The sequence below is a fragment of the Lolium perenne genome, chromosome 6 (genome assembly GCF_019359855.2).
Source record: "Lolium perenne isolate Kyuss_39 chromosome 6, Kyuss_2.0, whole genome shotgun sequence".
Taxonomy (NCBI): domain Eukaryota; kingdom Viridiplantae; phylum Streptophyta; class Magnoliopsida; order Poales; family Poaceae; genus Lolium; species Lolium perenne.
The window spans coordinates 28,458,835-28,529,167 of NC_067249.2; the positions used below are offsets into that span (position 1 = coordinate 28,458,835).

Sequence of the window (70,333 nt, forward strand, 5' to 3'; positions counted from 1 at the left end):
TCGTCAGCAATAACGTCACCTTGGCAGAAGAAAAAATTCGACTCAACAGCTTCATAAAAGGCGACATGGGAAAATAATGCTGAGATTTTGATCAAATACAAGTTTTTGATCAAATGCTCGGGGGCTACTTTGGAAAAAAGAAAAAGATCCAGAAAGACAAAATAGAAATGGCGTGAGCCTATGATCAAATACAAATATTTGCTCATAGCCTCGGGGGCTACTCCCATCGGGAGCGCTGTTCGCGCACCCGAGAAATTATAAAACTTCAGGAGATAAAAAGAAAATATAGCGGCATAAGGCGTGGAGCCTACAACCACGTACAAGTTCTTGGCTGTAGCCTCGGGGGCTACTCCCATCGGGAACGCTATTCGCGTGCCCGATGAAATCATAAAAAAAAAAAGAGAGAGAAAAGAATGAAAGAGAAAAAAGAAAGATAGCAGAGCAAAAAGAGTATATTTCGAGTTATAAATAACTCTGCTTATACTCCCATCGGGAGATTGATATAAGTCATCTTTGACTCGATAAAATGTGCCATTCCAATAGCCGAATAAGCACTCGACAATATATTCTCAGAACGCCAAAGTTGCGATCAATTTCTGAATGCCGCAAATTTGCGAAGGTAAGACCCCAGATCCGTTCTGCTGGGCGTGGCATCGCCGAAGACTGCGCTCTGCTACTTTTATCCGTATCAACAGATACGAAGAAAAATCCTAACGGACGCGTTAGGTACCCGATAAATTTTACTGGGACTCGACAGAATGGTAAGACCTTAAGCGGCACCTGTCGAAGTTTGCACCAGTATCCCGAGATCATGTCCAGGGACGTGGTCTTGAAGTAGGTTTTTGCGGATTGCCACTAGAGCAGTTAACTAGTACCTGATCCGTCAGATGAACTAGCCCCAACTACCATTATCCCTGTACAATATAGAAGTTTATGAGAAGAAATATAGAAAAGTTGAAGTTGTCAAATAAAAATAAACAGTGGAGATTTTCCTTAACTCTGCGATTCAAGCAAAATCTCGGGGGCTACTGACATAGGCATCCCAAATGGGCCTGCCAAAGATAGTACCCGGGGTTTACTGAAGGCCCATTACCCGAAGAGTAAGAAGATTCGGGAGCCCAAGATATTATTAAGGAAGACTAGAGTTGTAATAGGAAGTGTTATTTGTAATCTTACGGGATGAGTTAGAAACCTTCCCGGACTCTGTAACTTGTACGGCACGAATCCCTCGGCTCCGCCTCCTATATAAGGGGGAGTTGAGGGACGCAGAAATCATCGAATCATTGTTTACAAACCCTAGTTTCATAATCGTCGAGTACTTTTCGGCTGAAACCTTCGAGATCTACTTGCCCTCTACTTCCAACTAAACCCTAGTCTACAATCCGTAGGCATTGACAAGTTAATACCTTGTCACCTGGCTGAGCTCGCGGAGCTCCGCGGCTTCTCCTCGCCGAGCAGCCCCGCGCCTTCTCCTGTGCCATGCCCTAGCTCATCCTTTCCCACAGCAAGAAAAGTTCCTTCTCTAGGTCCTGGAGGAAGAAGAAGTGGTGGCAAGAAGAGGAGTAAGAGGAGGAGAAGGAAGAAGAGAAGATCCCCACCTTCCCTGTCTGTTTCCTCTTGATCCAGATCCAAAGGTGAGTTTCCCCACCCTTCATGATCCTCTTACGTTGTGTAAATGGTGTCTCCTAGGTTCTTAGGGTATGGTATTAGCAAGATCAAGTAGAAATTAGAGAAAACATGATTCTATATTCCCGTTTATGGACATACAGATTCAGATATCATCAGTTTTGAGTATCCAGTTGGCCAAATCAGAGGAAACTTAGTTGGAGTCTTTTGTAGGTCTCTTTCATGCGATCGTTTTGAGTGGTCATTCACTCAATTTGCTTTAGCGCTTTAGCTGCAGCGATAAAAACAAGTTGCTGGTCTTTTTTTTTTGCAAAATAGTATTTTGATAGCTTTTGTTCATAGCTTTCCATGGTATTACACGGTGGATTAAATTGTGTTTCACCATGTATCTACCTTGTACCTTGTAGTTTATATTATAGATTAAATATATTTACTTAATTCCCATGAGTAGGTGCCTCGACCCCATCTCCGCGGTCAACCAGAACCGGAGGAGGTCTCTGCAGCAGGAATGTGTCGATTTCCAAGGTCAACCACACACTTCTCCTAGACACAACATCGTTGTGAAAAACCACCCAGGCACCATGGCGTTGGGGACAGACCACACACGGAGCAGCAGGCCCTGGACTGCTTGAGGGAGAGCTTGGCCGATGCCCGCCAAGGTGAGCATCTCTCCATCCGCTCCAGACCTCTTTTCTAGGATTTGCCATTCATGCTGGTTCATTACCCATGTTCCTGGTGGAGAGTTCCGTGTGGTTTCAGTCTTTCACAATTTAGACTTTACCGAAAGGAAGGGCGTATTGAGAGCTGCACAAAAAAACGTCTTTTACTGTCTGGTTGGATCAATCTTGATTTGCCATTCCTGATTCACTTGTCATGCGTATGGTGTCAACTGAGCTTGGCGGTGCAGGCCTTGTCTCCAAAGGTGATTGCCTGATTGGGTAGCTCCAACACATGCTCTCTTGTTTGGCTGGCTCTAATCATGTGGATTGTTTATATACTTTTGTCGTCAGGTAGAAGATTCTTATTCATTATGCACATTGGAAATACATGCTAATTGGCAACTGCACAAACTGATTGATCTAATAGTTGTTTTTGTAGATTGATGTGTGGGGGTGGTTCCTTTATCTGATGAGTACTAGAATGGTGTGGTATGCTTCAATGTTAATCTTTTTCTCTCCTGAGAATTGTACAAATCACAGAGATATTCATCCATCTTGTATTATTGACAAGTACCGCGACAAGCATACTCCGGACCCTGATGTTCCCACGAATACAATTTGGTATGGATGCATATGCTTCCATCATTGAAATTTGAATGTACATCTGAAGTATGATTATTAAACATCTGCCAAGTGCTTAATACTTTATTTTTTGCAGGGGCTTTCTTAGAATCTATTGAAAATTTGGGATTTGTTTACATCGCTTCGAGATATTAGCCAGCCGGGGACAAAGCAAAGCAGCGACCAGCAAGTAGGCGAAGTCTATTTATATTTCTTGTTGTAGGCGAAGTCTAAAATTGCACAGTGGAATGACTCGTTGCAGCCGCAAGCAGCGCAACCCACTGTTCACACCGTCCGATTGATTTGTCCATCTTTCTGGACATTCAATTTTTTTCCTTTTGCATTTATCTCTCAGGTTTGGCCTAAACGCAGAGATGGTGGGTGGCACATGATGCTAATTGAGTTTTATCTCTTCCTTAGGTTGAGTACAGGGAGTCACACGGAAGGACAACAGCCAGAGCGTCACTTGATATCCATCCTTGCAAAAAAAGGTACCTATCAAAGTTGCTTCTTGGTTCTTGCCATGAATTTTGTACTCAAACCTCTCCATTAAAACAATACGAGTGTTCTATTATGTGTGGTATCCTTTCTTTTCGCTACCAATGATTTGTGTGAAGTGCCATTGATTGGCATTGTTTGTTTTTCATGTAAATTAAACCAAGGGAAATAAACATAGAAAAATAAATCAAATATATTTATTTTGTTTCAAAAAGTCTATACCGTTAATTATGTTGGTTGCCTACTAATTGTTTTCGATTTTTATGTGCAGTTTGATCCAACCAAGCTGCGAGGATTTTAGATTATCATGCAAATCAACTACTATCAGTTTGATATGTATGAAATCAGGGATGACGAAAGTCCAGATCAGTACAATATGCTCACCTGATCTGTGAGATAATTATAGTAACCTTATTCCTTTGTATTATCTTCATAAAAAAAAAGCAAATTGATTTCTGGTCCACCTCAGTTGGAACTTCGGATGCAATTCAGAACATCCTACATTAAGAAAAAGTCAGATTAAAAGTATAAAATTATAGCTCTTGACAAATGATTAACCTACACTCACCAGCGTGTTAGTGTGTTTTATTTTCAGAAACGAGCCAGTCCCATAATTTTTCCAAGGTGTATTTATCTGTTTCATACTAGGCAAGATGCATAATACAAATTTAACAATTTCAAGGGTGGCATAGTCGCACAAATATTGTTGCAGGTCTAGCAGTAATCTAAAAACGTACCATTTTTGTTTACATATGGTTTTCTAATCAGCAGTGATTAGTAAGAATTGAAAGCTAGGACAAGTACTGTCAAGTAGTGTAGAGTTTTTTTTTTGAATTTTGTAGTGTAGAGTTTTGTTTCTTAACGAAGGAGCTATATCCAAGTTCAAGTAGTGTTATGTGTTAATAATTAAATCCAAGGTCACCATGTGATGGCTAGCCATTTGAAGTTAATGCCTCCGATGGTCGTCTGTTAATGCATATATTTCTGATATTGCAGCGGAAAGAAATAGTGGCTGCTCGCCCATCAAATGTATGCTACTTGCAAGATAAGAATATACAAGATCCTACTCCTAAGATACGTGGTTTCATAAATTTACTCACCTATTTGTATTTGCCCAGAGTATCTTGAATAGCTTGATTTGGTGATGTCTTGGAAATGAGTCATTGGGTTTTAAATTTAGCTAAAGATTATTATATTTGGCAATAACAAGCTATGCTTAAGGCTTCTTTTACAGTACCTTTTACCACACCTGATGAGGGGAGAGATATGATTTAGCCAACGGTCAGGATTAAACGGCCCAACAGCCCAGCAAGACGTAGATAATAGAGAAAAAAACTAAAAGTAGCAGTTTTGACATCGGCCCAACAATTAACCTAGCACGCGACCCCTATGTCACAACTCACAAACGTCGACATCCCGTCATCCTCTGCGTGGAGCGCGACCGCCGCCGCCGCCATCGACATCCTCAACATCCCGTCGTCCTGCCTGAAGCGCGACCACTACCGCCGCCATCGACACCCGGTCCTCCTGCATCGAGGGCGATCGCTGCCGCCGCCATCGACTCCCCGTAGTCCTGCATCAAGGGCGACCACCGCCGCAGCGGATCGGCCCGGTCCTGCTGCCAACGGAAAAATAGGCACGGTGTTACTTGTCTGGCTTGCCACTTGGTGCATCTGGAAGGCTTGAATGCCATGGCCAGCATCCGCAGATACACTGAACACCATATTGTGGATGCAGGGCGACAAGGCTGCAACTTGTTTTGTCCATATCGGTATTCAAGCCATGAGTATGTTGTTCATGTGCTGTGGGTATTGGCCTATTCCTAGGTTTGTAACTAGTCCCTTCATTGCATCTTTTAGACAGAATAGTACAAAAATGACCTGCAAAGATATGAAATCGTTGAGTCAAATCACCATAGGACCAAATTGCCGGAATTCAGTAACTAGTCCTGGCTAGGCAGTAGGCATAGAATGGGTGGAGTTGGCTACAGTGCTATTGTTACAGGAAATAAGAAGACTCTGAAGAGTTACAAAGTTAGGTTCCCAGTACCCATGATTTATGAGGCAAATAGTAAAAATTGAAGTATGTTCACGCTAACCTAGTATAAGATAGTATTAGACATCCGTTGCATTTGGTCATGGGCCAGCTGAATGGTGCAGATATATTTTGGAGGTCAGCCCTATCGTGCGTGGCCGGCGAGCGACACCACCAGTAGGTCGACGATGCCACAACATCAACAGAGGCCAGAACCAATCTCGCCGGCAGGTACATTGAGTTGCATAAGAAATTCCTTCATCTTTCCGGTGGTATTAATAGGATCTTTGAACTCTAGGAGCTTCTACAGGCATCTCAAAGCCCCAGTAAGTTTCAGTTCACCGTGAACTTTAGTTCCAGTGAGATGTTAAGTCATTGATCTAATTTAGTACCAACCTATTGTATAGGCACAGCATATGTCTGAGTGAGAAAGTTATGTCAATTATATATATACAATGATAGTAACATATCAACAAGGATAGCTGTTATTTTGGTCAACCATTGTGAAATCTGCCACAAGCCTTGAACTGAAATTATGGAAACTAACTGCTCATATGATAAATTTCATTTGAGTATGTTCGATTTAGACACTCTAGTAGAGACCATTGTGCAGTTGAGAGCAGCGAAAGACAGTCAGGACAACCGAAAGAACAGTCTGCCCGTAAGAGTTAACCTTATATTTGGAAACTTTGTCTAACTATGTTAAGTCCTTATTGTAGATTTGGATATAAGATATCAGTGATTGGAGGAAAAATTAAAATTCACTGTGTGTATGCCTGGAATTCCTCTAGACACTCTGAAAAATTAAAATTTACGGTATGTATGCCTGGCATGCAATTTCTTTTGCTAGTGCAGCACTATTGGTTTCCGTAAGAATTATGTGCATCAGTGTTGTTGGGTTTCGTTTAGTCCATGATTTGGTCAATGATAATGAGAGAGTTAAGATGCTGATGTATGGATGCTAATATATTAACTCCTATTTATTCAGGTACATTGACTGTACGGATGCTGCTCCTCAGGGGATTCTTGATCTCTGCTTATGCATTTGATAGCTGCTCCTTCTTGATCATGGATGTGTTAAGTTGATTCAAACGGCACACATGTTCATGGCCACAGTTAATTTGCAAGATCAAAACAAATGTTTTCTTGCTGCTTTGAGTAGAAGCCCGTAGTTAATTTGCAACAAAAAACTCAGTATTGCTGGTGTTTTTCTTTCTCCGTTCCATGTACCCCTTGAATGAAATGAAATGATGGCTTAGTAAAAGGTCTTGAGAAAGAGTGCATCAATTAAAATTTATAGGGAATATAATACTTTTTCTTATTGTACACAAAGTGTTGTCAGATCTGGTAGTTTTTACATATGCAATGTGAATGCTCTTGTCTATCTGCAAAATCTGGAGGCGGAAATGGACTGACCGGCTTTGACGCTACTGGGAAAGATCGCACTTGTGGGGTTCGGGGTCTAGGTGAGGGTGGTGGACTGGTGGTACCAGAATTTGGGTGCTTGAAAATGCTACGGAAGAGCGATACATATGTAGTCGATAGTCAGGTATGTTTTGCACGGACATGGTATCCGTCTCTCTGGATGAGCCGACAGAGCCCATTGTTGGCTAAGGAAAATATGGCATGGAGGAGCTGAAATTGTACCACCTTTGTTAGGTCGCTTGACCCATTTTAGAAACCAAAATTGTTTTGATCCTTGTGATCTGTACCATGGACACAAAAACGGCTGTCTTGGTCCTGTTGATCCATTTGAGCTGGACCACAGACACAACAACAATATGTAGATGGTGAGTTTCAGTGTGCAACTGAACTATTTCAAAAATAGGATAAATGATATCCAAATTGTATTACTCATCTGGTCGGATTTAATCGATGCAACGTTTGTGCCTAACCTAGGCTAATTAGTATACACGCTCGCGTCAGACTGGAGGGAGTATTAAATAACAAGATCTCTGTATCAAACGGAATGAAAAATTGAAGTAAACAATACTAGTACCAAACTTGATAAAAACAGCTAGTCTAAAACATGACAAATTCAAGTAAACACCGGAGAAAAGCTGATCATAGCAACTTCTAATCACGCCTCGCCATGAAATCCAGGTCCTGTGCCGTCAATCTTGCTGCGCCAGGTCTTAAACTTGTGCTTGCAGCTCAGGTCTTCGTCATCGTCAGGGTAGAGATGCTCACAGCAGGCGTACTTTGAATTAATCAAAGCCATGAAATCCAGGTCCTGTGCCGTCAATCTTGCTGCGCCAGGTCTTAAACTTGTACAATGCAGTACGATGATGCTTACAGAGACTAATAATAAAAGAAAACAGAAACAGAGCTGATGGAAGCAAGCATGAATTACTATGATTTTCTTGCTACTGGTGATCAAAGCCACCAAAGAGGCCTGGCAAAAATTTATCATGGAAACATTCTTTTTAAATTAAACTTGCTCAGTGGATTTTAAACTGATTTTTCAAGAAAGAACAAGACATAAGGCTTACTATATTATTTGTATTATTAAAAAAAGTGCAAGCCATAAGCTTCAGTACAACTTTATAAGCATTGCAATCTTTATTTTGCTCATCAACTTGAATATTACTTATGCACACAATATCACTTTTGTTGTATTTGAGAATTATGATGAACATACAAGTAGCCTAACTACACTTTTGTTAACACATGGAAGGGTTCAGATCTACCATACTACAGAAGAAAAGAAATGGATGCAACAAACTTGTAAATTGTTAAAACATATTCTAGAGTGCAAGAATGATGTATGGCACCTCTTTTCCATGTTTTGTCAGCCAAACGGCAAAATGTGTTGTATTAGCATAACTACTCACACTTTATCTCCTCATTTCTTTGGCATTGTAAACTTTTATGCATCAAGCAAATTGTTGTTTCCACCAAAAATGATACAATGGTGTAGTAAAACTACCAATACCAATACTCTATACTGCAATTTCAGTATTCATTTCAGAATGTGGTACACAAACCTTACAGGGAGCATGTCGCTGTCTTGTTCAGAGCGCTGGCACTCGCACAGTGACCCAATGTTGGCCACCAGGCAGTCGCCCAGAGCCCAGGCACACCTTCCCGGCACCCGCACGAGCGCCGGCCACCTGGTTGTTGTGGCCACCTCGCCGCTGAACCCCTATGCGACGAGAACTACACGCCGAACCCCGTCTTGTCGCTAGGGACGAATTCCTGTCCAGCTCGCAGTCCACCACGGTCTGGATGCCGAGGACGACCACCGCGAAGGACCAACGCGGGAGAAGACGACGCGCAGGCGACGCCTCACATCGTCGGCCTCCTCCAATCTCATGCAGCACCGCCGAGCCGGCACGGGCGCCGCGACGCGATGACCGCCACGCAACGCACCCGAACCACTGTGAATATCTCGGGCTTCTTCGCGTGCGAAGAGGGCGGCGAGCACCATCTTCAATCAGCGGTGAGGCCCAGGGCGCCGCGGCCGGGAAGAGGGCGCCGGTGTTGCGCTTCCCCAGAATCGACCGCCTTGGCGACCGAGAATGTCGTCGCCGGCCAAGGGAGCGCGGCCAGGACATGTACGGGAAGGGGCGGCGGAGGGGAGGAGGTGGATATCTCGCAAGGACGCCGGCGTCGGACTTGTGGATTGCCGGCCGCACCCAACCCAGCGAGTTCCCTGATGAACGAGGATATCCACACATGTGTCGGGCTGTCAATTGGGTCGTGGGCGTCTACTGGGCTGGGCCCAGATAGGGCCTCTTTCTAGTTTGCTGCGAAATTTGGCATCGGTATGATACATACCTCTCTCGTTTTTGAGAGCAGTATGATTTCTTTTGAGCCTTTGGATGGACTAAAATAGAGGGCTATTATTGACTTGGGGGTACCACAAAAGAACTCATGTTTAAAGAGATCGTTGAGATCTCCTTAGGGTCTTCCCTTTCTGCCCCAAAACAATATTGGTTGAGCTGAGATGTACGTATGCACTGAAGCATTTAGGCATTCAAAAGGAGCTACACATGCTTTTAATCTTTTCAGCTTGCTTCAGGTTTGTAGGAGAAGGTTTCAGTAGCAAGTCGTTGGACGTCCACAGCGCCGGCTGGATGGACCTGCTGATGTTTGATAATTTGGTTCTTAGCAAATTTGCTCTGTTCAGTTATATCTAAAGCCTAAAGGTAGGCCAGACCAACCATTTAGTTTTAGTAGAGGGTGTTTCTTTTCCTGCCTTAAACTGGCGGCACACTGGGGGCACATTAATTCAAATCTGAATCGGAAGAATGTTGAACAGCAGATATACGAAACCTATAAAACCGATCATGTTACTCAAATCTGCAATTGTTTTCTTGTAGAATTACAGATCTGGGTGTTTCTTACCTAAGAGGTAAACAATGACTAACATGCCTCTTTCTTTGGTGCTTTTATTTTGAGGGGGTTGATTGATCCAAGGACCAGTCATGCATTTTGGTGTTTTATGGTCTAACGTATATGTGATCCAAAGCTTCTCATGGTTTATATTTATCATCTGCTTTACTTTTATGTAGGCTTGTCCAAGTTAACTCAGCTATACCTGGAGAGTTTTGTTTAGAGGATATTTCAGATCTTGCAACTTCCCTAATCCCTAATAAGGGTTTGCCTAGATTCAGTGGGCTTGCTTGCTTCATTAGCTGAGACTTGTGTTACTTTAGTTTGTTAATTTCTTGTATTTGTTAGAATTTTTATTGGCCGTGTTTCACTAGATTTCTGCAATCTAACACACGAATATTGTGGAGCATGATTACACCAAATTATACTGAACAATGTCCAGTTATGTACAATTTCTTCCAAAGTTATGTTTAGCAAATTGTAAGAGGAAGGAGTAGATTACAGGAGATCTTCTCACATTGGTGATTACAGCACATAGTTTTTTCGACAAAGATTATAGTGCAGAGTTAAATGACCTGTGATACGTCCAATTTGCATCACTATTTTATATCATAATTTGCTGTTATTCATTGATATATTTCATATTTGGAGATGATACTTATGTTATTTCATCTATTTTGCATGTTTCATGATTATTGGAGGATCGCGCACCGGAGTCAGGATTCTGCTGGAAAAAGCGCCGTCAGAATGCAATATTTCGGAAGATCAACAATTGACGGAAATTATATGAAAATTCCTATTTTTCCAGAAGACGAAGGGAGCCAGAAGGGGGAGCCGAGGAGGGCCGCCGTGGGCCCACCTCACAGGCCGGCGCGGGCCAAGGCCTGGCCGCGCCGCCTTGTGGGGAGGGGGCCCACAGCCCCCTCTGGCCTCCTCTCCTTCGCGTATTTCTTCGTCCTGAAAACCTAAGCTCTAGGGGGATAGTCGCGAAGAGTCACAGCCGCCTCTGCGGGGCGGAGAACACCAGAGAGAAAAGAGCTCTCCGGCAGGCTGAGATCCGCCGGGGAAATTCCCTCCCGGAGGGGGAAATCGACGCCATCGTCACCGTCATCGAGCTGGACATCATCTCCATCACCATCGTCATCATCTCCATCATCATCACCGCCGTCTCCACCGCTGCACACCGTCACCGCTGTAACAATTTGGGTTGGATCTTGATTGTTTGATAGGGGAAACTCTCCCGGTATTGATTTCTACTTGTTATTGATGCTATTGAGTGAAACCATTGAACCAAGGTTTATATTCAGATTGTTATTCATCATCATATCACCTCTGATCATGTTCCATATGATGTCTCGTGAGTAGTTCGTTTAGTTCTTGAGGACATGGGTGAAGTCTAAATGTTAGTAGTGAATTATGGTTGAGTAATATTCAATGTTATGATATTTAAGTTGTGGTGTTATTCTTCTAGTGGTGTCATGTGAACGTCGACTACATGATACTTCACCTTTATGGGCCTAGGGGAATACATCTTGTATTCGGTTGCCAATCGCGGGGTTGCCGGAGTGATAGAAACCTAAACCCCCGTTGGTATATCGATGCAGGAGGGATAGCAGGATCTCAGAGTTTAAGGTTGTGGTTAGATTTATCTTAATTACTCTCTTGTAGTTGCGGATGCTTGCAAGGGGTATAATCACAAGTATGTATTAGTCCTAGGAAGGACGGTGCATTAGCATAGTTTCACCCACACAACACTTATCAAAACAATGAAGATTAATTAGCTATATGAAGCGAAAGCACTAGACTAAAATCCCGTGTGTCCTCAAGAACGTTTGGTCATTATAAGTAAACAAACCGGCTTGTCCTTTGTGCTAAAAAGGATTGGGCCACTCTCTGCAATTGTTACTCTCGCACTTTACTTACTCGTACTTTATTCAACTGCTACATCAAAAACCCCTGAATACTTGTTTGTGAGCATTTACAGTGAACCCTTCATCGAAACTGCTTGTCAACACCTTCTGCTCCTCGTTGGGATCGACATTCTTACTTATCGAAAATACTACGATACACCCCCTATACTTGTGGGTCATCAAGACTATTTTCTGGCGCCGTTGCCGGGGAGTGAAGCGCTATTGGTAAGTGGAATTGGTAAGGGAAACTTTTACTGTTTGTGCTGATTTTATTCCTGCCTGCTGCTATAATTCATTATGGAGAGATCTTCTCTTGAATTTTTATTTGAAAAATCTACTACTGCAAAGGTAGTGGATGAGGCGCCAGGTGAGGAAGAAATACCATACAAAATACCTATGAAAATTATTGAACGTGTTGTGGATAACCGTTATACAGGGGATGGAACTGTCCATCCTGGAGATCATTTACTGTTCTTACATGAATTATGCGGTTTATTCAAGTGTGCAGGTATTGCTATGGATGAAGTGAGGAAGAAACTATTCTCTATATCGCTGTCTGGTAAAGCGGCGCATCGGTATAAATTACTGGATAATGGGGATTCTCTTGAATGGAATGATATTGTGCCCCGCTTTTATTCTAAGTTCTATCCTCCAAGTGAAATTCACAAAGATCGGAACCGCATATATAATTTTTGGCCTCATGATGGAGAGAGTATTGCCCAAGCGTGGGGGAGATTGAAGTCTTTAATGCTCAAATGCCCCATTCATGAGCTTCCTGGTAATATTATTATTGATAATTTCTATGCAAGACTTTCTTTTCAAGGCAAGACCTTGCTGGATACTTCTTGTTCTGGATCATTTACACGCAACAAAGAAGAGGTTTATAGAGACCTTCTTAATCGGATCCAGGAGAATACTGAAGGATGGGAGAACGACAAAGGTAGAGAATCAGGTATAAATTATGATTGTAAATGCATTGAAGCTTTTATGGATACTGATAAATTTCGTAATATGAGTGCTACTTATGGTCTTGATTCTCAAGTTGCTGCAAATCTTTATAAAGCTTTTGCCTCTCATTATGAATTGCCTAAGAAGAATTTTGATAAGTATCATGAACCGTATAAAGATAAAATTGATTCATCTATAAATAAATGTGTCATAGTTGAAACTGTTGATCATGTTATTCCTGAAGCTTATATTGAAAAAACTCCTTTCCCTGTTAAAATGAAGGAGTACTCTGTTATAAATAGTGCGGTTAATAAAAATGAAAAGAAACCTATAGAACCTGAAGAACAAATAAAGGTTGAACCTGCTGTTGCAATAGTTAAAGATCTTGTGACTGAAAATGTGGAGGATGGTCATATTATTTTCTGTGAAGATGCTTCTAATATTGTTTCACATCCTAATAAGTCCAAGAAAACAAGTGTTTCTATGCTATCTGTTAGAATTGGTGATCATTGTTATTATGGTTTATGTGATATTGGTGCAAGTATTAGTGCTATTCCTTATGAGCTTTACACGGAGATTATGCACGAAATTGGTTCTTGTGAACTTGAAGATATTGATGTGGTTATTCGGCTGGCTAATAGAGAAACTATCTCTCCAATTGGTATTGTTCGAGATGTGGAAGTTCTATGCGGTAAGATTTAATATCCTGCTGACTTTTTGGTACTTGGTTCTGCTGCTAGTAAATATTGTCCTATCATTTTTGGTAGACCTTTTCTAAATACTTGTGGAGCTGTTATAGATTGCAAGAAAGAGAAATTTTTGACTAAATTTGCTGGCGAATCTTATGAGTTTAATTTCTCTAAATTTGCCAAAACTCCTTATAAAGCCGATTCGCCTAATAATGATTTTAGAGTTGAACAGTGTGCATCTATTGCTCTTGCTCCTAATAATCCTTTGCATCAACATTTGGAGAATAGTGAGAGTGAAGTTTTTAGGGAAGAAAGAAATGAGCTTGATGAAATTTTCCTTCGTCAACCTATTCTTAAGCATGATTTACCGGTAGAAGATCTGGGTACAACACCACCACCAAAGGAAGATCCTGTCTTTGATTTAAAACCATTGCCTGATAATCTTAAATATGCTCATGTTGATGATAAGAAAATATATCCTGTTATTATTAGTTCTAAGCTTTCAGAGTTTGAAGAAGAAAGGTTATTGGAAATACTGAAGAAGCATCGAGGAGCTATTGGCTACACTCTTGATGACTTGAAGGGGATTTCTCCTTCTATTTGCCAACATGCCATTAATATGGAAGATGATGCAAAGCCTGTTGTTGAACATCAGCGTCGTCTAATTCCTAAGATGAAGGATGTGGTAAGAAATGAGGTATTAAGACTTCTTGAAGCTGGTATTATATATCCTATTGCTGATAGTAGATGGGTTAGTCCTGTGCATTGTGTTCCTAAGAAAGGAGGAATGACTGTTGTGCCTAATGATAATGATGAGCTCATACCTCAAAGAGTAGTTGTAGGGTATAGAATGTGCATTGATTATCGAAAAGTTAATAAGGTTACTAAGAAAGATCATTACCCTTTGCCTTTTATTGATCAAATGTTAGAAAGGTTATCTAAAAATACTCATTTTTGCTTTCTTGATGGTTATTCTGGGTTTTCACAAATTGTTGTTAAAACTAAGGATCAAGAGAAAACCACTTTCACTTGTCCCTATGGAACTTATGCTTATAAACGCATGCCTTTTGGTTTATGCAATGCTCCTGCTACTTTTCAAAGATGCATGTCTGCTATTTTTCATGGCTTTTGCGAGAATATTGTAGAGGTATTCATGGATGATTTTTCTGTCTATGAGAATTCTTTTGATAATTGCTTGCGGAACCTTGATAAAGTTTTGCAGAGATGTGAAGAAACTAACCTTGTTCTTAATTGGGAGAAATGCCACTTTATGGTTAATGAAGGAATTGTATTGGGACATAAAATTTCTGAAAGAGGTATTGAAGTTGATAGAGCTAAAGTTGAAGCAATTGAGAAGATGCCCTATCCCAGGGATGTTAAAGGTATTCATAGTGTTCTTGGTCATGCTGGGTTTTATAGGAGGTTTATTAAAGACTTTTCCAAGATTTCAAAACCTCTTACTAATCTTCTTCAAAAATATGTACCTTTTGTTTTTTATGATGATTGTAAGGAAGCTTTTGAAACTCTAAAGAAAGCCCTAACAACTGCTCCTATAGTTGAACCTCCTGATTGGAACTTACCATTTAAAATTATGTGTGATGCTAGTGATTTTGCTGTAGGCGCTGTTCTTGGACAACGAGTAGATAAAAAAATTGAATGTTATTCATTATGCTAGTAAAACCCTTGATGCTGCTCAAAGAAATTATGCTACTACTGAAAAAGAATTGTTAGCTGTAGTCTTTGCTTGTGATAAGTTTAGATCTTATATTTTTGATTCAAAAGTTACAATTCATACTGATCATGCTGCAATTAGATACCTTATGCAAAAGAAAGATGCTAAGCCAAGGCTTATTAGATGGGTGCTTCTGTTGCAAGAATTTGATTTACATATTGTAGATAGGAAAGGTGCTGATAATCCTGTTGCTGATAACTTGTCTAGATTGGAAAATATTGCTTATGATCCTGTTCCTGTTAATGATAGTTTTCCAAATGAACAATTGGCTGTAATAAAGGTGAGCTCGCGAGATAGCCCTTGGTATGCTGATTATGCTAACTTTATTGTTTCCAAGTACTTGCCTGCAACCTTTTCAGCCCAGCAAAGGAGGAAATTCTTTTATGACTTCAGGCATTATTTCTGGGATGACCCACACTTATATAAAGAAGTAGTGGATGATATTCTGCGAAGATGTGTTCCCGAATATGAACAACAAGAGATATTGAGTACAAGTTTTATCCGAATGAATATAGCTTTGAAAGTTATCAATGATTATGAGGAGATTATTATGATTGAGTATGCAAGTTGTGCCATATAAACTTTAACATGAGAGCGCTGCTCGATAGATAAGTATAACCTGTTAATTGTTCTCTGACCAAGAACGAAGTTTGCCATCACCAATTATGATTTCTTATGCACCTTTATTTGTGATTACCTTCTACTTGTTTCAAGTTGAATTATATGAGGAAGTTGTTTACTAGAATGTCTTGTGTGAATGAATATGATGCTTCTTGTCCGTATTTTATTTATCGACTCTTCACTCCATAAACATGTGGTCCTGTTTAAGAGTTCGATTTCGCTTGGGGACAAGCGAAGTCTAAGCTTGGGGGAGTTGATACGTCCAATTTTCATCACTATTTTATATCATAATTTGGTGTTATTCATTGATATATTTCATATTTTGAGATGATACTTATGTTATTTCATCTATTTTGCATGTTTCATGATTATTGGAGGATCGCGCATCGGAGTCGGGATTCTGTTTGGAAAAAGCGCCGTCGAGAATGCAATATTTCGGAAGATCAACAATTGACGGAAATTATATGAAAATTCCTATTTTTCCGTAAGACGAAGGGAGCCGAAGGGGGAGCCGAGGAGGGCCTCCGTGGGCCCACCTCACAAAGCCGGCGCGGCCAAGGCCTGGCCGCGCCGCCTTGTGGAGAGGGGGCCCACAACCCCCTCTGGCCTCCTCTCCTTCGCGTATTTCTTCGTCCCGAAAACCTAAGCTCCAGGGGGATAGTCGCGAAGAGTCACAGCCGCCTCTGCGGGGCGGAGAACACCAGAGAGAAAAGAGCTCTCCGGCAGGCTGAGATCCACCGGGGAAATTCCCTCCCGGAGGGGGAAATCGACGCCATCATCACCGTCATCGAGCTGGACATCATCTCCATCACCATCGTCATCATATCCATCATCATCACCGCCGTCTCCACCGCTGCACATCGTCACCGATGTAACAATTTGGGTTGGATCTTGATTGTTTGATAGGGGAAACTCTCCCGGTATTGATTTCTACTTGTTATTGATGCTATTGAGTGAAACCATTGAACCAAGGTTTATGTTCAGATTGTTATTCATCATCATATCACCTCTGATCATGTTCCATATGATGTCTCGTGAGTAGTTCGTTTAGTTCTTGAGGACATGGGTGAAGTCTAAATGTTAGTAGTGAATTATGGTTGAGTAATATTTAATGTTATGATATTTAAGTTGTGGTGTTATTCTTCTAGTGGTGTCATGTGAACGTCGACTACATGATACTTCACCTTTATGGGCCTAGGGGAATACATCTTGTATTCGGTTGCCAATCGCGGGGTTGCCGGAGTGACAGAAACCTAAACCCCGTTGGTATATCGATGCAGGAGGGATAGCAGGATCTCAGAGTTTAAGGCTGTGGTTAGATTTATCTTAATTACTCTCTTGTAGCTGCGGATGCTTGCAAGGGGTATAATCACAAGTATGTATTAGTCCTAGGAAGGGCGGTGCATTAGCATAGGTTCACCCACACAACACTTATCAAAACAATGAAGATTAATTAGCTATATGAAGCGAAAGCACTAGACTAAAATCCCGTGTGTCCTCAAGAACATTTGGTCATTATAAGTAAACAAACCGGCTTGTCCTTTGTGCTAAAAAGTATTGGGCCACTCGCTGCAATTGTTACTCTCGCACTTTACTTACTCGTACTTTATTCAACTGCTACATCAAAACCCCCTGAATACTTGTTTGTGAGCATTTACAGTGAACCCTTCATCGAAACTGCTTGTCAACACCTTCTGCTCCTCGTTGGGATCGACATTCTTACTTATCGAAAATACTATGATACACCCCCTATACTTGTGGGTCATCAACCTGTCATGTGTTTACCATCTGAAAATAACATGTCAGGTGTTTCTCATCGGAAAATGGATTCAGAGATCATGTCATTTTTTATATCCACGTAATCTGCTTTGTTTTCCATTTTTTTTTGTTTCCTTCGAGGTGCCCAAATCTTAGGTGATCATTGGATTTAAATTTAAAAAGCAAGAAATGGTTTATTAGATATATTTCTATGGTCTTACTAATAGTCATAAGGAAAGTTGTGATGCCATCTTGGACTTTTCAAATCTTGGTCTATTATTTCATCTACTTGAGGGATTCTGAACTCATTACCAGTTTACCACTAATTCTTGTTCTTGCTAATGCCTACATAGTTCCACCATTGGAGTTTGATGTTTCACAGAAAATCCAACATGTATTTTGCTTATTTGTTAAAGTAGTCAAATGTTTACGAGCTTATATGTTTGTTTAGCAGGAGATGGTTTGTCAACAAAGTGGGAGTGCAGGCTGTTGCTCAGCTCCGTGTCAGGTTGGGCGCGAGAAGATCTCCCTTGGGTGGATAAGTCTGTGTTGATCCCTGTTTTCTTCGGCTCAGTACAACAGTGTATGTATGCGCCACTGTCTGTTCATCTTGTTCTCCGCTAGATCGATCCATTTTGCATATATGATATATGCTGGCACCCTTATTGTATTGGAATACAAATGTGAAGAGGCAGCTCTTAGAGGTCAGCAACAAGGACATGCCACAACATGTACTTTTATATTAATTGTTTCTTCTCTATGAGAGGTTTAGAGTACCTTAATTAGTTGTTGATGACAACTTTGTTTTGCTGAAACCCATATGTTTCCAAGCAGCACTAAAAAATTGTAGAATTATGCTCGTTATGCACGATCTGTCGGTATATCTGCAAACTACATACAGCTGTTGTTGCGGTCAGAAACCCACCGGCGAGCAGCGACGGGCAACACAGTAGAGCCGGGAGGCTCCCAGGACTGCGGCTGGCCCTGGTCCCTCCGAGCGACGGCCCGCAAAGACTCGGCACGCACGTCCGATGCTGGTGCAAGGGCGTGCCACCTGACCTATACCCGGTCAGGAATGTGATGGATGTGCCTCGCTTAGTTTCCTGCATGGCATACACGTAAACATTAAATACAAGCCTCGATCGGCTCTCAGGTTGTCCTGTGAATCGGCTCAAAGAGCCGATCCACCCATTATCCGTACGAGGTGTACGAATATATGGTGGTCCTGCTTGATCAAAATAAAGCTAAAACGACCTACTACGATCTAGGGTTTTCACCACATAATCGGAACATCCTACTCGTGATTGAGTCTGGCGGCCACGCACGGTGATCGTAAACCGACCCTAGACAAGGCCTAAAAACCAACACGAGGTTGATCCCCGGAACATCCTGTCTAGGGCTAGCAAACTACACCCTACGCCCCACTGGATCCTTCCACCCGTTTGTAAGGCCTAACTATGCAGATATTAAACTAATTCTTGAAGAACAAGGAGCAATCATAACGGATCGAATCTACTAAATAATGATCAAGCGGGGTGCCGCCCTTACACCTAAGATAGGCGTAAGGGCGGCTAGATGTCTCCGGGTTGCACGACTACAGCATATGATACGAAGAACAATGCTAACCCTAACACGTCTAAGATAACTACGTTGCTCGCCATAAAAAAGGCTTCAGTACGAGCAACGCATGAACAGCGAATAAACGTGTACTGCCTAGATCGCAAGATGCGATCTAGGCAGCATGATGCTTACCCGGAAGAAACCCTCGAGACAAGGGAGTTGGCGATGCGCCTAGATTGGTTTATGGTGAACGTGATTGTTGTTTATTTCATAAACCCTAGATACATATTTATAGTCTGTAGACTTTCTAGCGTGGGAATAATCCTACTATATTACAGATACACAGGCAAACTAGCCCAAACTTTGCATATAAGGCCGATTCATGTATTCCTTTCATGTATGTCCTTCAAAGAGCCGATCCACTCATGATCCGTATGAGGTGTACGAATATATGGTGGTCCTGCTTGATCGAAATAAAGCTAAAACGACCTACTACGATCTAGGGTTTTCACCACATAATCGGAACATCCTACTCGTGATTGAGCTTGGCGGCCACGCACGGTGATCGTAAACCGACCCTAGACAAGGCCTAAAAACCAACACGAGGTTGATCCCCGGAACATCCTGTCTAGGGCTAGCAAACTACACCCTACGCGCCACTGGATCCTTCAACCCGTTTGTAAGGCCTAACTATGCAGGTATTAAACTAATCCTTGAAGAACAAGGAGCAATCATAACGGATCGGATCTACTAAATAATGATCAAGCGGGGTGCCGCCCTTACACCTAAGATAGGCGTAAGGGCGGCTAGACGTCTCCGGGTTGCACGACGACAGCATATGATACGAAGAACAATGCTAACCCTAACACGTCTAAGATAACTACGTTGCTCGCCATCAAAAAGGCTTCAGTACGAGCAACGCATGAACAGCGAATAAACGTGTACTGCCTAGATCGCAAGATGCGATCTAGGCAGCATGATGCTTACCCGGAAGAAACCCTCGAGACAAGGAAGTTGGCGATGCGCCTAGATTGGTTTGTGGTGAACGTGATTGTTGTTTATTTCATAAACCCTAGATACATATTTATAGTCGGGTCATGTCGTGGCAGAGCAGAACCGTCACAGTATTCTTCATCATGATGCCCTGCCTTCTCAACTTCTCTGCAAGATTTGATAGCTTTAGCATCACTTCCTCGGAAACTGCAATGGCATTAAATCTCCACTAGGCTCCCCCTTATTTAACTGTGCCGACCGATTCGCCTCTTCATCCCCCTCCTCTGTTTTAGCTATCGGCACCGAAAACCCTCTCTTCCTGTAGCAATGTCTTCTTCTTCCTCCTTCTCCTCCGGCCTCTCTTTCCAATCTTCTTCCTCGAGCGAGCCGATGTCAGAGCCAGAGTGGGACTTCGACTTCGTGCCAGATGGCCCACCAGAAGCCCTCGTCGGATCAGATGGCGACCTGCCCCTAACTGATGGGGAGGGCGACCTCCAGTTCCTCATTGAAGGGGAACTGGAGAGCAAGAGCGAGGATGACCTCCACTCCTGGGGGAACCCCACTTCCTCCGATAAGGAGGAGGAAGAGGAAGACGAGGAAGAAGAGGAGGAACAGGAAGAAGAGGAGGAAGACGACTCCTCCTCCTCCGCTGGGTACCCGCCGGCGAAGCGCTTCCGCGCTTGGGCGGACAGTGAAGATGATGATGATGACGAGGAGGAAGAAGCTCCGGCCGAGGGCTGGGGCAGCAGCGACGAGGAGTTCTCCGGAAGCAGCGCCGGCGGCAGCTACGACGCCGACGACGAGGGCAGCGAGGATTAGTAGAGTAGGATCAGTAGTACTTCGAGCAATCGGCTCTTCTTTTGTTCCCCCTTTTCTTGAGCAATCGGCTCTTCATTGTGAAAAACCCTCCTTTTATTAATGAAGAAGTATTTCCAATCAACTTTTTGCCGATAGTCAAAGTCAAACGATCTCCCAAAAGAGCCGATGGCATCGCATTGGTCTCTACCATAAAAATACGAATAAGGCCGACCCAGCTGCCCCTCCAAACGGTAACCTGCGACCTCCGTCTGAGAAAGCAAACTCAGATCCCCAATTGCCGCCTGAGCAGTTCCAATCTTACGGCCACCCGCATCCCAGATCTCGACCGCGCCGCCCCAACTCTACAGCGCCTCCAATGGCGGAATCATCCAATACCAACGCCATGGTCTCCGGTCTGAAGGTAATCTTTAACCTCCTCTCGCCATTCGAATCAACGTTAGGATTAATAGCAAACACCTGAATTAATGTTACATTCTGTTATTAATCTTAGGTTTCGAGACATCCCATCGCCACATCCTTCTCTCGCAAATTCTATGTGCCTCGGTCCCCGTTCTTCCGAGAGTTCCGCTCTCTTAATTTCATGCGAGGCTAACGTAATCCCCTTCGTGAACCGTAACTTAGATCTGTCTTCCCGGGCCGACCGCCTGCGAGCCTCGGCCTAATCCTCCTGAGGTTGGGTGGCATGGTACAATAGAGTATCCAAAACCCACTATGCCACCTGGGAAGCCATAGGGATAGCCGATGCCTTGTCATTATCATTGTCTCCCCTTGAAAAGAATGAAAATATTCTGAAAACCATCGGCTACTTCTGGTCTGATGCTCTGAACTGCTTCATGTTTGGCCATGGCCCTATGACACCAACTCTGTTGGATGTGGCCATGATCACAGGCCTAGACATTGCATCCCCAAGCCCTTCTGCATTCAAGCTGCCGAAAGTTCCTTTCACCCTTTCCTCTAAAAAAGAATGTACCAGCTGGGGTGCCTACCTCAACCGTTATATGAAAACCAAGGGCCCTGTGACAGAGAGAGAACACACGGCCTTCTGAACTTCGGTTGGAGCACTTCATATTCTCAGGCCCATCACTCGCCCCTACCAAGAATTACCTTTCCCTGGCCTATGAACTTGCCAAAGGCACCCAACTTGGCCTCGGCAAACTGTTTCTTGGAGAGGTCTATCGATCTCTTCAATCGATGTCTCACAAACCTGTTCTCTCAAAAGACGATTAAAAGCGGGAGGTCCCCTGGTGGTTTATTCGATTATGGGCTCAGCTGTACTTTCTGTAACCGGATCCCAGACTTCCCACCTTTGGCCACCTGCACCTTCCCGGATGCTAATGGAAAGGAGATCCGATGCACCAGCTATGGCCAAGCTTTGTATGGTCTCCCGTGCGATGAGGCTGATCCCTAAGGAAGCAGCAGGGTGGTTCAAGATTTTCTTCCAAGGTTTGGACAACCCCCTGTTCTTTCCTTATACTGAATCGGAGAACTTTGAGAACCCAGTCTCCTTCCGATTGGATAACTTTGCCGATGACGCTAGCACCCGACATTTATACTCTATCATGATTCGTCCTTGCTTTCTCCCAGTTGGCATGAGTACCTCAAACCGGATCATCAAGCCTGGTTATGAGTCTTACCAACCGGTAGTAGTAGCCCGACAGCTTGGTCTCGGGCAGGTGCCTCCACACTTCTTCCTACACCACCTCGACAAAGCGTAGTTGAACTGCCTGACATCCTCACTGGCCAAAGGTGCTATACCTTCTTTGATGCTCTGGCCATTCCAATTCCCCACAACCTCCGTTTCACCTTCACTACTGATGGTTTCGAGACTTGGTGGTCCATGTGGAAGACCCATGCCTTCAGAAGAGCTCTAGGACCGCTGCTGAGACAACTTGATGCCGAGTATGACGTTCCTGCAGACCAGGTACCATTACCTATAAATTTCTTGCAATGGCTTATGGTGATTGTCTCAGAATTCGACTCCATCTCCTGGCAGCAACAAGATGGCCCGGATCCCACGCAAGCCGATGGCTCCCCCTTCGAATTCCTTCCTCCGGCCCCGGTGGTTCTCTTCGCGCAGCTCGCCTCCCCGAAGAAAGTCATAATGCGAGTCACCGATTTCACCGAAATCGGCTCCCAAGAGTAAAGTATCTTCGGGGCCGGTTGCCCCCGAGCCTCAACTCAAAGCGAGGACGGCAGTGAGGAAGGTGGCTGCCGGAAAGACCCTGAAGCGCAAAGCTCCTGCCCAAGAAAGCTTGCACGTAAGTTGACTTGTGCCCTGTCCACATTTATCTGCTTTCCCAGTCTTTTGCAACATGCTTGTACTTCTTTCTACAGACTTCCACCGAAGAGAACTCCAGCGGGAATGCAGAGTCCAGCCAGAGGGATTCGAGCTCGGGTAACTCCGAGAGGTCCACCACACAGAGCCAGACGGCCTCACCAGCGCCGGCTTCTAAGAAAAGGTCGATTCCCGAGCCTCCTGCTTCCCAAGCCCCGATTAAATCAGGGTCACGTGTGAAGCGTCGATGCGTCAAAAGGGCTCGCAAAGACCCACGAGCTTCTCCATCAAGCCAGGAGGTCTCAAATGTAATTATCTCCCTGGTTTATATTTCATGCTAACCCATTGCCACTTGGATCGGCTAATTACTTCCTTTTGCAGACCAATGATACCTCTAGCGGAGGCGTCGAGGAGGTACTGATGCCGTCCGCCACGCTAGACCTAGCCACCTCGACGATCGTGGCTGACCAAGTGGCTAACCTAGCCAAGTCCATGGAAAAGCCGATTATCACAACATCGGCTGCTCTGCCTACCTTGGGAGAGGTACACCCCACTTCCTTGGCTCTATCACTTTCTTCGTTGTATACTAACACCACTTTTGTTCGTCTTGTCAGGGTTGTGATCTCTCAAGCTTGCTGATGTTCGATCCTGAATCCATCGAACCAACTACTTCCAAGGCAAGTGAAGAGCCCAGTCCTAGCACGGTCCATGGTCCACTCCATCGTCTCAAGGATTTGCTCTCTTCCTCAATTGAGACCCTGGTTGAAAATTCCGAGGAAGTCAAAGGCATCCTCGAAGATATCCAGCCCCATCTCCCTATGACACTGCAAGTGAAGCTTTGGCCAGCTGTGACTCTGTCGGTCTTCAAGTCAAGGGTGCAGTCGGCTCGCCAAAGGATTAATCTTCACCATACCCAGCTTCCATTGAGAGCCGATATTGCAGACAAGTGTCAACGGCTCAACGAGAAGAAGGCTGCTTTAGACGCCAAAACTGACACTTCTGCCAACAGTGCCGAACTTGGGACCCTGCGTAAGGAACTGGAGAACCTTGAAGAGAGGGTCAGGGTGACCAAGCAGCTTATCCAAGACAAGGAAGCCCTTATTGCCCGCTCTCAAGAGGAAGCAAAGGGCCTCACAGCCGATCTGAAGACCGATCTGGCTGAAATTGCACCACTGACGATCGGTGGTGACGGGCAACGACGAGGATGATGAGGCTGAGATCGCCGAGGTGGATCGCATCCGTGCTGACGCCCTTCACGCCCTCAGCGCGTTCCTTCAGTAGAGCCTTTCTGTATAAAACTGTCAAATGTTTTGCTGAACTTGTACCTCTAGAGTCGATGACTGTGCGTCGGCTCTTTACCGTCTGAAGTCGATGTCTCTGCATCGGCTGTACTTACTTATTACATTTTTTTACTGGCCGATTTTCCTATCGGCCCCTAATATTTTATTGCTCATGTTCATGTCTTATTGCCCATGTATCGCACATGCTCATAGCATCTGTCTATCTGATTATGTGCCCCCCGAGCCGAATCTGTCAGGTTACTGCAGATATCGGCTCTGCAGTTATCCACAGAACTATACCTGAACATCGGCTCTGCAGGTATGACCAATGCCGATTTCCTCGAGCTCACAAGCCGATGTAAACCCATACCCTAACTTTCCGTCACCTGTTAGGTCGACACTAAATACAGGGAGAACGTGTGGTAAGGATAATACGGGCCGATTGCTGGAATCGGCCTTCATCTTGATTGTAACCGGAACTTTTGGAATTGTCGGGGCCGATCGCGTGGAACGGCTTCCTCCTTGTCCTCGCTATGAGAGCAGCTGCCCTCGTCTCTATCCTTACCAGGGTGGCGCCCGAGTCCTACCATGTTGATGTTGAACGAGAATCTTGACTGGCACCTCCCAGGGTACATGCATTCCACCATGTCAACGGCGTATGCCGGTGAATTCGGCACTTCTGATGCTGCCAATGCGAATGGCAGCGGTGGACGGGACTGGAGTGGCATCTCTCCTTGGTAAGTCCCGAGAGCTGGTCCTGACGGAGAGTACTAATGCCTCATGATTTCCTGGATCACCCGAAGAGCGACACGCTCCAAAGTGTTCACCAGGCTCTCAGAATGGCGGTGTAGCGAATGAGCTACCATGAAGTTAATCTCCTGACGCAGGGACCTGGTGCGTTCTTCTGACGGGGCGGACAGGTCCACTCCATCGAGCGCGCCTTCAGGTGAGAACCCTTTCCACCTGATGCCATGTGAGCGGGTTCTGTGAAAAGAGCCGATGAGGTCGGCTTCGAGGATTGCTTTGACCTCGTCATACTTCTTCTTGAGCTCCTCGGTCAGATCCTCGTACGTGACTGGAGTGCCGTCCGCCATCTCAGATGTAGATGGCGATGCGGTTGATGTCGAAGATTGTCCCACCGGGCGTGCCAGAATGTGTTGCGGTCAGAAACCCACCGGCGAGCAGCGACGAGCAACACAGTAGAGCCGGGAGGCTCCCAGGACTGCGGCTGGACCTGGTCCCTCCGAGCGATGGCCCGCAAAGACTCGGCACGCACGTCCGATGCTGGTGCAAGGGCGTGCCACCTGACCTATACCCGGTCAGGAAGGTGATGGATGTGCCTCGCTTAGTTTCCTGCATGGCATACACGTAAACATTAAATACGAGCCTCGATCGGCTCTCAGGTTGTCCTGTGAATCGGCTCAAAGAGCCGATCCACCCATGATCCGTACGAGGTGTACGAATATATGGTGGTCCTGCTTGATCGAAATAAAGCTAAAACGACCTACTACGATCTAGGGTTTTCACCACATAATCGGAACATCCTACTCGTGATTGAGCCTGGCGGCCACGCACGGTGATCGTAAACCGACCCTAGACAAGGCCTAAAAACCAACACGAGGTTGATCCCCGGAACATCCTGTCTAGGGCTAGCAAACTACACCCTACGCGTCACTGGATCCTTCAACCCGTTTGTAAGGCCTAACTATGCAGATATTAAACTAATCCTTGAAGAACAAGGAGCAATCATAACGGATCGGATCTACTAAATAATGATCAAGCGGGGTGCCGCCCTTACACCTAAGATAGGCGTAAGGGCGGCTAGACGTCTCCGGGTTGCACGACGACAGCATATGATACGAAGAACAATGCTAACCCTAACACGTCTAAGATAACTACGTTGCTCGCCATCAAAAAGGCTTCAGTACGAGCAACGCATGAACAGCGAATAAACGTGTACTGCCTAGATCACAAGATGCGATCTAGGCAGCATGATGCTTACCCGGAAGAAACCCTCGAGACTAGGGAGTTGGCGATGCGCCTAGATTGGTTTGTGGTGAACGTGATTGTTGTTTATTTCATAAACCCTAGATACATATTTATAGTCCGTAGACTTTCTAGCGTGGGAATAATCCTACTATATTACAGATACACGGGCAAACTAGCCCAAACTTTGCATATAAGGCCGATTCATGTATTCCTTCTATGTATGTTCTTCAAGCCCATCTTTAATCGCGGCCCACCTCTGATCCGGTCAGATTCTGGTGATAACAGCTGTATAGTTATATTGTTTACAATTTGCTTCCCTCTTTGCATGCTCATACCTTGGAATATATTCTTGAACATTTGTCAAAATGATGCTAGATAAAGGCATCTTTTTGTTTGGGCTCTTTAGTTTTCCTGGTGAGATATTATTTCCTGTGTGCAAACAGGACCACATATATATCATTGCTTCTATTTCCTTTTCCAACCTCCTTTTAGATTCATTTTCACAAGCTTCGGGGTGTTGCGACATTGGGTGAATGTTACTGGTTAACACAACCTGTAACCATTCGGGTTACTTGCTTTGGTTTCTTATGTGTACTTTTACTCAAGAGAGTTCTTTATAATTATTGTTTAGAGAAGGGCCAATGCTTTTAGAAGGATAGAATATAGCTTTCCCGATGGATTATCCTCTCTATTATTTGTTAAAGTAGGATCTGAATGTTAGTTGGACATATAGTGCTCTACAAAAAGCTCCGGTCTTAACGCCCCTACGAAAGTTGTGCAGCCTGTGAACATATAGTGCTCATAGAAGGTCATCGTTCAATCCATGGATAAAATTGCCTAAATCTACTAAAACTTTTCTGAAACTACCTCATCCTTATGCACAATAATTGCCTAAAAAGTTCCTTTTCTAAAAGACTTGTAAATTTTACCACTGCTTATTGATATTTTGCACACAAAAACTTAACACAAACTCGGTAACTGTAGAGTGGGTCTGCCTTTGGGCTGAAGCGTTTTCCAGCTTTCCTACTACTTTTATGAAAATATTCCATTACTCCTACTACTTTTCTAAAATCATCCCATTAAGCCTTGATTTCTCTTCATTGGGTAGCATGTTGCTGTGTGATGTCGTTCTGAATTGGAATTAAGAGGCATACCCATCCTTTCTTTTTAGTTGCAGTACTACCTATTCTTTGAGGCACCGCGTCTGCAAGCGTGGCGCACCTGTCGAGACGGGAGCAAGCCGGCAGCGGCTCAAGTGATGTTGACTGATAGGGAGCGTGGCGCGTGACACACAAGTCAGGACATGCTGCCTCAACGATGGGGTTGTGGTGCAGGTATGCTTATCCTACTGACCTGACCTCCAGATGATGCCAAAGTAACTTCAATTGGTCTGACCCTAAGTTGTGTGCGAGTTAAGCTTTTAAAATGATATTGATTTTTTCCTACACCTTACCGAACACTATCCTTTAATATTCTTATATTATAAGTATATGTATTTTGCACAATCAGTTAATTAACGTTGTTTTTAATGTTCTTTTTTAACAGAATTCACTCTCTACTAAGGACATCATGTTTCCTGCTCATTCTAGCGTTGGAGTTTCTCATGGAAATAGGCTTAAGATAACTGCCTCTGGAGTACAAGTGCAGCCAGTTATTTGTACTGGGACCTTTTGAGATTATGTCCTGTCTGTATAGATGCTATGGAGCTGTTTTAATCAGTATCTATTGGAGAACAACTATGCTTCTTTTGTTTCAATATTATCTATTATTGTTCTGCTTGGTTCCTTTGGTAATGAGATATCTTTTATTATATATAATTGGCTTTTGCCTTGCTTATCTAGATTCAGTATTTTTATGTACTGTCTAAAACACGAATCAATGGGTTATGCAACTAGAAAATAAAATTCAGTAGACTACGGTCACTTTCTCCTGAAACTTTTTCTCCTTTGTTTCCTTTATTTTGATGCTATTTACTAATATGCGAGCACAATAGTTCAACTGTTCATAGCAAAATAGTACGATGCTCAAATTGACACAAGTTATAGCTCACTTTTCAGATTTTGATGTTTCTAGCGTTGCAGGGCAACAGATAAGGCTGTAGATAACACATACCAGTGAGCTGATGGATCTGCTTGCATTGCTCGGACCGGTCACTTCAATCGTTTCCCCCTACTTCGTCTTCTGCTTCTCTCCATCTGCCTGCTGCCTCCTACCAACGATGGTGATTCTTGGCGTTCTGCTGCTCTTCCTGCCACTGCTTGGTACTACCGACCGGTCCTTCACGCTATGCTACTCTCCATCCCCCGTGCAGCCGCCTCGCCCCTTCCTTGGGAAACAGCACACCGTCCTCCTGCGTGCCAGTCTCTCCATCCACCGCCGCCGCCGAAATCGTCACCGAGGCGCAAAGCTGGGCCGCAGTGATCGAGAGGAGGGAAGGCAGTAACAGTGTGTTGGGTGGAGGAGGCGTCGTCTGGTGGCTTGGTTGGCACAGAGCTCGCTGGCTCGATGTCCAGAGTTTGCATGCGGCCAAGCGTCACCGCTCTTCCTTCACGTTCCACGTGAGGCTTTTCTGGCCATGTGTCCTTGAAGGCTTGGACGGCAGGTTGAATCCTCAGCATCGAGGGGTGTGGCTGGTGGTTTCTTGCCAGGTGCAGCAGGTGGCATCAGCGGCCATCGGAAGCTGCACATGACACGGCGGTATCTTATCGATTGGTTGCTACTTGATTTACTTTTTTTTGTTTACAGCGGTACGTAAGTGGAAATTCACTATATTGAACATTAACTATTCCTGTTCTTTTGTCATTTGTATGATTAATGTATGAGTGAGATAAAAGGACCTTGGTTGAATTTCCGAGAAGCAATGCTTCTTTTTAGACCATTGCTATTTATTTTTAATAGAGATTGTATGCTCTGGAAGCATCGATGCCTGGTGGTTGTCAACTTTCGCTTTCGTATGCTTCAACTTGAATCGAATCAGAAATCGATGACGAGTATATATCTGGTTTTCACCAAGCGTTCCACTTGAGTTTCCTTGTTTTCTTTTGGCATCTCTTTCATTTAGCTCCTGGTTATGTTGATTAATTCATCTTTTTTTGTCAGGGTGATGATGTTTTGTTCAGTTCTTCCCTTGCGCAAGCCTCAAGAGATATCGGTTTTGCTATTAACATTGGATCTGAGGATCATGTTCCTCCCTTTTGTTATGGCCATGTATGCATAGAACAAGTGTCGGATGCAACAATCTTCTCTTATCGGTTACTTAGTTATGTAGTTTGCTTCCTCATGTCGCATGTGTCCTCGGGAGAAAAGCTTATATATATAATATTCCTGATTTACAGATACTCTTAGTATTACTGATATGTAGTTTATAACCTAGGCTACGTGGCTCAGTCAGGAGGACTTTTTAAATTACCAATTTGGTAGCGTTATGCTATTACATTCAGAACATCTATGTCCATTTTTTTTTGTCTTATCTACCATCCTATGTATACTTCATTTTATTTCCTCTATTATTCTTTTGGTTTATCTTCTGTTCCTTCTCTTTAATAACCAACAATGCTTTGGTTTATATATATTTTATCTTCTTTGCATCGGTTACTTCACAACATTGACCTAACAAGATTTTATATTACGAGTCCTGCCTATGAACGCATCTCACCGGGATCGTGTGCCAAGGATTTATTGGCTTTGGTTCAACTCTGTGCGTTTTCCATTCATACATTGTACCTATTAGCTTCAAAATAGGAATAAGAAATGGACAGTATATCATCTTTGAGACTGGAAAACGTCGTATTCACTACAATATTTGACATGTTCCATGCTTGAAATGCAGGTTGTTGGTTAACCACTTAACCGTCGAGCATCAGGCTGCATATTCAGCTAACAGGGTGTGTGGTCACATAATCAAAGATCTTATCTACAGGTGTAGAACTGGGAACAACATGAGAAAGCTCTAAAGATCAATTCACTTTCCTGCATATAGTTTATGAAACATAGAGCATTTCTTTTGATTTCATTATCATATGTGTTGTTATTTCTTATGTAAAATAGGCGGTAAGTGTTCTGTTGATTCTTCTGTAAAATAAAGCTGAAAGTTTTATCCTGATTTCATCCTATCGATTTCGTTTTGTAAAACCAAAGGACCATTTCAAACTAATTTTCATTGTTGTAATATAAATTGCAAATCGGTGCGAGTTCCACGGGACCGTGCGCCAAGGCGCACATTTAAATCTAGTCTTTTAGATCATACTCAGCAAAGCCACATGGAGTACCATTTTGTGAGAAAATATCCAAAAGGTAAAGAAAGCACGTGAACATTGCAGTGGTATCATTTACGGAGTACTACTCAGCAAAGCCACATGGCCCACGCCGTCTCCAAAAGCAAAATGCGTTACCACTCCCAGAAAAAGTAGCCCCCATTAATAGCGGAGGAAGATCGAGAAACGGCGCGTGGCCCAAAACGCCATCCCGACCGTCCGCGCGGTAACGGCACCCTATCGGACGGCCCAGATCGCGCCACGTCGTCCCCTCCACGTCGCGCGGGCCCACCGCCCCCCTCCTGGCGTCCTGCCGTCACCTTCCTTTCCCTTCTCCCCTTTATTGCCCCCCTCCCTTCCCGAGAGCCCCCCGACGGAAGGAAGCCAGCGCGACGCCGCCGACGACGACAACGACCACCGCGCGCGCGACCTAGGGTTTCGCGCATTCCGCCGCTCCCGGCCGGCTCCCTTCCCCGTCGGCCCCGAGGTACGGCCGCCCGCCTCCCCGTACCCCCCCGTCTCCGATTCGTGCTTCGCTCGCGGGCCCGCTGGGGCCAATCTCGCCCGCGCGCGGTCGAAGCTAGATCGCTGGTGCTGCGCTTGATTTTCTGATGCCGTGGTGGTGTTTCCGATGCCCTGGTGGGGTTCGTGGGTACGGATTTGGTGCGAGCCCCCGGGATCATGGGATTGTTCGCTTGTGCTAGAGTTTTTGTTGTGGGGGGATCGAGGACTCGAGATTGGTTATCGGGGGGCGCTTATGCTTCGTAGTTGTCAGTTCGAGTCTCAGTAGCCGGTGGTTTAGTAATCAACGTTTGGGCATGCTTCCCAGCGACTTAGCCTTGCTGAAACGAAGGCTTGAGGGATCGAGATGGCATCACCAAGTAGATTCGGTTCCTCTAGGTGCGTTTGACATGTGCAAGGATAATATACTCGTTTATCTTCGTGCTGGAGTCTGGCTGGGCACTTGCTTCTTGGTAATGTGATAACTGATAAGCTGTTGCTTCCTGGTTGAAGTTGGGTGTGCCTGCATTGGAGCTTGTAGACAGTAGGGATAATGAAATCTGGTTTGTTTTGGACTAGGTTGCCTGGATACGGCGATACGGATACGGATACCGCGATACATTGATACGTCGATTTTCCAAAAATATGGATACGGGATACATTTGTATACATATAATTATTAATAATATATATATATAAATTACTGATTTTTTACCAGAAAAACTAACATATATGAGTACCTATAGGTTGTTTGCCTAAAAGCTTCACAACTATAGCGCTCTTATAGTCACTTCTCCACCTAGCTCTCAAGTAACAGTTTAGTTTCTTTTTTAAAAAATGGAAAATTAGCTGCTATGTACGTGATAGGTATCCGCAGGTATCGATACGTATCCGTGTATCCGGCAGTATCCGATACGGATACGTGAGTTTTCTGACGTATCCGTGCATCGTAGGTTTTGGATAACTAAGATTTTCCTATCATGCTATTCCTGCCCTGCTTTTAGTAGGTATTCGTCCTTTAACTATTGATCATTTCTTTTCTGTGTCCAAGGAATGCAAAGTACTCCAGTCTTATGTCAATTTACTGTGTGGAATCATTTTAATTGTGTGCTAGTGCACCTAGTTGCTCCCAGCTACGGTTCATTTCAAATTTCTCCGCACTTTGGTGTCCTGTATTGTGGCAGTTGGCAAACTTCTGTGGGTTATAACTTGCATGGAAATCACTAGCTATACTGATGGAATAATTGAGGGATGGGTTTCATCTACTTTTTCCTTAAGAATGCACCTAGTTGCTGCTAGCTACAGTTCATTTTATTGTCTCCATAGCTAGAATTGTCTAAGCATGGCATGCAACTAATAACTTTGCTCTCATTAAGTAATTGCAATCTGATCTAGCAGTATGGGATCATATTTGGTTGATGCATCGGATGTGATATATTCTCAATACTGTGTACTGTATTTTGCCAATTGGCAATCTACTGTATGTTGATTTTTTAAATTCTGTGGGTTATAACTTGCTTGAGAATCAACAGCTATACTGATGGAATAATGCGGAGAAGGGTTTCATCTATTTTTCTTTTAAGAATGCATACCTTTTTTTACCCATCAAAGTTATAACTCATATCAGTCATGCGTTACTGATTTGTTTTTATATAATCTTGTATGCATGCGAAATGTAGTATAGACTACGATGACAGATGAGCCAGGAGTTCATGACTGCGCGCACAGTACTTATATTTCCTTGTTTATTTTGACAGGTCTTCTGAATCACGAACAATGGAGCGGTTTTCTCAGTTGAATCCACATGCCACTCCTTTCGTGCCGTCTTCTTTTGCAAAAAGCTTGAAAGCAAACAAGGACCCTGAGAAGCAAGTAGATGGAACTGAAAAGAATGTGACTGCTGACAAGTCTGCTGGGTATGAGCTCCCAGACTCCCTTTCTTTTGATGACTATGCTGAAAGCCTAGGAAAGGTCAACATATCCGCTGAGTCTTCATCAAAAGGAGAAGCTGCTGAGGCAAGTCATGCCAATAATCATCTCGCTGCGGTGGAATCTCTCTCGCTGATGTTTCCAGATGTGTCTGCTGACTCCATTCTTGAAGTACTGAAGGCAAATGAATTTGATACAGATCTCACTATTGATATGCTTTTCGACTTGGTATGTGGAGCTCTCTTATCCTTTGCATTGACTATTTATGTCGTCTCCCTATGAATGAGATTCAATTACTAGTTTTCTGTGAAAACTTGTAGCTAAATGAAATACCATGACCTTTTTTTATAGCAAAGCACACCCATTGCCATATGAAGTTGAAACCATTTCTCATTGCTGACGATCTTTCTTGAACTCCCCTTTCAGTGTGAAGCTGACGATAATGGTCACTCTGCTGAAGCATCAGGAAACCACCAGCAGCAGCTGCACCACCACCACTCCCCTTCATCGACATAGGCGGAACGGGAACTCTCCAGCTACATCTGATTTCAATCCTCTTCACCATGAGACTGGATGTAGTGGAGTACAATTTCTTGCTGCTGTAAAGAATTCACTCCGAAGTGTTCGATTAGTGCCAAAGGCAACAAGTACTGTGATTTGGGGTTTTAAATTCCGGATGGATGTTTGTTGGAGCCTGCCTTATTGCGATGCGTAGTTTCACCGGTTGTACAGCTCTCTTGGGTGTAGCCGTTTAGAGTTTGGAATTGGACAACCTTGTGCCGCAGGCTGCGCTTGTTTCATGAACCTATCCGTTGCTGGAATGCTGGACATGTACTGCTTGTTCTCCTGGGATCTGATTGTGGAGACGAAATCGTTCACCTTATTTTGTTGTGATGAGGATTTACATGGGTGCAGAATCTACCTGGTTCCAGTTGGTTGTATGGAGAAATGGAATGTTTTAGCATGTTTTGAATGCCGTGTTGCGCTAATTCTACAAGATTAGTACCAGCAGTTTCTTTTGCTCTCTGTTTGTTTGTTCAATAGCAATATCTTTTACTGTTATGCCTTTACGAATTGAACTACCGCAATTTCTCCTGAAATACTATCAATTAGCATACGCGAAATAATGATTCAAACAAGATCATAGAACATTGCTCTGCATTTTAATCCTTGTTTTGTGTGTGTGTGTTCTTTTATGTCCACATAATTAGATTTCTGATTGATTCCGATCATGAATCTAACATTAGCAATAACCAGAAGAGCAAAATGATGGTGTCTGTTCAAGTTTTACTTTGGATTGTGCATCCTGAAAATGGAAGAGCTGCCTGTACAATTCCCCTGTAGTCACCTTTGAGTGCAGTCTAAGAGCATCTTAGCAGAGCCCGTAAACACGTGAACTGAAAACTGGAAGTTTAGTTCACCGAACTAGTGTTTACGGGTCGGAAAAACCTTGTCACAGAGCAGAATCCGTAAAACAGGAACTGAAAAACTGAATTTGTCACCGGGAAATTGCTTGATGATCATATATATAGATGGATTTGGTGCTCCGATTGAGCATCAAAAGTTACATAATTCGATAATTAAACCTAAATTACTTACACACTAGCGGGCGCTACTAAGTTGAACCAAAATGCGGCCTAAATAATGGTCTATGCGCGCGGCGGTGCCGGTGGTGGCGGAGCGTCTCGGCGGCATATGGCGTTGACGCTGGCGTCGAGGAGCTTCACTCCTCCTTGGCGTCAAGCTCGACTATCTCGAGCTTGACGCGGCGGACGCGCTCCTCCCGGCGGGCCGCCTCGTACTCGCGCACTTGGCGGACGGCGTTCGCCTCCTCCCGACGAAAGCGAGCGCGGGCCTCCGCCGCGGAGATGGCCTTCGTCTGCGCGAGCACGGTGTCCTCCTCGTCTGTGGGTGACCGCGCGGGGACGAGCTCGTCGTCGTCGGAGCTATCGGCGCCGGCGTTGGCGTACCTCGCCAGCTTCCCTAGGGGCGTTCCGCGTCAGTGCGGAACATGGGGGGACGCGGCGGCGAGTCCCCGCCGCCCAATCCGGCGCCACGACCTGCTGAGCCGCCACGGGAGGCCATCGCGCCGGTTAGGAGGGTGGAAGGGTGGTTGCGGCCTGCTCGATTGCTCGCCGGAATACGGGGGAGGCGGCGGCAAAGGGAGTGGAAGCGGCGGAGGGGAGTAGGGTTTGGAAACCGAACTCCCCTCCGCGACCCCCTTTTAATACGGGGCGGCCGCGCAGTTTCTCGCGGGGCCGAACTCGTTATACGGGTTCAGGCTCCGTTCTAGCCCAGTTTCGACCCAAACCCGTATAACCGCCGGAGTTTTTCAGTTTCCGCCTTTTTTACGGGCTCTGCTAGAGATGCTTCAAGATTGGGAAACCAGAGTGATGGGCTGGGATCTCATCGCAAAAAAGATATCCTACAACCTACAAGGGCCTTCCCGCATAACATCCAAAAACAAAACGTCAAAAAATAAACAAAATAAATCCGTGGCTGCAACCTCGCGAGTCGCGAAGCGCACACGCAGAACTGCGTGCGAGTGCGAGCTCTTCTTCTCGTCGCCTCCCCGCACCACTCCGGCTCTCCCTTCCGATTCGACTCCGGCCGCCGCCTCCGTTCGATCTCAGGGGTTCCAGTCCCGGGCGGCGGGCATTCTCCGCGAGGTTCGTTCCAGGTCCGCTTGATTTCCCCCCTCCCCAAAATGTGGTGCGAGTTCCTGACGCGGCTGTGCCGTGATTGCGCGCGCTAGCTAGCCCTCCGTGTTTCGATTTCCGCATGCGCCCGCTCTTCTGTTCGGGGTCGGGATTGATCCGTGATGAGAGGCGCAGCTATGGTCTAGAGGTTCCCTTCAGAGGTTCCCCTGAAATCGACTAGTGAGCTAGCCAGCAGTATCTGTTTCTGTCTCTGTGGTGAGGTTTTCCATCAGTAGGGTAAGGAGCGTTGTTTCTATCTAGTTTTCGTCAGTCCGTGGGTCTGACCACGCTGTCCTCGAATGCTCTGTCAGTATGGTTACCGTCGACGGAGTTGCCGGCAGATGGAGAAATATACTTCTATATCCACACTTTTAATTGGATGCTACTGAATTTCATTTGGTAACATGATGTCTCCTTTTCCCATTCTTCAGGAATTGCGATGGAATGCTTGACTGCGAGTTTCGCCGCAAGGTAGTCCATGCTTTTGGTTGTGCACCCATCTTCTGTGCAGATATTGTATCGAAAAAATCGAAGCCATATACATGGTTTCATTATCTCTTTCAGGCTAATCTGACATGATATGGTGATTTTTTTTTCCCTGCAAGGAATGTGGGTAGGGAGTATAACTTCGTATGCCAAACCAAGCCTGGCCGTGAGAAGCAATGGATTCCCGGAAGGGTTCTCTGCTATTTCACAGCTTACACAAACTCTAGCCCATGCCACAAAGTCACTACCGTCGCGTATCCCGTGACCCCAGTTGCGGGGAGACGTTCATGCTCGAGATCTTTCGCAGCAAGTTTGGATCTAGGAAATGGGCCTGCGCCCTCAGACTCGACATCGTCTTCACCAGGACAGACTCGTGAGCAGCCGACCTCTGACGAGGTATTGGTCGAACTCGGTATTATATAGATTCACCTGTGCAGTTTATCACTCTGAGCACCTATACTAACTGGAATCAGCGGTTTGTCTGCATTTCACATTCTGTTCACTGAAATGGAGCTAGAATTGTTTTTATGTACCTGTCAAGTGGTTAAGCCCTTAAATAGTTCTGAAAAGAGAAACACAATCGTGCTTGTACACATGGGTTGCTTAAGCTACATTGGTCTGATATCCGCAAAAAAGAGGCAGCTGTGATTGATGAATCTTCTCTCTCTTGTAATTTTGCAGTTGAAATCTCTTCTGGCTGATAAGGAACGAAGTAAGCTTTTGAGAAAGCTAAGTGAAGCAAATCAGCATAACCGGTTTCTCAAGAGACAGGTTTATTATTCAAATCATAAAACAGTACATCAAAATGCATCATCGCAGACTTGATCATAGTATAGTGTGTTGTTGTATGACTGGCCTCCAGACGAATAGTCCTTTATTCTGTTAAAGAACCTCATATAGACATTCATAGATTCTTATTTTAATAATATGTATGCCAGGAGCTCTGACACCCCAAGCCAATCCTAGGACAATAACCTGGGTATGTGAGGAGCTTAAATGACCTCAACATAGATGTCTATCTAGGCAATGGATTTGCAACCTGCGATGTAGGCCACTTAGGTGATCTGTTTAACCGGGAATGGATCAGATCTAAACTTCGCTGCTACTCGCATGTTAATGTGAAAAATCTAAAATGCTAGCATGTTAGCACCAGCGTAACTGCTTACAACTGAAGGTTATCATGGATCAATCAAATTTTGTTGGAAAACTACTATTTGTATAGAAAGACAGCAGCCTGGGATATATAGTTGATATGTAAAAGTTGCATGATGTCATTTCTACCAATAGTACCAAGTCATTACTAACTAGATCTTATGTCCTGCAGTCGCAGATAAAGGATGATGCAGTTGTGAAGTTCAGAAGTGAACTTGCTGTTTTGGAACTTGAACTGCAGGTTAGCATTTCTTGTTTGATTTCTTCAACGGGTTATGAGTAGTTAATTTGGATTGTATAAAGGTGCTGTCTGTGATCAAAATAATTTGCTAGTCATGGGTTCCAATTTTTTTCGGCCCCTTTCGTGTCCTGTATATGAACAAAATACATGGTTGTTCCCTTGTGTGATCATTCAAAAGAAAACTGCACATTTTCGTAAGGTGACTCTGTTTACTAATGGTTTGTTGGTGATCAGTCCCCCTTACAATCGTTCAGCTTTCACTTTGCTCAGAATACTTTGTGCATCTTAACTGTCTCTTTGTGTCCACAGACTTTGGTTGGCCTAGCTGAAGAGATCGCTAATTTTGATGTTCCATCAGGGTCAAGGAAGGTAAATGGAAAATATATTCAGTCTCATCTTCTCTCCAGGTTAGAAGGTAATCTATCACAACGAGCTACTGCTGGCATGATAGAGGCTCTCGAATATTACTTTTTTGCAAAGATATCAGAATCATTACAACAGCTCAATTTGCATACTTTGCCTTGAAGTGGTACACTGAATTCAAGACCAATGCTGAATGCCTGTCGTTGATGCCATGCCTCCATAGGGTTGAACAGACAATACTTGATTAGCCATGATCCATGTGCAATCCATTTCCAATCAACATATGTTTGCTGTTGACCTGTTATTAAGGTGCTATACATTTTTAGAAATTTAGTAGGTAGGTCACGAGGCTGAGATCTGGTGATTATCCCAGTTCGTGATAGTACATCCTACTAGCCACTAGGTAGGTCATGAGGCTGAGATCTGGTGATTATCCCAGTTCGTGATAGTAACCTATTGACCCAAATTCGTGGCCACCCCCACTGTAAAAATTCATATCTAAGTCATTTTAACAAATTGATCCTCTATTGTCTAAACCTGTTAGGTCGTCATAATAAATCAACTATATTTTCCAGTATACTGATTGTCACAGTTCCACTAGCATCATCATTGACTGGCATGGAATACCTTGTGCCCCTAAGCAGCCAACAATGACGCTCCTTTTTCATTTATAACTCTTATTCTCACTATCATGTTGTGAATCATCAGTCATGACATGAATATCTGATATGTAAAGTAGGTAGGTTGATAGTGATATTCAAGAGCATTTATGGTTGTGATCTGATATTCTGCTTGCTAGCATTTTATGATTCCTCAGGTCTGTACTTAGCCATTGATATATTTTCATCTTCACATAGTATTGTAGAAACTTTATGCTGATTGCTGCCTAGCAGCAACTAAATATGCAAAGATGTCTTTAGTATGCTTTTATCCCTTGTATAAAGAAAGATCAGCATGCCAATAATATCTAAATGTGCTAAGCAGTGACAGTTCCAACAATTTTTTGTAATACCCCTTTTTTGTGACATGCAGTAGCATAACAGTATTCAGAACCGTGTTAATATATTAGCTTCTACTCTCTCTGTTCGGAAATAAGTGTTGTGGATTTGTCTAGATTCACATGTATCTAGACGTGTTTTATTGTGTAGATACATGTGAATCTAGATAAAGCCGTGACACTTATTTCCGAACAGATGAAGTATTGTACAACCCTGCAATGCTACAACTTGACTTTATGTGAAATCTGCTTAGATGATACCAGTATTTCCTTCCCTGCAGCTGTTCATGATAAGGTTATGGTACAGATAAAGGATGTTGACTCTTTAAGACCTCGAGAAATCGCAGTATACTGGGTTGGAATGGCTGAGGTAAACATATGTTTATAAGGAATGACTAAATTTATACCTTCCAGTTTGTCCAGTATATTGTTATGTGCTGCTTCTGTCCTGAATCTCAGTTTTGCTTTCTTCTTACCCAACATGTATATACAATTCATACCAGAATGTGCAAATTATGGGCTCCTTCGACGGCTGGTCCCATGGTGAGGCAATGTCCAGGGAATATTCAGGAGACTACGGGAGATTTTCTGCATCTCTGAGGCTTAGACCTGGAAGGTATGTTTTTCTCATTTTTCTGATGATTCTCGTGTTCACTCTGATTTGTTAAATAAGACTATTTATCTATTGTGTGCATAATAAAGCTATGAGATTAAGTTCTTGGTGGACGGGGAGTGGAAACTGTCATCGGAATACCCGGTTGCTGGCGAGGGATTGACACAGAACAATAAACTCGTCGTGGAATAACAGATTTTTGATGTTCTTTAGGACTCTACCTGATTACTGCCATGGGTGTCCTCCCGCAAAACTCGTGTTGTATGAAATGCAAACCCTTATTTGCTTGATTGGGTCTGCATGCTGTCTGTAATTTTTCCTTGCAACTGATCTACTGAAGCCACTTAGGAATGACCCTTCTTCCATGGGGTAGGAGTTGATCAAATTAGTTTGGGACCATTGTTACATGTAAAATACTCTTTAAGCAATAAAAGTCCATTCCTTCTGTTATTCAGATGTTGTATCATGTGTATACAAAACTACAAAATGACTGCAGAATTTTTGAAAGCTCTACCTGACTCCAAAGCACGTCAAGGAAGTGACAAACCTGATCAGTAACAGCCGTATGGTTAAGGCATGAGAAGTAATTCTGCGGCTAATCTGACCTACCAAAAGAGCTCCTATGTACCATCAGCCTGACAACTGGCAACACTACTCCGGTTCCGCCACTCATAGCCGCCGATGCAGGGGCAACATCAAGGCACTCCTGGAAATCGGCGTCGCAGGACAGGAGTACCCACTCATGGTCGTCGTCCAGGTACTTGACATCGAAGGCACCAGCGTCTAGGCCCAGCCTCTTGGCCACCTCCTCCTTCACCGCCGCAACGCCAGCGGAGCACGGCACCCTGAACCTGACGATGTCCCCTTTGTAGCTCGCCTTGATGGTCACCAACTCCCCGGCCGCACCATTGCTACGCTGCAGCAAAGACTTGCCCAGTGCGGTTTTAGTGAGAGGAGGAGGATCTTGGCTTGAGCCCTGGGAGGAGGTGTCTTCTGCTAGAGCACTTGGCGCACATGGCAGATGAGGAGCTGGAGCTCGTCGAGACGACGAAGAGGCAGTGGCCGGCTTTGGCGAGCAATCCACCGATTCGATGGCGCGGATCTTGCCGAGGGCGCGATTCACCTTGCTGATCTTCCGAAATGGCCATCTCGATATGCCGTGCTGCCTGCAGATGCGCTTCATTGTGGTCGGGCACACTGGAGAAAGAAGAGTTTCTTCAGTTACTTCATACAGCAATATTTCAGTGTAAATTCTGTTTGATGTTAAACTCAGTGAACTTGTGTCGAAAATGTTCTTACCGCCGAGGCTCCTCGCGGCATCTTTCAGGCTCCCTGAGAAGTATCCTTGGAGCACCTTCAGACTGACAGGTTTTCCGGCCTTCCTTCCTGTCTTCTTCTTCTCCGGTGGTTGCGACATGTGATCGTTCTGGTCTGTGCCGTGGATGTTTGCTCCTTGATCACCGTCTGCAACATCCACGGCCAGATGCTCGTCCTCCTCGTCTGAATCATTAGTATCATAGTCTCCATGGCCATTCAGTTCATTGGCAGCATCACCATCTGGAAGAACGACCTCCAAAGACAAGCTGCTCATCCCCGTCGCGTTCAAGCTACCACCGGAGCATTCGTCACGGATAGTGGAGGCGATGACGTCCACCAATGCCTTCTGCTCCGCGGCGCTCCTGCAGTCCGTCGGGAGGAAGAACTCCAGCACCACGCACTCCTCCACCGGGCCGTCATCGTCGGCCATGGCGGACTGCGGCAACCGCAACGGAACGGCGAGGCAGCCGGCCAGGCCGTGCATGCGGGCGTAGTGCGCGAGCGGGTAGGCGTCCTTTGAACGCCTGGAGACGTCAGTGCAGAAGCGCGGCTGGGCCGCCATGGCCGCCTCACCGACGAGCCCCTGGCCAGGCCGCAGGTGGTGCTCGGCGCAGGCCTCACGAAACACGCCGTAGTTCATGGCGTCGGCGGCGAGATGGAACGGAGCGCCCGCCGTCGTCAGGGAGAAATGCTCATCGTTGTCGTCAGTGCTGCAGCGTTGGCACCTGACCCAAGCCTGTGCCAGTGGCAGCTCGTGGGCTTTGCAGACTGCGGCCAGAAGCTCTGAAACCCCCGACATGGCCGCCTGCGTCGCCTCTGAGTTGCAGGTCTGCATCAGATGTTCATAATAATTAAGAAACGTCTTTCGATTGGTAGATGAACGGATGGATTATAGCAAGAGCAAATTTTGTTTGCCAACTTCATGCATCATGCGATTGTAATTTCATGCACCAACCAACGGTACGCCCAGAAGTGTAAGCTGAAACGAAAATGTACAACATATATATACTCATAATTCAAATGGCATTGCATTGTTAGATGAACATGATGGCTTGTATGGAAAGGTCAATTTTGTTTCCAAGGTTTTGTTGCTGCATAACCAGTTGACACAAAAGACTATGGTCAAGAGAAATGTGTGGCATATGTGCTCATAGTTCAAAAGGTCATGTGATTGCGGTAGTTAGTTTGATGCCTCGGTTCACCCAAAATGCTAAACTGAAGAGAAAACAAATGCGACATAGATAGTTCAAAAGGCTCATACTGTCATATCGAGCATCATTCACCAATCAACCAGTTTAACCCAAAAGGCAAAGTTGTAGAGAAAATGTGGGACATAGGTACTCATAGTTCACAAGTCGGGGCGGAACGCACCTCGGTCGGCACGGGGTGGCAGATCTCTGAACCTCTCAATGAGACTGCCTGCATGGATACAAGTCCAGGAGGAAATGTTACTCACAACAACTACAACCCCTGATGATACATTGATACTCGTGCAAGCTAAGATTCATGGCGGCTAGCTAGCTAAACATTTCTTCAGATGGAGTAGCTTTATGTAAAAATAATAATCTTGCGGTGGAGAGAGATGGATGATGACCTGGAGGGCCTTGCAGAGCTTGTCAGCCTCGGTGGCGAAGCACGCGACGGGCGCCGTGGTGAAGACGAGCTCGAGGACGGCGAGGCAGCGGGTAGCGTCGGCGGGGTCGAGGATGGGTAGGGCGAGGCTAGCCTGGATGTCGTAGATGAGCGCGTAGCTCATCCGCGCGTACTCGCCGGTGCCGTAGAGCTGCACGTTCGGCGTCCACTCCGGCGAGCGCGCGTCGAACACCCGGCCGGGCAGCCCGCGCTCCTCCCAGGTGCAGTCGTCGCCGCCGTCCACGGCGAAGACGTGCGCCAGGGAGACGGTCCTGTACTGGAGCAGCCGGCGGCACCGCGAGGGGAGGACGAAGGGCTGCCCCCGTGTGGCCAGCACGCGGCGGCGGCGCCGCTCCTCGTCCCGCGCAGGCGCAGGTGCCGGCGCCCACACCTGCACCAGCGCGCCGCCGTCCGCCGTGTCCTTGTACAGCCGCAGCGCCCGCGCGATCCGCTCCTTCACCGCGCAGCCGCTGTCGGCCTCGTCGTCTTCACCCGGCGACGGCCCTCCTCGGCCACCACCACACGCGTGGTCGTCGCGGTCGCTGAGCCGGAGGCTGAACCCGCCGCCAAGAATCCGCTCCATGTCGGCCTTCACCTCCATCACCATTACCACCCACCAACCTCCAACCTCCAAGAGCAAGAACAAGAAGCAGACGAAATGCTACTGCGAGGTTGCACGCGATCAATGTCGAGCCGCAGCTTCTCAAATCTTTAGATTGGGCGCGCGGGTCAACGTCGCTGCCTGCCGCGCGCGGCTTCGATGTTTTATGGGCGGGCGGAGGTGACGGGCTGCGATTGGCCACCGGTGCTCAGGGTGGCATGGGTCCGTAGGAATATGCCGATCTATGGAGATTACGTTGGTGTTGATTAATGCCATCGGGTGATTAAACAAGGTTATCGCTATGTCCCCCCTCTGCTGCCGCTTTGGACTTTGGCGATGCAAGTTTCTAGTACCAAATAATTAAGGTCAGTAGATGCTTGGAAAGAGTACTAGTTTCCTAGTGCTGTCCAAAACTTTTCAAGCTCCCTTGTAACATGAGATTGAAATATTTTTTAGGGGTTTTTGAAAATAAATAACTCAGCTTTGTTTAGATATGAAACATCTTAGTTTGTAAATACGCCTGAGATTGTATATCTTAAAAAAAAATCCACGGGGCATCAGCATCCATTGACGAATCACATACTACCTTTATTCCAAAAAAATAAACAAGGCTTTTCTTTTAGAACATTCAATCTAAACAAAGTTTAACCAAATTTATAGAAAAAACTACGACAACATATAGATATCGTAATAAAATGTATTTCATGATGTATCTAACGATGTTAATTTTGAATTGCGCATGTCAATGGTTTTTTATAAAAAAAAGTTGGTCAAACTTTATTTGGTTTGACTTTTAGAGAAGAACTATAAGTCGTATTTATTCGAATGGAATGGAGCTATATACACTAGTAGCATGCAGGAGGTAGCATGTGGTATCTCCGAAATACCATTATCTCCCTAGAGCCTTTTTTTTTAAAACGAAATTGGAAACCACATTTTAGAATCTCAAAAAGAAAACATAAAAAATTCATGCGGGTATATTTATACATCTGGATGTTTAGGTTTTAGATTAGTCGTATCTCGCTGTTTAAGTTTATCGCATTTGTATCCATTTGATCAAAATTTACAGCAAAACTTATTTGCAATGTTGTATTTTAGCGCGTCTGGTGAAGCGCTCCTTTCCGCACGCGATATTTTTGGGCGTCGTGTGAAGCAGTTCACTGAGCGGCACGCAAAAAGGCAAATCAGACGCTATAAATTTGTTTAGCGCGCGGCTATTTGAGGCACCTGTTGGAAATGCTCTTAGTAGCTTCCAACTAATTTCTTGTCTCCCATGGAGCAGGAGGGTCTCGTTGAAGCAAAAAAAAAAAAAAAAACTCATAAACATTTGATCATGCGGCGGAGTTCAGATAATGGAACAACATACCTAACATTTAAGCTCTCCTAATTCATGTGTTTCTTAATTACTTTTAAATTAAGCGGTTATGTATGGTCATTAGCTATAGAGCAAAATTGCCCGAACAGCTAGCAACCATTTGGGTTGGAATGACAATTTCTTCTTTTGCTAATCGAATTTAAAAATGAAAGGGCTATCCAAAGATAGACAGGAAGTCAAGCAAGAATGGGCTGGCACGCGAGGGAGTAGTGATCTAGAGTGGAAATAGCAACGACGATCTAGAGTGGCAATGCCTGTTCAGGCATCAAAACGGCAACCCAAGTAGCAAGAGAACAGATAAGGTCGGATACTTGCAAGCAAGCCACGTTACGTGACCCACGTACGACTCCGTTCCCAAGACTCAAAGGTCCGTGTGCCTTTTAAACCGATCTCACCAACTGGCATGGATAGGGTTCTAAATTTGTGACACTAGTTTGAAATACTCCTACATTGTTTTGCAACTTTAGGCCTTCTTTGATAAGAGAAATCAGAGAAATAGGAGAACCAACCTGAGGTTGGGTGGTTAGGAAAGGTTGTTGTACCCTAGCCCACCAAAGTTTAAACCTTAAGTTTGATATATGTGTGTCTCATAAAAGGTGGAATGTTTATTCAGTAGGAGGCGACGTTCCCGTCGATAGTGAGACACCGGTGGTGACTTCGTCAATTTCAAGATTTAATCCGCATGCTCAGTCTTTCGGAGGCGCTCATAGAGGTAAGATGTGCGTATTATGTCTGCGTCGATTAAACCAGCCGGATAAAACTGACGCTGAGTATGAATAGAGAACAACTTATGTAGGTATTATTAACATACCACTTTTTAAGGAAGTATATTTAGAAGATGAAAGTACCACTAAAAATCAGAATTTATATTTGGTTTTTGTTCAAGAAAGTAAGTCTTACAAAAGATAAGCTCATAAAACGTAATTGGCATGGCAATAAAAAATGTTGTTTCTGTGATCATGAGGCGACCATTCAACATTTATTCATCACGTGTCCTCTGGCCAAAATAGTTTGGCGTATTGTGTATATGGTTTTCAATATTACATCCCCAACTAGTATCAATAATCTGTTTAGAAATTGGCTTAAGGATGTTAATAAGAATGATAAAGTACAAATACATGTAGGTGTTTGTGCTTTACTATGGGTTATTTGGAATGTGCGTAATGACTATATCTTTAACAATGCAAAATCTTCATCTTTTATGCAGGTTATTCCCATGGCTATACATTGAATCCGTATGTGGTCCTACCTACAGCTAAAGCTAATGGAGAAACGAGTGGATTTGGATACTAGGTGCAATCGACTAGAGAGGGTTCCGCGGGATATGTACAGCCAGTGCAGCTAGCGTTTTGATTTCCGCCTAGCATATTAGTGCCTATGCATCTCTTATCAAGATGGTTACTATATGTATCAATCTTGTGCGACCCATAATGAATCTTTTGTAAAACTAAGTACGCTACTCTAATAATGAAATAAAAATTACATGCATCAATCGATGCAGAGGCTGGGGCTTATGCCTCCATTTCGAAAAAAGATGAGTACACACGAGCTCACTTGTTCCGCCGCGGCAATGCAGGAAGTAGGCTGTTTGATACTGCTAGTACTTGTGAATGGATAATTGATTATTGGCAAATAGCAACTAAAGAAAGAAAAAGGTGCTACACGGCTCCATGGGAGAAAATTCTTCTTTTGCTACAAGGATTAAAAAACAAGGGGCAATCTAAAGGTGGGTAGGAAATCAAGCATGAACGGGTTGGTTTAGGGGCCTACATAGGTTGGAAATAGCAACGACGATCCTTAAACTGGCAACGACCGTTCAAGCACCAAAACGGCAACCCAGGTAGAGTACTTCAGTTAGCAGCTAAGAGAACAGATAAGATAAGGTCAGATATTTTCAGGCAAGCCACGTGCAGTTCCGTTCCAAAGACTAAACTAATGATGATACGTAGTACTCTACCCTCATGGATCGAGTTATAAATTTGTAGTATTACTAATTTCTAGTAATTTACTGTTTTGCCACTTTAGCAGTCAGTCCAGAGTATATTGACAATAAAGTGCACTGACATCACAGGTTGCCAACCCTAGCAACGCCACTTTATTACCATGCGTGGTAGGATGAAAAATGAAAAGTTTAGGTGAAATCAGTACCCTTTTCTTCAAATTTTACAGTGAAGTAACTTGCTTTTTACAAGAAAAAAGTAATCAACACCGCACGGCATACGTAGTAAGAAACACAAACGTAGAAAACATAGGTGAAGCAGATTTTTTTCTCAATAATAATACTAGTAATCTATTAGAAACTGCATGATGAACTTTAACAGAATAGGAAACTGCACACTCAAAAGAAACAAGGGAAAGTGCACAGCTCATGACACACAAAAATGGGGACTGACTCCATACAAGCATTCACATACATTGACTGGTTAGAGATTCAAGCTGCATAAGAGGTGAATTATGCACCGTGTGGTGGGCAAGTAAACTTGAAATCTTATCTTAGGAACATTCTCAGGAACAGGAAACGATACACAGAACAAACCACATCGACGTGCTTATCAATCAAGGCCCAACTCAGGGGGCTCCTAGTTCAGCTCCATGAAATACATCTACTGTCAATTTTACATGTATTATCTACACATGAGCTCAGTACCTGTGTTTGTATGCTGCCTAGTTTGAAACCGATATCTTTATAAAGACCACGACGTGCAGTGCCAAGATATAGAGAACAAAAGCAGACCTAAGAAACATCAACCTTTTCTGACCTTCCGTTCTAACGCCACCGGATTGGCTGGGTCTGCGGACACCTTTGGCGCCAGAATCTTCATCGCCGCTCAAAAGCCCCCCGCTGAACCGATTCCGTGGTGCGCCTGCTTCACTGGAGGTGCTGTGGAGATTTCTATGTATACTGTTCAACCTTTCCAGATCCTTTTCTTTGGTGTGTATATCAGTGATGAGCCTTTCAGCTTGAGCCTGGAAATTGGCAAACCAATAGTAAGTTTTTAGGATATTAGGAGAGAAGTAGTTTTGAGAAAATACCAATAAAATGCAGTTGGTAGACTGAAGAAATTGAACTCACTTGTTTAGTTGTCAACTGTTCAATGAGGCTATGTAGTTGTTTCTCAAGTGTCTTCTCCCTCTGGGCTGCACATGTGAGAGAGGACAACCGAGTTAAACCACACGAAGCAACATCAAACATATATATTTGCTGTGTCTAACTGAGCATTATTACTTCTTAAGAAGAAAAGAGAACAACTTAACTACTTGTCCTTGCCTCCTTGGCACTACATCCTACGAGGAGATACAACCGGTATTACTATTAGTTTGTAACAAAAGTTTGTTCAGGTTTTTATGTCAAGGTTCAAAGAAAGGTGTTCTTGGATGTTTGAAACAAAGTGACAAAACTCCCAGCCATTTTATTTGCACAAATGGATTACCTACCATTGCCACTGAACAAGGCACTAACGGGTACGGGTAACATCATCCTTTAAGCGTTATGGATTCAGATCCATGGACCTTGGCACACAGCTTAGCTGGTTTGCCACCTCACAAAGAACAATGCCACACAAAAAAAAAACTAGTCCAACAAAAAATAAACGATATCCAAATCCCAAAAGTGAACAACTCGATAGTACATACATGCATGAGACAAAACATTAAAACTATCTTTGTTGACCACAATGGGTGCTTTTGTAGGTATATATGTAGCTTTAGCCGTGTTGCTTTTTCTTTATCAAAAAGCACTAAACACTTGTTTGGTTTACTAAGATTTACATTGTTTCAGAAAACTGCAAGGTAACAGTTTCACCAATCCATGTTATCCATACTTCTGTAACTAGGATGAAGAGAACACAGCTAGTGAATAAAAAGGTCAATACTCATCAGGAAAAGGTACCAGGACTGGGAGTTTTCAAAGACTCTTCTTCAACCAAAGACCATACTTTGTCCAATCTTTGCACCTTGTCTTCCAATAGTTTCTGTGTAAGTGAAAATAGTCATCAGCAACTGAATATCCTGTTTTAGATCCACAAAAGATACTATGAAATGCCATACCAACTCTCCCTTCTTCTCTTCCAAGTCCATTGACTTGAGATTAATCAATGATTCAGCATCTAGCAGAGCATTTCCAGTAGCTTCAGAAGCTGTTGATGCTTCATGTTGAGTAGCCTCTTGCTCCTTGATAGCATTGTCAACCTTTGCCTTTAAATCCAGCTCTGCAATTTCCATTTCCTACAAACATCATATTCTATTAAGGTTTTTATCGGTGAAACAGGAAAGATGTGTTAAAAAAGACACATTATTTGGGGAGTTTTCTTAATTCCTAACTCTTGAGGTCTAGGACCCGGTAAAAGCCAGCTTGAGCTAAGGAGCTGCAGGTTCAAGCATAACCATGGGTGATGATTCCTATAAAATTAACACTATATTCCCTGCCCGCGAGGTTATGGCTTCAGCTAACTAGTTCTTTCATATATTGATTATCTGTCCTCATCACCTTGCATATCTTAGGGAGTAGCTATATCCACGGTGGATAAATATTTGTTAGAAGTATAAAATATGGGGGAAAAATGTGCATAATCTGCTAAGTAGCATCTTGTGTCTCGGGTACTGTAGCACTGCTTCATGTAGGCCATGTTGGAACATTATTGGTTGGGAATTAGATTCATGGATAATTAATTTGAGTTTCTACAAATAGAATTTGAGACTTCGACTTAGTTTGTATTGCTGAAGATGAGTTCTAGAAAGACTGAATTGCTGAAGGTAAGTCAAAGTCTTGAAGGCAAGTCAGAGACAGTCCTATAAAACGGATGTGCATTGTAATTACGAGATCAAGCAAGGAAACTTAAGCAAGCCTCCCATCTGAAGTTCAAAAACAAAAGCTATGGTCTCTTCTTTCTCCTACAGTACTTTGTTTTCAGCTCAATAGTTACCATGGCTGAATCGTGGATTCGTGGTTCACAAAAAGCACATAATAACAAATATACTCCCTCCGTCCCACGAAACATGTCGAAGGTTTAGTAAAATTTGGATGTATCTAGACACTAAATAGTAATAGATACATTCAAATTTTGACAAATCTTCGACATGTTTCCTGAGACAGAGGGAGTAACAGATTTATAGGCCCCATGGTTTTCACTTTTCAAGAGGGGAAGATGCTCTTGTTTCGGACAGGCCTTCTACCTTTCTTAATCTAAGAAAGGCATAATTTACAGTTATATATAGGACAGCTCTTGACTTAAGCAGTACAGAAATGTCACTCAGTGATTCACAAGTCAGACCCAAACTGGAATTCTCAATCATAATCTAACAAAATCCTACATGTTAAGATGGAAATCCAAAACTAGTCTATTTCTTAAGATATAACTGCCACCTGATTTGATGCTACCATATGGGGGTCTTTGGGCCATAGTACTGATGAAGGAAAGTATGTGGGGATAAGCGAGAGAAAATGACGGAAGGGCGACACAAGTACTTAAGTAGCACAACAATGCACCTTCAAATTACTCTGAAGCAGACTGGCCTCCATCTGCTTTTCCTGAATTTTCTGTCGACAATCTGATATAGCCTTCTCGTAGGCAGTATTTTCTTCTTGAATTCTTATCTCTCTTTCCAGTGCCTACAGAAAGTTTACAGGTCGCATTAGAGACATTGAATGCAAATCTCTTAATTATAATGGGCACTTTTGAACAGTACAAAAGCCATCACATATGTTCCAGTGTGAGTAGTAAATCTTGCTGATCATAGATTCCCAAAGTGATAAGAACAACTGCAATTGTTAAGTTAACTACTAGTAAAAACTATAGAAAAAAAAATGAGCCAGTTATTCACCATGAAGCTGAAAATGAGCACAAATGTAACTATCGCTTTGTCATATCCTCTTCCTATTCAAAATGGGAGTAACAGATACAGATATAAATATAAGTTTTGCACACCCAGGAGCCGAATTGAGTTTCTGCTTGCTGATCAAGTACTCAAATGGGTAGTACTAAGATGTAAATATACAGCTTAGACTTATCCTCTCCCATGCATAACGGAATTAACAGCTATCTCATTGTCATCACCAGGCCCATTTTGTAACTATCAAGTACAAAATGAGCACATGTGTAAACAGAGCATTGCGTTCTCTTCTATTCATAGTGGAATTTGCAGCTTTACAGATGTTCATATACGGGTTGCAGGTGTTAATCAAGTACTCAAACGGTTGTACTACGGTAAATTACTCTCCGGCCGAAGGTTAATCCAATGAAATCCATTGACTAATGCACTATTGGATCTGCACGAACGCTGAGAACTGGAGTAAGAAAGAAGGAAGAGCCACGCGGTGTTGGTTGCGTTCACCTGCTCCTTGGTGGAGGAGTGGGCGTTGAGCTGGAGCGCGAGGGCGGCGGAGGAGGCGAGGGAGTGCGCGTGCAGGTGCGGCAGCCGCTGAGCGACGTGCGGCGGCGGCACTCGGGCGCGCAGATCCTGGATCGCGCGCCGCAGCGACGACGCCCGCGCGTCCAGGTCGGCGGCGCGGAGCCGCTGCTCCGGGGTCATGGCCGCGGCGCGCTCGCTTTCAGCGGCGGCGGCGGCCTCGTCATCGCTGTCTCCGGCGCCGCCGACCACGTCGGCCGCCCACGCCAAGATCCCCGCCATGGCTTCGATGCTCCTCTGTTCTGTTCGCGGGGGAGGGGGGATTTTGACGACCCGAAAACGAATGGATCTGTGTCTACTGAAAATGAATTCATTTATTTATATGCATTTTTTTCACTTCGCGAAACTTCTCCCTCCGACTTACAAGAAATTGGACATTAATTAACACACAACATTTATCCTTTTTTTACATAGTATTCATTCATTAACTCAATTAAATTGCAGAGTGTAAAGGAGGGGCTTTCAAGCATACAAAGTGAAGGCGCTTTCAAGCTATTCAAATACTCTGGTTTAAAATTTTGGAGACACTCTTAGTCAAAATCTCTGACAAATCAAGTTCATCTAGTCTATACATGAAGCAAATCAAAGATAGTTTCACACAAAAACTGCAAAACCCAAACCAAATTCATAAAAAGGAAAATGAGGCAAACATAACTTTCCATAGCAAAGTCACGATAGGTTCCAAAGCAAGTCACAAATCACACTTCTTGTATGCAAAATCAATCAACACTAATTTTCAAAGTGGATACCTCGGTTTGTCGATTTCAACAGCAAAAGTAAGCAGAATAGCACATTCTTGGCCTCAAACCAATACATCATCACGGCCAAAACGCCCCTTTTATATATGAGAGAATACATTCTTTCACACATTCCCAAATTTGGATAAGCCACAACACAAACATTTTGTAAGCATTGTGAGCTTCAAAGAATTGTAAAAACTCTAAAACTGTTTGGCATCCAAAGCGTCGGCGATCTTTCCCACCAGGATCACGCCTTTCACCATCCTCAGTGCTCGCCATCTCCAGATGGGCAGAATGGATTACTCGGTCCATGTAGTGCCTAACATCTTTGCCATAAAACTGTAACGGTCTGCGGCTTCATCAATCTGAAATTGAAAGCAGGGTATGCAATAAATAAGCGAGTAAGTGGGGGACTAAGACGCAACTCTAGGACTTGTAGTAGGTGTTTGCACAAACCATTTTTTTGGTTGGCCTGCCAGGTCCATGCCCTGACTTGCGGTCAATGCGACCGATTATTGGGTTGGTCTGTGGACTGTCCTCAGTGCTAGTGCACAAGACATACTGCAGTGTCTGTGAATAAACAAGTAAAGAAAATGGTGTAAGAACATAGAAGTCACGAAAACAAGCAGCTAATCATCATACAATGCTTAGATAACCAAGATATTTGATGCTCCCTCTGTTCCATATTAGTTGCTGACTTGGATGTAACTAGACATATTTTGTATATACAATTATAGATACATCCGAATCTGCGACAACTAATATGGAACGGAGGGAGTAACATCCAAGTGAAGCATACAGTTTAAGGTTTGAAATTACAAAAACTTGGTCAGGGTCGGATCATAGTTTCAGTAACGGCAGCACCTGTATATGGCCTGACAGTCTAGTTCCATTCAACAGCACACCTAATTTATCACCGACACAAGTGCACACAAGTGACAAAGAAAAACCACAACAGATTGTCTTTATTTCAACTGGAAATTATTCTCGTTAAACTGCTAAACAACCATACAATCAAAAGGAGAACCAGTTTACAGAAAGAGAACCAGGAAAAGTTGATACTTCATTAAAAAGAGCCAGCCTTGTCATTCAAATGGAAACATATCTTCCAGATACTTATCAAAATACAGATTAATTAAGAAAATCTATACAAACTATATACAGTTCATCAAAACATAAAGTTGATAACTTATTCAGAAACCTCTGTGATGCTCATGTGAATGACAAGTTGGTCACTGGAAGGCTGAAAATGTCCTATAAAACTTAAAAGTTCCACTTGTATCTTAGTGTGTCTTACTGGCTAGCACCATGAGGAGGCGGGTTGGCCAGCCAAGTTTGAGCCTCACTTCTATCTTAATTAATTTTGGTGCCTACTACCAACTCATTCTTTTTTATAAGAATAAAGTTTCACTTTTGCATTCATTAAGACATGGTTTTACAATATGAAATAAGAGAGATCTCTGATGACAGCTATTTTTGGCTTTTCATCATGTGGTTATGTTTACCCTAGTGAATGCAGGTACTTGAATAATGAACAACAATGTACAGAATAAAAATCAAGAAATAACCATAACTGCACTCGATCACAAATAAGAAAAGTGACGAATCAAAAATGTAAATACAATATTGTCCACGTTTATGGAATATATGTTACACTACATCATATCTAACATATTTATTCCATCAATTTTCATAGTGAATATAGAATGCTAAGTGGTAACAGAACACTAATTCCAGCCGAGGATTGCATGTTTCCATTAGAATGAAAAGGAGAAATGGGATACAGAAATTTAACTTACTGCCAACAACTTCAATGAGTGCAATGGAACAACACGGTCATCATGATCACCTGTCAACAACATGGTCGCTGGATACTGAGAATTATCAACAAAGCTTTGCTCCCAAGGTCTCCTCACGTTATGAAGGGGGGAATATCTAGTACATGTCCATCAATACAACACAAAAGTAAGCAAAAAGGTATCGAGAACAATTTATTAGAGAAAATCCTGAAATGACGAAACTGATATGAATTGCAACGAAGGAAGATCAACCACCAAATTCTATGTGGCCCCACAACCTACACAGTAATGGCTATTTGATGTCTAAACAAATCTGGAAATAACAGAATCTCTCATACTTGATAAGCCAGCCGAATTCGTCTTCCTTATCTGAACACCCATAATCTGTAGTCCAGGCATGACCTACAGAAAATATAGAAAACATCAAACATCTACTGATAATCTATATAAATATAGAAGTAAAGCACAGGTAATCGGCAAACACACAAAAAAACAAGAACATACCAATGGTGAACTTGTGAAACCTAAGCATATCCATGACACCAACATTTGCAAGGGCACAACCAAATAGATCAGGCCGCTGCAACATAGTACATGTTAAAATATGCATGTCAAATACCGTACTGATATTACTACAAGATAAGCTTGAACAGTTAATGTAGCTTTGTAATAAAATGAGGATTTACTCTAACCTGATTAATGCAAGCAGCAACAAGAAGACCACCATTGCTTCCACCTTCAATACATATTTTCTTCTTACTTGTGTAACCCGCAGAAATGAGTTGTTCGGCACAAGCAATGAAGTCGTCAAAACAATTTTGTTTCTTTGCAAGCGCTCCAGCTTTGTGCCACTCCTCCCCATATTCTCCACCACCCCGGATGTTTGCAATGCAGACAATAGAGCCCAAGTTCTTGCATAGAACAAGACGACTAACACTGAAAGAAGGGGTAATGCTTATGTTGAATCCACCATAACCATATAGCAAAGTTGGATGTGATCCATCAAGTTCGATATCCTTCTTCGACATTATGAACATGGGAATCTTGGTTCCATCCTTACTGGGGACAAAAATCTGAAAAATTCAATATAGTTAGCAAAACTAAAACAGTAATGTGAATAACTAAAGAACATGCATATAGGAAGCAGTACTATTTCAAGACATGCCAAAGAAGAGGCTACGAGCTTAAAACTAATTAGAAGACAGGTCTCTAACAAAAATTAGATTAAAAACCAGTTTTGCCAGATAACCAGAATCAGCAACGTTAGCCAAAGTCAGGATCAGTACAAAACTCCAATCAGTTTGGCATATCAATACTTTTAAATCAAGAAGACAAAACTTGCGAAAATAACCAATTCTACTCTTAGAAATATTAGAAAGGAAATCCCACTTCCAAATTATCTCCCTGCACCAATTGCGGGTTTTGAGTTGGTACTTTAAGAATGGGTAAATTTGTTAAAACTCCAAAATATATATCCTCACTTTTTTTGTGCTAAACTGATACATGAACAAACGTGTAATCACCATTTACTTAGATCGGTAGTCTCTGTTAGCCATTCTTCACATATTAAATGTTAATAAATTAGAGCATGCATGGTATACCTGCTTAACTTCAAAGCCTGTGCGATCAAACCCAGGAACTGAAATTTCTCGAAACACCTTCATTTCAGGGACTGTAGATGTTAAGTTACACCTGTAAGTAATACCTGGAGAAAGAAAACTCGTGAAGCCAATAAAAACTTCCTTGTCTTCCCGTCTACAAGAGACCTCTGAAACAGAACCAATCTCTAGAGGCAACTGATGAAGCAAATTTCCAGTTATAAGGTCTCTTATCTGCAGAGTATGCTTAACATCTGACATGTAACACACCACCAACTGGTTTCCGTTAACCGCATCAACTGATTCAAGCACGTCTCTTTCATGCTCAGAGATAACATCAGTCCACACTTCTGGATTTTTTATATTTACCCTTACCAGCTTATTCTTCGGAGCATTTTTATTGGTCACGAAGGTAAATTCATCACCATCATTTGCCACAACTTGATACTGAGCATCAAAGTTGTCTATAAGCTTGACAAATGGAAGCATTTGTTTTGTCTCTTTGAAGCCCTCTATGCCTTGAGGGAGTGAAGAAATTTCACAGTAGTATAGCTTGTTGACGGGATCACAACCATCGTAGGTACCCAGTATGATGTACTGCCAACAAAACATAAAGTTAAGACAACTATACTTTTGTAGGAAATATATTGCTTACAATGCATTGCACTAATTAAATATTTGAAGATAAGTCCATATTATTCCGAAAATGGTTTTAGGCAATGTATAAATTTGCAATTCTAGTCATTTTCTAATACTCCCTCCGCGTTTAATTTTAGATAACATCCGAATTTAGATAAATCTGTGACATCCTTTTCAGGACGGAGGGAGTATCATATTTACATTTGGGTGCTGCCCAAATGTGATTAAACTAGGATGGAAATGAAAACCCTTTTTTCATTTTAGACACGGCTATGTTCCTGTCACCACTCATTAGGAGGCTGCCAAGAGGAGGAGCTGGCAGGCACAATTAGATAAGACTTGTTGGTTGACTTGTGCAGTCAAATATCTTTCGATTAGCTTGTACAGTTGTTGGTTATATATTGGTTTATATGGTAGTTGATCTGGTTCTCGTTATTTATAACTCCCATATATGTGTTGTACTTGTAAACGACCTTTGAAGTTACACAGAAAATAATAGATGGGCCAAGGAAATCAAGATCTTAATCTTCGATCAACTCGAAGCATTGAACCAATAGGATAGATAATCAGACCCAATTGCAGAACTTCAACTACTACATACTGTACCAAATAGTTCTCTCTCTTGTGTTTCTTTCAATGCTTATGTTGTTATTTGTAGTTTCACCTCATTATAATACTCCCTCCGTTTACTATCGTAAGACCTTTTAGATATTTCAATATGGACTAGATACGAACCGAAATAAGTGAACCTACACACTAAAACGCATCTACATACATGCATTTTCGAAAATATCTAAAAGGTCTTATAGTAGTGAACAGAGGAAGTAATAATCACCTATCCTATTTCCATAAACAGTTGGCTATGTAATTGCACCATATTTGTTGTACATAATTTAGTACTCCCTCTTATCCATAATAAGTGTCGTGGTTTTGAGCTTTCAACTAAAACCAGGACACTTATTATGGATCGGAGGGAGTACTATTTTAACTTATACATTCAAACTTCAAAGATATTATAATAAAAAGTGCAACTAAAGATACATGTCATTTGTGCAAATAATAGTAATATACCAATGAACAAAAAGTGAAACTTTACAACTAAAAGGGCATATGGTATCGGATTACTTAATTAGTTATTAATAAAATTGTTGAAGTCATAAAAAACTGAGGACTCAAATGCAGATTTTTACAACCATGATGTAGACACATCGAAAAGAAGAATGAAGAACCAATTGGGCTTGAAGAGGGAGAAAGGGGTGGAGGGGCGAGGTACCTTTCCATCTTCAGTGACCGACGCACCAAAGGAATATTTGGGGTTTTCAGGATCTTTCCAGCATAGTATGTCCTCTGACTGATCAGATCCCATGACATGGTAATATATCTGTTGATTAAGATTGATATTTGTCTCGGTTCCAGCATCCAGACCCACTCTAACAAAAGGAATGACACGAAATAAGCAGGTGGGCCTCACTATATTATTAAAACAAGTTAAAAAGTTTGTATACCTACCCGGGCGCAGGATATCGGCCATAGAAAAAGCCTTTCCCATCGTGAGTCCAGCTAATAGATGAGAACTTGACCTGCACGGATCGATAGGCACATGCAGGATTTTATTATAAGAACCAACAACAGGTAAGCACTAAGCAGCACTGTTTATCAGCACTTGACCTGCTACTACTTACCCATGACAATTTGTCAGACGTAGGCTGCCTGTCTGCGATGCGCATAACACGAATAGTGACCCAATCGCTGCCGCTTTCGCTTAGCCCGTAAGCGAAGTACTTGCCATCCTTGCTGATAGAGTATGTGGAAAGAGCAACAGTCCCATCCGTGCTTAGAGCATTTGGATCCAAGAGAACTTGTGCCTCTGCGTCCAAACCATCCTGCATTTGCCACCGCAAAGCACATGCCAGTCAGTCAACCTACTGTATCAGCTCAACAAGAGCGCATACAGTCGCAGCACAATTTGAACAGAAACAACATGTGTAGAACTAATAAAACCAGATGGATGAGTCAACAATGAAAGTTAGATAATTAATATGTGGCCATATTTTTCCACTAGGAAGTACAGCATGAATCAAAAACATCCCATCAACAACCAAGAGCATGATAGTGACAGGAAATAGGAGTTGTAGAAGCAAGCTGGATTTGGGGTGGCGAGCGAGCGAGCGGTACCTGCACGTAGAGGACGCTCTGTGGCTGGAGTCCCGAGTTGTGGAAGTGGAAGTACTTGTCGCCGCGGCGGAACGGGGCGCCGTGGCGCGGGTGGTCGAAGAGGCGGGTGACCTCGCGGCGCAGGCCCTCCCTGTCGCCGCACCCGGCGAGCACGGACTCGGCGAGGTCCGCCTGCTTCTCCACGAACTCCTTGGTCTCCTCCGAGTCCGGGTCCTCCAGCCTGCGAGGCGAGCCCCACACACCACGGTTAGGCAGGCGACCAAGCCTCGAAGCCTGGAGTCGAGGCTCAGGGTGATCGATTCTACTACTACTTACCAGCGGTAGGGGTCGGGGATCTGGGCGCCGTGGTAGGTGTCGACCACCGAGTCGTCGCGGCGGGCGGGCGGGTAGGGGAGGCGGACGGCGTCGCCGGCGACGGAGCCCATGGCGGCGGCGGCGCGCGTGAGGGTGCGGCGGCGAGGGGGCGGGAGGGCGGAGGGTTTCGGAGGTGGGCGGCGTGGGGTGAGCGCGCGGCGGAGGTGGGGGATGGATTTATGTAGGAGAAGCATGCTGCTGGCTGGGTGGTTGGGCCGACTCCGGCGTGGTTAGCGAGGGAGGTTTGAGTCGATGACTGGTGGGCCATGTGGGAGTCGCGGGAGGTCATTGTTTGACTCAAAGAGAGTCAGAGTTGTACATCAACTCGAATCCAAACACAGAACTCTACTCGCAAAAGCTAGATAGATACACATAGGGATATCACTCAAAAACAACATGATTAGAGCATCTCCAGACGCGTCCCCCAAAGCGTCCCCCAAACCGCGCCGGATTGAACGTTTGGGGGACGTGTTTTGTTCGTGCCGTCTTTGGGGGACGTCGCTCCCCAGCCGCGTCCCCCAAACGCCTCCCCAAACATTTAAAATACTTTCTTTTGGCTTTTTTATTTCAATTTCCACAAACTAATACATAATTTGGAGCGTGGTTTACACGAAAACATAATTGGGAACGTGGTTTTCCGCAAACTAATACATAGTTTGAACCGTCGTGAACCGTCGTGGACACGAAGACGACGGCGTGGGAGGCGACGGCGAGCGTTCAGCTATGCCGCGGCCACGACCACGACCACGACCACGGCCGCGGCCGCGAGGTCGGCCTCCGCCTCTACCAGACATAGCGTCGAGTCTTGTTGAGAGATGGTGGCGGCTAGGGTTTGGGAGAGAGGCGCTAGGGTTTGTGTGTGAGAGGGACGATGAGAGGCGCCCCTTTTTATAGGCCGGAGGGAGGCGGAGGAGCGGTGGCGCTCATTAACGCCGGCACGCAGAGCTAGGCGCGACGGGACGCGTCGTTGCGCCCTCTGCGGGAACTGCACCGTCGCTGCGCGCCAATAACTTCCGTCGCGAGGTAGGCGACGGTTAGGTTTAAATTAATTGTGCCGCTGACGGGTCGGTCCCGCCACTCCCCGCCTCGCTTTTCGTTGTGTCCGGCGTCCCCGGTGTGTCCCCTGTGGGACGGGGACGGGCTCGGGGTGCCGGACACCGAATGGGGGCGCGCCGGACAAAAAAGGGCTTTGGGGGACGCGGCTGGAACGCATTTTCTGTCCGGCGCGCCCCAAATCCCTTTGGGGGACGGTTTGGGGGACGCGACTGGAGATGCTCTTACTTCCTTCCTCATAAATATAAGAGCATCTCCAGCCGCGTCCTCCAAAGTGTCCCCCAAAGAGATTTGGGGCACGCCGGACAAAAAAAAACCGTTCCAGCCGCGTCCTCCAAAGCCCATTTTTGTCCGGCGCGCCCCCATACGGTGTCCGGCGCCGCGAGCCCGTCCCCGTCCCACAGGGGACGCACCGGGGACGCCGGACACAACGAAAAGCGAGGCGAACCGACGCGGGCCCGACACGTCAGCGGCTCGGAAGCCTAAAACCCCGTCGCCTACCTTTGGTCAAGCGACGTTAATGGCGTCCCTGTTTTCCTAGGCGACGCAGGGACGCGTCTCGTTGTGCATGGCCGCGTGGCCGTCCGCGCCGGCGTTATTGCGTGCAACCACACGCTGCCGCCGCTGTTAAAGACGCCCTGCAGTTTCTCACCGCTCACAAACCTTCTCGTCGTCGCCGCCTCCCCCCTCCCAGATCTTCTCCTCGTCTCTCCAAAAATGTCGATCTCGTCCTCCCGCAAGATCGCCGCGGCGAACGGCTTCGGCCGCGGCAGCCTCACCGTGGTGGAGGCGTGGGCGCTGTACCACGCCCGGTATCCAGTCCCGCAGGACATGCGGCTGCCAAGCAGCGGCGGCTGGAAGATGGCCGTGAACGGCATTGGCGTTCCGCCGCCGCCGAAGCCGCGCACGGACCAATGGTGGGACGCCATCAAGGCCCGTCGGGCTCAACTCACCGCCCAGGAGCGGTTGATCCGACGTGGGCGGTCGACAACAACGACGCCTGGTGGACGACGTACTTCAAGGCGAAGTACGACATCGAGATGCACAGCATGGAGGGGCTTGTCGGCGGCCCCAATAGCTGGAACAAGGACATCCGCGCCCTGTTCTGGGGCGTTCCTGGGCGCACCCTCGAGAACGTCATCCGCGGCATCCGCAACGGCGCTCCAAGGCTGGAGATGCTGTCGTCGCCGCCGCTGTCTCCTCAATGGCAGCCGAGGAGGACGACGTTGAAAGAACATCTCTCATATTATGTTTTGAGTGTTTGATGTCAATATATGTGATACACTAATGTTTGTTAAGTGGTACAGGGATTACATAGATACATTTGTTTGTGTGTTGGATGTGGTCAGTGCTGTCAAAAAGCTTTTGCAAAAATGTTCATCAGGCCGGATAATCCGGGCCGGATATTTCCAAAATATCCGGCCCCCAGAAATTCGGCTAAGGACTTGAGGATATGCAGCTCAGTATGGGGGCCGGACATTTGCCCGGATATTGTCCAGGTTTTGTCCCTGGGCCGGATTATCCGGGCCGGATATTTCAAGAATATCCGGCCCCCTCGAAAATGGCTAAGGACTTGGAGAATTGCAACTCAGTATAGGGGCCGGACTTTTGCCCGGATATTGTCATGGTTTTGTACCAGGAGGCCGGATTATCCGGGGGGCGGATTATCCGGCCCTTACTTAGGCCGGATTATCCGGCCCCCCGAAAAGCTCAACGGCTGGATTTTGGGGAGGGGTATTTATACCCCTCTTCTTCTTCCTTCCCCCTTTGCTCAATCATTGCACAAGAAATCTGCCAAGCTTCACCTCCATTAGAGCCACCTCAAGAAAACAAGATTTCCAAGATCTCCTTCCTCCCCCAACCAAAGCTCTTGATCTTTGGAGATTCGAAGGAGAAGACACCGATCTACATCCTCACCGAAGCGTTCTTCATTTCCCCCTCTCTTGTTTGAGGGATCTCATGCTAGTGTTCCTATTTGGTTCCCTAGTTGATTTGTGTTGATGTATTGTTGTTGATTGTTGTGTTGTAACAGATTTGGGAGCCTCCAATTTGGTTGTGGATGTGTGCCCCAAGAACCTTGTAAAGGCCCGGTTTCCGCCTCGAGGAAATCCCTTAGTGGAAGTGGGCTAGGCCTTCGTGGCGTTGCTCACCGGAGATTTGAGTGAAGCCTTCGTGGCTGTTGGTTTGGCTTTCGTAGCAACCACACTCCTCCAAACGTAGACGTACCTTCTTGCAAAGGAAGGGAACTACGGGAATCATCTCCGTGTCATCGCGTGCTCCACTCTCGGTTACCTCTATCCTACTCTATCTCTTATATTGCCTAGCTATATCTTGCTTAGTTGATAGCCTTATCATATAGGTAAATTCACTTAGTTGCATATCTAGAGAATTTACCTTTTGTGTCAAGCCTAAATTGAAAAAGAACTAAAAATTGGTTAGCACCTATTCACCCCCCCTCTAGGTGCGGCATACGATCCTTTCAATTGGTATCAGAGCCTCGGCTCTTATTTCGGGCTTAACCACCTAAGAGTATGCCAAACGAGGAGTCCTCGGAAGGGACCGCCAAGACGGTCTCCATGGAAGACTTCAATTCGTTGAAGTCCTCCATGGAAGCCCAAATGGAAAGCATGAAAAAGATGATTGCCGAGCTTTTGACTCCGGCCCTTCCCAAGGCTCCTAGTGTAGAGGTAAAGGACACGGGTGTGTTAGATGAGGGAGATGCTTCGGAATTACCCTCATCTACCAAACCCGTGGAAGGTGATAACTTAAACACTATCAAATCTCCCATTACATCTCCTAGGGGAACTAGTGGGGGTGAGAGCTACAATCGAGTACCTCCACCTTTTCTATCTCCCGATATACCGGTTCCCCATCCCCATTTGAACATTCGGGGCGATCCACCTAAGTTTTCTATTGATAATTTCGATACTTGGCAATTTGAGTTCCGCTCTCATGTTTGCAGTGCCTCCAATGAACTTTGGAGAATCATCTTGGAAGGCTTCAAGCCATTCAACCCCGACAAGTTGACTAGAAGAGAAGCGGTTGATAGTCAACTCAACAACACCGCCTTGCACATGATTCAAACTAGTGTGGGGACAAAGGAATTGCATCATGTTCGGAACTACACCACCGCCAAGGAAGCTTGGGATGCTTTGACCGCGAGTTGCATTGGAAGTGAGAGCACAAGAAGAAACAAGTATAATGCTCTTAGGAATAAAGCCGAAGGATTCATGAGGCAACCGGATGAAGATCATGAAGACATGTATGGAAGACTTCTCACCGTTGCCGACTCCTTCCGGAATGTTGGAGCCACTCATATTAATGACTCTTGGATCAAGGAAAAGTACATTGAGTGCATGATGCCGTTTGAGCCTATTGATGTCAAGACTCTTGTCGGAAGAGAATGCTATGCCTCCCTCACCTCTCAACAAGCCGTGCACGAGATGCAAGCTCTCAAGGTGCTTGAGCAAACCTCTCATGATTCTCGCAATCGAGCACTTGGGATGTCAAAAGGTTCCAACCTTGCCTTGGCGGTCAACTCCGTTGAAGAAGTGGTTCCTCAAGAATCCTATAGGGCATCTTGGAGTATGTCCTATCCGGAAGATTTGCAATGCCACTACCATGATCACATGGCCTTCCATGCAAAGTCCTTTTGGGTTGATCCATCCAAGGCCAAGGAAGACAACATCAAGAGAAACAACAAAAGTGGGTTCACTAGCTTTGGTCCAAAGACAAGATCATGCTACAATTGTGATGACAAGCGCCACTTCATTGCCGAATGCCCCTATGAGAATAGAGAGCTTCATAATGGGAGGCTCATTCCCAAGGACAAGAGCAAAGACACCAAGGGCAAATATCCAAAAGCCCCCAACAAGAAATTCTACGACAACAAGACCAAGGAGGGCAAGAGGCCCTCAAGAGTTGTGCTTGTAACAAGGGAAGAATATTCTTCCGATGAAGTGGGAAGCTCTAGTAGTGAGGAAGATGAAGAAAGCTCAAAGGAATTGGCCGCCATTGTCACCACCAACATTCCCTCTTCATCTCTCTTTGACTCTCCCAATGAGACTCCTCATATCAAGAATGCACATTGTTTCATGGCAAGGTCCTCCTTGGACACATATATTGTGCTATCAACTCAAGAAGAGTACACCTCCGGAGATGATGATGTTGATGATGAAGAAGATGCAGCCTCTAATGGATTGGTCGCTCTTGCCTCCCTCTCCACTAGCTCTTCATCACCAAGTGAATCCCCCAATGAGGTCATTCATGTGGAGGAAGAAAGTTGCCTCATGGCTAAATCCTCCGAGGTATCATCCCCTAACCCCTCTATGCCTAACATATCTAGTGATCTAGGGGTTGATGATGCTAGTCTAAAAGTGAAACAAGAAATGCTAGAGTTTGATGATTTCATTCTCAACCTACAAGGTAACACTAAAAAGCATGTTTCAAATCTCATGGTTCGTATAGCTCAACAAAGTGATATTCTTGAGAAAAAGGGTCAAATAGAGAGAGAAGACTCTCTTGAAATCCATGCTCTTAAAAATGCTCTTGAGGAATGTCAAGAAACTATAGCTTCTCTTGAGGAGAGGCTAGAAACTCTTGAAGATCCTCAAGATAAAATTAACAAGCTCACTAAAGCTAGGGACCTTGCTAGAGCTAAGTCTAAAGTGCTTTCAAAGGAAAAGGCCAAATTTGGTGTTGATCATGAGAAACTTGTGAGAGATCTAGATGATCTAGACAAGGCACACAAAGCCTTGAAGAGTGAATACTCTCTCCTCTCCAAGTCTTATGAGAAACTTCAAATTAGGCTCGATTCATATGACATACCTAGTACCTCTACTCCTTCATGTGATCATGCAAATATTATTGAGGAAAATGCTAGGTTGAAGGATGAACTTGCTAAGGCCTCCTCTCCCCAAAGTAAACTTTCCTTGGATGATCTTTTGAGTAAGCAAAGATCAAACAATGGGAAGGAGGGCCTTGGTTTTAATGCCAAGGCAAAGAAGGCAAACAAGCACAAGGCCAAGCCCGTACAAGAGAAGAAGAAAGCCATCACTAATGGTGAAGCCTCCAAGGGCAACACCATAAATGATGATGATGCGGGAATCGCTAACCCTCACTATGTTTTATTTAAAGATTATTATGGTGATGTTTATGCTAAATATGTTGGCCCATATGATGGTTATGTTGCTTGGTCTATTTGGGTCCCAAAGACCCTTGTTGCTAACAAAAGAGGACCCATTGAGAAATGGGTACCTAAATCCAAGAATTGATCTCATGTAGGACTATGCCGCCGGAGGTTCAAAATGGGTACTTGATAGTGGATGTACAAGTCATATGACCGGCAGCAAGAACCTCGTCAAGGAGTTGAGGCCCAACATAAATGATATCACCGTCTCCTTTGGCGATAATTCTACATCCGAGGTATTGGGTTTTGGCAAGGTTGTGGTTGCACACAACATTACTCTTGTGGATGTCATGCTTGTCAAAACCCTTGGTTACAATTTGCTTTCCGTTTCCGCCCTTGGCAAGATGGGTTTCGCCGTCTTTATTGATAATGATATTGTGGTCCTCTTGTGGAGCAAGACTCTAAAAGTCGCATTCGTTGGGTATCGCGAACACAACTTGTATGTGGTGGACTTTTCGGGGACCACCACGACAAGTGCGATGTGCCTATTCGGAAAGGCGGACGTGGGTTGGTTGTGGCACCGCCGCCTAGCCCATGTCAACATGAGAACTTTGCAAAGTCTTCACAAGGGGAACCATATTGTGGGACTAATGGAAAATGTGTCTTTTGCCAAAGATCGTGTTTGTAGGGCTTGTGTTGAAGCCAAAATGCATGACTCTCCGCATCCAAGCAAGACCATTATCTCTTCCAAGAGGATCTTGGAGCTCCTTCATGTGGATCTCTTTGGTCCCGTTACTCATGCAAGTCTTGGTGCGAAGAAACATTGCTTGGTGATTGTCGATGACTACTCAAGATACACTTGGGTCTACTTTCTCAAGACGAAAGATGAGACTCAACAAATATTCATTGACTTTGCTACCGAGGTGCAACGCCAACACAACCTCCTCATTATGGCAATAAGAAGTGACAACGGCTCCGAGTTCAAGAACTACACACTCAATGATTTTCTTAGTGATGAGGGGATTCGTCATCAATATTCCGCTGCTTACACCCCTCAACAAAATGGTGTTGCGGAGAGGAAGAACCGGACTCTTATGGATATGGCAAGGTCTATGATGGCGGAGTATAAATCCCGCTATAACTTTTGGGCCGAAGCCATCTCCACCGCTTGTCACTCCTCCAACCGGCTCTATCTCCGCAAGGGCTTGAACAAGACTCCATATGAAATACTCACCGGGAACAAGCCTAATATCTCATACTTCAAGGTGTTCGGGTGTAAGTGTTTCTACAAAATCAAAGGGGTTCGCTTATCTAAATTCGCTCCTAAAGCTTTGGAGGGTATATTTGTTGGTTACGGTGCCGAGTCTCACACTTATAGAATCTTTGATTTAGCCTCCGGGATTATCATTGAATCTTGTAGTGTGAGGTTCGAAGAAAATGATGGCTCCCAAGTGGGGCAAGTTGATGTTTGTGCAGGTGATGAAATACCTCAAGATGCCATAGTAAGAATGGGTGTGGGATTTTTCCGCCCCATTGAGGGACACGGTGTGGCGTCTCGGGAAGAACTATGCTCTACCACGGTGGAGCCCTCATCTTCTCAACATCAACAAACCCTACCTAGTGAAGCAAATGATGCACCAACCCAAGAACAAGAACAAGATCCTCCCTCTTGTGTGCAAGATCAAGGACAAGATCAACCAAGCATTCATGATGGCTCCAATGAGGATCCAATCAACTCTTGTCTTTCTCCGAATATTGTTCAAGATCAAGCACATGAGGATGAGCAACCTCAAGTAATTGAGGAAGCTCAAGTTGAAGGTCAAGACGGGGACCCAAAAGATCAAGTTGATCAAGTGATACCTCCAAGGCCAAGAAGAACCAAGGAGGAGATCGAGGCCCGTCGTCTAGCAAGAAGAGATAGGAACCTTGAGCTTCGTGGACATACTCATGACAAGGTTCTTGGTGATGTAAGGGCAAAGGTGTCCACTAGAAGGCAATTGGCTAACTTTAGCAATCATCATGCTTATATCTCCTTAGTGGAACCCAAGAAAGTATTTGAAGCCCTTGAAGATTCGGATTGGTTGGAAGCTATGCACGAAGAACTCAACAATTTCAAGCGCAACAAAGTATGGACCTTAGTAAAGAAGCCAAAGGAGTGCCGCAATGTTATAGGCACTAAATGGATTTTCAAGAACAAGCAAGATGAGTTTGGGAATGTGGTGAGGAACAAGGCAAGATTGGTGGCTCAAGGGTTCTCTCAAGTTGAGGGAATTGACTTTGGAGAAACCTATGCTCCCGTGGCTCGCCTTGAGTCCATCCGTATCCTTCTTGCTTATGCATCGCATCATAACTTTAAGTTACAACAAATGGATGTGAAAAGTGCATTTCTTAATGGTCCTTTGCATGAAGAGGTTTATGTTAAGCAACCCCCGGGGTTCGAGGATCTCAACTTTCCTAACCATGTCTGCAAGCTTGATAAAGCTCTTTATGGTCTCAAACAAGCTCCTAGAGCTTGGTATGAGCACCTTAAAGAATTATTGGTAGACCGTGGATTTGATGTTGGGTTAATCGATCCCACTCTTTTTACTAAGAGGGTCAATGGGGAGCTTTTCGTTTGCCAATTATATGTTGATGATATTATCTTTGGCTCTACTAACAAAGCTTTCAATGATGAATTCTCAAAGCTTATGACCGATAGGTTTGAGATGTCTATGATGGGAGAGATGAAGTTCTTCCTTGGTTTTGAGATCAAGCAATTGAGGGAAGGAACCTTCATCAATCAAGCAAAATATCTCCAAGACATGCTCAAGAGGTTCAAGATGACCGAGATGAAGGGTGTGGCCACTCCTATCTTTACTATTATATTCCAGTTGGTCGTACGTCATACAACGCGTTTGGTGAAGGAGATTGGGAACATCTAGACCATCCAATTATTTTCAACATCTCCGCTTCAATATTCACCGTCAGATGAAAGCAAGTCATTGCTTTCCTTCGTTTACACACAACTCGTTAATTGCCAGATCAAAACGTATCACTGCTTTCCTAATCTATTATTGCTTTCCTTCTTTTCCCATATCTATATCTATACCACTATAAAAAAAAAGCGAGAAAGGGGCAGATCCATAAAATCCCAACCACCAAATCTATATCAAAGGGCTCACACAGAATGGAAAACCCGATTCATCCGTAATCAAAAAATCCCGTCCACTTCCTTCCCCAACCTCCGCACGCTCCCGCCACCGTCGACCGGTACCAGCGTCGCCGCATGTTCCCAGCGCCGGCACCCGTTACCAGTGCCGCCGCCCGTCACCAGCGCGTCCGTACGAGTGCCGCCGCCCATATCCAGGGCAGCCGTCGCCGTCGCCCATCATCATAAGCTCGGCCGCCGCCCATCATCATAAGCTCGGCCATCGCGGCCATCTCCGCCGCCCGTCATCAACTCGGTCGTCGCCGCCATTCCCCCACGCTGACGCCCTGTTAGAACGCAGACGCCCTGACATGTAGTGTCAAGGACGACGACGCGCTGCCCGTGGCAAAGGTGCTAGCGCCCTACACCTGTCGTCCGGTGCCAAGGGCACTCCACCCGCCGTCCCCTGCACCCAGTTGCACGGCGTACTACTCCTCAAAAGACGGGGCTCCTCGAGAACATGTCCCACTGCACACGAATTCGATGCTGAAATTTGAAGGTACCTGAATTGCACAGAATTGATGATTGTACATGTACAAGCGATGAGATAACCAACAATGCATATTCTGAACCTAATATTGGTATCAATAATTTTTCCCAAATTGCACTACTATTTTCTGTACTACCAAAGTAATTTCCCAGCACCGTCCTGCTTGAAACCACTGCAAATGTTACTATTAGTGTAACAATCTTTGTTCTTCCCATATGGAAGTCTGACCATTTGCTTCCCAATTCCTCTATCTGCAATTAAAGTATCCGTCGAGTTCTCAGTAAGCAGAATTTCTTGAACTTTCAGCTTGCAGCGAGAATGATGTGACGATGTCCCTGCTGGTTGCCGCCTAGGTATTTTCCTGTCCCTAGGACTCATGTTGTCCTGGTGTAAACACTGCTATGTTTGTCTGAAGTCTTACCGATTTGTTTATACATTGAGTATCATCTTATATATTTTTCTCTTCCAAAAAGGAAACTGGGACACTTTGCGTAACCAAAGTCAGTTCTAAAATTGGATTAACTTGAAGCACGGCTAACACTTCTTTTGATTCGAACTGGGATTGTCGTTGATGGAGAAGTGATCATGGTAACTATGGTATTAGTTTAGATATATATGATCGCAAAGGTTCAGAAGATGTATTTGATTGGAGCAAGATGTGACTTCTTTTCCAGAACTAATTTGGTTTATTGTGCTTGGACTATAGATTGCATGCCCTTTGAATTGATATTATTGTTTGACCTTAGCCTGCAGTCTATGGAGCTGAAATCTTGCTGCTCGCTGATTTTTTATTAATGCAGAAACAAGCAACTTGGCATCTCAATTCAAACCTTGTGCCCTCTCTTTGTGTTTGATTTGTCGTATATGTGTGTTTCCTGAGGAAATATAATTTAGAGCTAAACTTTTATGCTTTGAACCTGCAAGCTTGTGACCATTCAAACCTTGATATGGGACACAGGCCAATCAGCATAGGGCTTGGTAGACACAAAGGTGTAATGTGCGACACAGGTCTATTATGTTCATGTACATGTGCACATAATGTTGTTTTTACCAGGTCACCTAAACTGTAAGCTCTCTTTTGCTCCAAGGGTTGTAGACTGATCGGAGGCTGATGAGAGGCGGAATTGGGCGGGGAGCATGTAACCCAGAATATAGATTGATCGGGGTGCTGGATCTTAGGCGCGCTAGATGACCATCGCTAGGAGAATGGCGCTCAAATGCTGGATGGCGACCTACAACGAGCTGATAGGAGTAAGAAACTCTCTTATGCAATGTTTGCATGTGAGATGGGCTTACCATGTTTATTTGTACATGCACACAAACATAATATAAGCAACTGCACTTTTAAATCTCAAAAGGTTCTGTTTCTTTATCCCCTTGGTAATGGTTGCATAGTTGCTACATCAAAGCTCTACATGGCTGCCTGTTATTTTTATAACAACTATATGACATCAGTTAAAAGGTTGTTTCTATAATATACATCTTCTGTACCAGATCTCTATTATGTGTGTGCACATGTATTTTGATTTTCAGGGAATGGATTGATATTTAACCAGTCAAGGTTTACGTATATACGAAGTGGTCTTACAAGTCACGGTGTTGTAAGTTCCGCTCAAGAACTTTGTTCATTTCATGGAAATTCTGTTTATAGACATTCTCACTACAAGAGACCTTTGAGTTTGATTAAGATATACATATCACTCCCAGAAATATATGAGTAGACTTTCTCAGTTTAGTATCCAGTCTTATTATCGAGTCTCAGTTCAATATGTAAATTTTCTTTGTGAGAACTGAACTGTCATGCATATTGAGAAATGTCTTGATTGCCTATTCTACTTAGTTTTGCTAATATTTGTGAGCTGCTCAATTTCCTAATGTACTGAATTTTCTAAATCTTTACTATTATATTGGAGTTGGTCGGTTGTCGCTCAACGAATTTGATGGTCGTCATTAAAGACATCATGTCCGTTCACTTGTGTGTAGCCAAAAAGAACCGTATAATCCCGTGCTCTCCTCCGCTTATGCAAAATTACCCGCCGATGCCATCCGTAATGCTGCCCACCTGATCTGCCCATACCGATCTGGAATTCTGGATCCGATCCACCCACGGTCGTCTCTTTCTCTCCTGTGGAGATGCCATAGAATGGCTGCCACCGCCGCCCCCTGTGTACATATGTAAACCCATGTCCTCAAGTACCTTCACCTATGCACGTGGTCGTCCGCATCGTTGAGCTCATTCTGTTCCAGGTACCTTGA

The 70,333-nt window shown here is 44.4% G+C and overlaps 5 protein-coding genes and 2 long non-coding RNA genes across 8 annotated transcripts; 3 read left to right on the forward strand and 4 right to left on the reverse strand.

Annotated features, from left to right (window-relative positions):
* Window positions 1–5,538: 5,538 nt before the first annotated feature.
* Window positions 5,539–6,714, forward strand: LOC127308481 (uncharacterized). Its single transcript, XR_007856604.2, has 2 exons — window positions 5,539–5,669; window positions 6,427–6,714. It is a non-coding gene; the product is annotated as an uncharacterized lncRNA (long non-coding RNA).
* Window positions 6,715–7,254: 540 nt separating this feature from the next.
* On the reverse strand, window positions 7,255–9,309 carry LOC127308480 (uncharacterized). Its single transcript, XR_011746597.1, has 2 exons — window positions 8,426–9,309; window positions 7,255–7,688 (listed from the first exon to the last, which is right to left on the reverse strand). It is a non-coding gene; the product is annotated as an uncharacterized lncRNA (long non-coding RNA).
* Window positions 9,310–30,943: 21,634 nt separating this feature from the next.
* LOC127308478 (uncharacterized) lies at window positions 30,944–34,006 on the forward strand. Its single transcript, XM_051339307.2, has 3 exons — window positions 30,944–31,090; window positions 32,862–33,261; window positions 33,460–34,006. The coding sequence occupies exons 2-3, from the start codon at window positions 32,881–32,883 to the stop codon at window positions 33,547–33,549; spliced, it is 471 nt and encodes a 156-aa protein (XP_051195267.1). The 5' UTR covers window positions 30,944–31,090; window positions 32,862–32,880; the 3' UTR covers window positions 33,550–34,006.
* Window positions 34,007–35,525: 1,519 nt separating this feature from the next.
* On the forward strand, window positions 35,526–40,034 carry LOC127308476 (protein PTST, chloroplastic). Of its 2 annotated transcripts, none has more exons than XM_051339303.2 (9): window positions 35,526–35,713; window positions 36,164–36,203; window positions 36,338–36,614; window positions 36,900–36,989; window positions 37,543–37,611; window positions 37,921–38,026; window positions 39,253–39,341; window positions 39,475–39,587; window positions 39,674–40,034. In XM_051339303.2, exons 2-9 carry the CDS (start codon window positions 36,172–36,174, stop codon window positions 39,774–39,776), a joined length of 879 nt encoding a protein of 292 aa, XP_051195263.1. In that variant the 5' UTR covers window positions 35,526–35,713; window positions 36,164–36,171; the 3' UTR covers window positions 39,777–40,034. The 2 variants fall into 2 exon arrangements, with proteins under 2 accessions (XP_051195263.1, XP_051195265.1); XM_051339305.2 differs by having other exon boundaries at window positions 35,526–35,702.
* Window positions 40,004–43,336, reverse strand: LOC127308477 (protein NLP3-like). Its single transcript, XM_051339306.2, has 4 exons — window positions 42,496–43,336; window positions 42,273–42,320; window positions 40,884–41,730; window positions 40,004–40,781 (listed from the first exon to the last, which is right to left on the reverse strand). Exons 1-4 carry the CDS (start codon window positions 43,138–43,140, stop codon window positions 40,180–40,182), a joined length of 2,142 nt encoding a protein of 713 aa, XP_051195266.1. The 5' UTR covers window positions 43,141–43,336; the 3' UTR covers window positions 40,004–40,179.
* A 3,640-nt stretch (window positions 43,337–46,976) lies between these two features.
* LOC127308475 (uncharacterized) lies at window positions 46,977–51,167 on the reverse strand. The gene is made up of 6 exons (XM_051339302.2): window positions 50,840–51,167; window positions 49,995–50,117; window positions 48,557–48,733; window positions 48,399–48,480; window positions 47,583–47,647; window positions 46,977–47,476 (listed from the first exon to the last, which is right to left on the reverse strand). The coding sequence occupies exons 1-6, from the start codon at window positions 51,134–51,136 to the stop codon at window positions 47,174–47,176; spliced, it is 1,047 nt and encodes a 348-aa protein (XP_051195262.1). The 5' UTR covers window positions 51,137–51,167; the 3' UTR covers window positions 46,977–47,173.
* Window positions 51,168–51,647: 480 nt separating this feature from the next.
* LOC127308474 (uncharacterized) lies at window positions 51,648–58,428 on the reverse strand. Its single transcript, XM_051339301.1, has 12 exons — window positions 58,181–58,428; window positions 57,866–58,085; window positions 57,373–57,573; window positions 57,200–57,270; window positions 56,964–57,120; window positions 55,055–55,648; window positions 54,146–54,526; window positions 53,958–54,033; window positions 53,792–53,855; window positions 53,454–53,589; window positions 52,111–52,224; window positions 51,648–52,019 (listed from the first exon to the last, which is right to left on the reverse strand). Exons 1-12 carry the CDS (start codon window positions 58,411–58,413, stop codon window positions 51,954–51,956), a joined length of 2,313 nt encoding a protein of 770 aa, XP_051195261.1. The 5' UTR covers window positions 58,414–58,428; the 3' UTR covers window positions 51,648–51,953.
* Between the last annotated feature and the right edge of the window lie 11,905 nt (window positions 58,429–70,333).

Bases quoted from the DNA above. Each gene is read 5' to 3' on its own strand.
- LOC127308478 (XM_051339307.2), top strand. From the start codon at position 32,881: ATGGAGCGGTTTTCTCAGTTGAATCCACATGCCACTCCTTTCGTGCCG. The intron at 33,262-33,459 runs GTATGTGGAGCT...CTCCCCTTTCAG, and splicing joins TTGATATGCTTTTCGACTTG to TGTGAAGCTGACGATAATGG.
- LOC127308476 (XM_051339303.2), top strand. From the start codon at position 36,172: ATGGAATGCTTGACTGCGAGTTTCGCCGCAAG. The intron at 38,027-39,252 runs GTAATCTATCAC...CCTTCCCTGCAG, and splicing joins TCTTCTCTCCAGGTTAGAAG to CTGTTCATGATAAGGTTATG. The intron at 39,342-39,474 runs GTAAACATATGT...AATTCATACCAG, and splicing joins ACTGGGTTGGAATGGCTGAG to AATGTGCAAATTATGGGCTC.
- LOC127308477 (XM_051339306.2), bottom strand. From the start codon at position 43,140: ATGGTGATGGAGGTGAAGGCCGACATGGAGCGGATTCTTGGCGGCGGG. The intron at 42,321-42,495 runs GTCATCATCCAT...GTATCCATGCAG, and splicing joins AGCTCTGCAAGGCCCTCCAG to GCAGTCTCATTGAGAGGTTC. The intron at 41,731-42,272 runs GTGCGTTCCGCC...CATCTGATGCAG, and splicing joins GCCACCCCGTGCCGACCGAG to ACCTGCAACTCAGAGGCGAC.
- LOC127308475 (XM_051339302.2), bottom strand. From the start codon at position 51,136: ATGGCGGGGATCTTGGCGTGGGCGGCCGACGTGGTCGGCGGCGCCGGA. The intron at 48,734-49,994 runs GTGCATTGTTGT...TGATGTTTGTAG, and splicing joins TGCTTCAGAGTAATTTGAAG to GAAATGGAAATTGCAGAGCT. The intron at 48,481-48,556 runs GTATGGCATTTC...TCACTTACACAG, and splicing joins AAGAGAAGAAGGGAGAGTTG to AAACTATTGGAAGACAAGGT.
- LOC127308474 (XM_051339301.1), bottom strand. From the start codon at position 58,413: ATGCTTCTCCTACATAAATCCATCCCCCACCTCCGCCGCGCGCTCACC. The intron at 55,649-56,963 runs GTACCTCGCCCC...TTTTGTTGGCAG, and splicing joins CGGTCACTGAAGATGGAAAG to TACATCATACTGGGTACCTA. The intron at 53,856-53,957 runs GTATGTTCTTGT...TATTTTCTGTAG, and splicing joins GTTTCACAAGTTCACCATTG to GTCATGCCTGGACTACAGAT.